Source organism: Lygodium microphyllum, chromosome 23 (genome assembly GCF_053477565.2).
Source record: "Lygodium microphyllum isolate KBCC chromosome 23, Lygodium_microphyllum_v1.1.10, whole genome shotgun sequence".
In the NCBI taxonomy this organism is placed as follows: Eukaryota; Viridiplantae; Streptophyta; class Polypodiopsida; order Schizaeales; family Lygodiaceae; genus Lygodium; species Lygodium microphyllum.
In genome coordinates, this window is record NC_141157.1 from 31,883,323 (window position 1) to 31,939,515 (window position 56,193).

General features: G+C 39.8%; 2 protein-coding genes across 5 annotated transcripts; one reads left to right on the top strand and one right to left on the bottom strand.

The window, feature by feature from the left end:
* Positions 1-5,448: 5,448 nt before the first annotated feature.
* On the top strand, positions 5,449-34,766 carry LOC148016026 (uncharacterized). Of its 4 annotated transcripts, none has more exons than XR_015688176.1 (10): positions 5,449-5,737; positions 6,183-6,797; positions 16,091-16,167; positions 16,305-16,473; positions 16,713-16,801; positions 17,101-17,265; positions 17,362-17,439; positions 17,699-17,802; positions 20,366-20,471; positions 33,539-34,130. XR_015688176.1 is itself a non-coding variant. In XM_087664738.1 (10 exons), exons 3-10 carry the CDS (start codon positions 6,218-6,220, stop codon positions 33,642-33,644), a joined length of 1,368 nt encoding a protein of 455 aa, XP_087520864.1. In that variant the 5' UTR covers positions 5,449-5,737; positions 5,944-6,048; positions 6,183-6,217; the 3' UTR covers positions 33,645-34,130. The 4 variants fall into 4 exon arrangements, 2 of the variants coding, with proteins under 2 accessions (XP_087520864.1, XP_087520865.1); XM_087664738.1 differs by lacking the exon at positions 20,366-20,471 and adding an exon at positions 5,944-6,048; XM_087664739.1 differs by lacking the exon at positions 20,366-20,471 and having other exon boundaries at positions 33,539-33,645; positions 33,748-34,130.
* Positions 34,767-38,682: 3,916 nt separating this feature from the next.
* LOC148016027 (uncharacterized) lies at positions 38,683-39,018 on the bottom strand. Its single transcript, XM_087663859.1, has one exon. The coding sequence runs from the start codon at positions 39,016-39,018 to the stop codon at positions 38,683-38,685; it is 336 nt and encodes a 111-aa protein (XP_087519985.1).
* Between the last annotated feature and the right edge of the window lie 17,175 nt (positions 39,019-56,193).

Sequence of the window (56,193 nt, forward strand, 5' to 3'; positions counted from 1 at the left end):
TCCATTTGGGAGGAGTTAAATGCTTGCTCTTGTGCTGGCTCCAACTCAAATTTTTTGAGAGGTGTACACTTGCATCATCATAAGGAGTTGTTTTTGCACAAGAAGGCTTAAGTGCAATGAACCTTGTGATAGAAAAGAGCATCAAGGTCACTCTTTTTTTGGTGCAACCATGAGTCAATTATGAGACAGGATTTTGATCTAGAGCATGTCAAGTCATTGAAAAAATGATTTGCAAAATAAGTAAAACTCATCTAATAAGTAGTAGTTATGTTCATCTAATAAGTAGTAGTTTTAGGCAGGCTGGTCCTTCAAGCTGGTGGTCTTCTTCGTGAACAACTCTCTCTCTCTCTCTCTCTCTCTCTGTGTGTGTGTGTGTGTGTCTATCTCTGTCTTTGTCTCTCTAGTCTGCTTCATGTTGCGCAAGGCAGAGCATGCAACAGCAGGGCCTCGACAGCAACAGCTCACGTCTACATGGCAGGCGATAGCAATCATGGCTACCAATGCCCTGTCTCTCTCTCCACGAACGGCAGCACTGGCAGACGTCCTCTCTCTCTCTCTCGCACGACATCGCCGATGCTATCATGCTACCCGCCATGTTTGTCGCCACGTAGCGTAGAGAGAGAGAGAGAGAGAGAGAGATTTAAGTATAAATAGATAGATAAGTAATAATTTATTTATTCATTTACTTATTGTATTCTCTCGCTCACTATATCTCTCTCTCATTTACATCTCGAGATGATTAGTAGGGTGGGAGGAAGCTTGAGAAAGTGTGTATATAATTTTTTTATTATTTTATTTATTTTGATTTTTTTCTCTCTCTCTCTCTCTCTCTCTCATTTGCAGATGATGATGGGAGCAAGGTTTGAGAGAGAGTGCGTGTGTATTTATTTTTTATTATTTTATTTGTATTATTATTATAGTTATAATTATAGCTATTTTCTTTTATATTGTTATTACTATATTATATTATTATTAACATGTGTGGTAAGAGAGAGATATATGTTTATTAATTAGTTGCTCATTTAATTAACTTTTTATTATTGTTTTCTAAAGTATTTGATTTATTTTTTGTTGTTTTTTTATTGTTGTAATTATAATAAGCAAACATGATGAGAGAGAGATGTTTATTAATAATGATATATATATATATATCATTATTTTATTAATCAAGCAACATGAGAGAGAGAGAGTATGTGTTAAATTTTTATTGTTTTATTTATTTTGTTTTTTATATCATTTTATTATAGATATTTCATATTATTATATTATAGTGTTATATTGTAATATATAAATATACATTATTATAGTTATACCTTATAGTGCATAGTTAGATTATTATAGTTTTGGTTTATTATAGATAGATACATCAATTCTTTTGTTATTATTATTATTTTATTATAGATTTTAGTTAGTTAGTTAGTTAGAGAGAGACATAGAATATTTGTTGGTGGTCAATAAGTTAACAAGTTAGTTTTGTTTATGTTAGTAAGTCACTTATGTTTATGTTTATGTTTATGTGTGTTTGGTATTACTTATGTTAGTAAGCTAGTTTATATTAATTAGAGAGCAAAAGAGAGAGTAGGTTAGTTTTGTTTGTGTTAGTTTTGTTAGTTGGAGAGAGAGAGAGAGAGAGAGAGAGAGAGAGAGAGAGAGAGAGAGAGAGAGATTTCCTTGTGTTAGTATTATATTCGTTTTGTTAGTATGTTAGTTAGTTAGTTCATTAAGGATTAGTTTCGCTAAAAATGTTCGTTTAGTTTGTTGGCAAATTTATTTGGTTTGGAGTTGGTTTAATTTTTTGTTAATTGGTTGAGGGTTAGTTTGGAATGTTGGTTTGGTTTGGTTATTTATTGGTTGTTGACTTAGCTTAAATTGTCCATTAGTTGTTTATTATCTATTGTAGAGAGAGAGAGAGAGAGAGAGAGAGAGAGAGAGAGAGAGAGAGAGGTCTTAATTAATGCTTTGGTTGCTATTACTCTTTGTTGGTGTTTGATCATGTGTTTGTGAGTAGGCAAGAGTTTTCTTCGCATCTATTGTCCAAGTTGGTGATCTTTCTCTCATTCAATGTAGGTTATAATGGATTATACACACTTTATTTGATTTTGAATTTGAATATTTTGCGATATTGTAGTTTTTTATTTATACAATTTAATTTTATAAGCAACATAGATATATATATATATCTCTCTCTCTCTTTTCAATGTTTTGAGATAGAGTGATACATTGTATGCATTTGAGTAAGAAAATATCTCTCCCTCCCTCCCTCTCTCTCTATCTCTCTCTCTCACTCATGTTTTAAGATAGGATGATACATATCATGCATCTGAGTGAGAAAAGATCTTTCTCTCTCTCTCTCTCTCTCTTTCTCTCTCTCTCTCTCTCTCTCTCCAATGTTTTAAGATAGGATGATACATATCATGCATCTGATTGAGAAAAAATATATATATATATATATATCTCCAATGTTTTAAGATAGATGGATTATACTCATTTGTTTTGATTTTGAATATTTTATGATATTTTAGGTTTTTATTTATGCAATGTAATTTTATAGGCGAATCTCTCTTTCTTTCTCTCTCTTCAATATTTTGAGATAGGGTGATACATTGGAGTAAATATAAATAAATAAATAAATATATCTATAATGTTGAGAAAATATCACATACTCTCTCTCCAATGTTTTAAGATAGATGGATTCTACACGTTTTATTTGATTTTGAATTTGAATATTTTGGTTTTTAATTTATGCAATGTAATTTTATAGGCAAAGTAGATCTCTCTCTCTCTCTCTCTCTCTGTGTCTCTTTTTCTCTCTCTCTTTTGAATGTTTTGAGATAGGGTGGTACATTGCATGCATTTGAGCTAGAAAAGAGAGAGAGAGAGAGAGAGAGAGAGAGAGAGAGAGAGAGAGATATATATATATATATATATATATATATCTCTCTCTCTCTCTAATATTTTAAGATAGAGAAATAGGGGGATACATTACATGCGTTTAAGTTATTATTAATGAGAGAGAGTGTGTGTTTATTTATTATTTTGTTCTATTTTAGTTATAAATATAGATTATAGATATTATTATAAGTATTATAATTATAATTATATCTTATTATTTATAATTATAATAATCAAATGTGATAAGAGAGAAAGAGAGTATGTGTTAATTTTTTATTTTTCATTTAGTTTGAGTTTGATATAATTTTCTTATAGATATTTTATATTTTTATAATAATAATATTGATTTATTATGCTAAATTAAATTATATAAATATAAATTAGTATAGTCATAACTTATACTGCATAGTTAGATTATTATAGATAGATATATATATTTTGTTATTATTTATTTATTTATTTATAGATTCTAGTTAGTCAGAGAGAGAGAGAGAGAGAGAGAGAGAGAGAGAGAGAGAGAGAGAGAGAGAGAGAGAGAGAGAGAGAGAGAGAATTTGTTGCTAGTTGATAAGTTAGTAAGTTACTTATGTTTATGTGTGTTTGGTATTAATTATGTTAGTTAGTTTATGTTAATTAGAGAGCGAGAGAGAAAGTAGGTTAGTTTTGCTAGTAGGTTGGTTAATTGAGAGAGAGAGAGAGAGAGAGAGAGAGAGAGAGAGAGAGAGAGAGAGAGAGAGAGAGAGAGATTGTTGATAGGTTGTTTGGTTAATTTATTTTATGTTTATTTATGATTAGTTTTGTTGATAAGTTAGTAAGTTAGTTTTGTTTATGTTAGTAAGTTCCGTTTGTTTATGTTTGTGTGTGTTTGGTATTAGTTATGTCAGTAAGTTTGTCGATTTGGTAGGTTGGTTAGAGAGAGAGAGAGATTTCCTTATGTTAGCATTATATTTGTTTTGTTAATACATTAGTTGGTTGGTTTTATTAGTAGGTTAGTTAGTTTGTTTAGAACTAGTTTAGTTAAGAATGTTAGTTTAGTTTGTTGGTAAGTTTATTTGGTTTGGAGTTGGTTTAATTTTTGGTTAATTGGTTGAGGGCTGGTTTGGCTTGGTTTGGTTGAGGTCTTAATTAATGCTTTGGTTGCTATTACTCTTTATTGGTGTTTGATCACGTATTTGTGAGTATGCAACAGTATTTTTTCGTGACTATTGTCCAAGTTGGTGATCTTTCTCTCTTTCAATATAGGTTATAATGGATTATATACACTTGATTTGATTTTGAATTTGAATATTTGGTGATATTTTAGTTTTTTATTTATACAATGGAATTTTATAGGCAACATAGATATCTCTATGTCTCTCTCTCATTTCAATGTCTTGAGATAGGGTGATACATTGCATGCATTTGAGTAAGAAAAGACCACACACACACACACACACACACACTCTCTCTCTCTCTCTCTCAAATGCTTTAATATAGGGTGATACATATCATGCATCTTAGTGAGAAAAGATTACACACACACACACACACACACACTCTCTCTCTCTCTCTCTCTCATGTTTTAAGATTAATGGATTATGCATGTTTAATTTGATTTTGAAATTGAATATTTTAAGATAGATGAAACTTTTCCAATGATTCCTCGAAGAAAAGAGAGCTCCATTTTGGTTAGTCCCCATGGAGAATTTTTGATTTTTTGTTCGCGTTGGGGCCCATTTGGTAACATTTGGATGCAGTTGCATAGGCACAATCAAAGAGTAATGCTTCGTGGTTTGTTGATTGATACGAGGTTTGCAATTGATTTTAGAATGCATATATTTAACTTTGTGATGCAAAGTTTTTAGCACAATCTCTTGGAACAAACTATGGTTTTGGGCTCTACTCCACTTGTGTATGTTATCCTTGAATATAATAATAAATCCTTGAAAAGGAAGAAAGCTTTGTTTTGGTTGGCTCAATTGGAGAAAGCTTTATTTTTTATTAATACTAGGAGTCTCCTTGTAATGCTTAGATACACTTAGACTTTGTGGTACATTCTGTATATCTTTCTTTTATGGTCTATTTCAACATAACAATGTTAATTCTAATTATAACATTCAAAGATTATATAGAGTTACTTCTAGATATCACCGCAAAGCAAGTATAGATACAAGTTTACAAGTTTGATGCATAAAAGACATTATACGCATATGTGAGTCTCTAAGCACCTAAATGCAAATGAGGGAGAGGGGGAGAGAGAGATGTAAAGAGGGTGAGAAAGAGAGAGGGGTCGCCAATGGAGGAGAGGGATAAACAGAGGGAGAGAGGGAGCGACGGAAAAGGGGAGAGAGAAAGAGATAGAGGTTGCGAAGAGAGGAGAGAGATGAAAAGGGTAAGGGAGAGAAAGATTGGCAAAAAATGATGAGAGAGAAGCTGCCGCAAAGCGGGATAGTGTTCTTCATGCGCAAGGAACACTAGTACATACATACATATATATATCAAGGAACACTAGTACATACATACATACATACATACATACATATATATATACACACACACACACATACATAGTACCACGTGGGAACATTAGACGATAGAGTCGGAATTGTCGAAAGAAAAACATTCAATACCTGTTCACATCGTATAGCCTACTCTCTCTCTTTCTCTCCGCGTCTGGGTCTCAGTCTGTGTATGCCTCTCTGTGGCTGTGGCTGTGCCTGTCTGTATCTGCATGCTTGTATGGCAGCATTGCGTTCCCTTGGTATCAAACGTGCACGTTTCCGCACCTTCACGCTCATTTTTCACGCCAAATGACGCAAGCGAGCGACATAGCTGGATTCTGCAGGCATCCCACCTATTCTACCAGGTATGTGAGGTTCAGACATTTCCGAGCCTCTAACCAAAATATCTACTGGCAAATGCATTCTTGTAATGGAAAGTACCTTGCCAGAAGCAATTGACAATGGTAGCATTGGATCTACTTGAAAACTTAGAGTGCATATTCTGCATCTTATCACCGACTTCCTTTTTGCCTTCTTATTGTGTGCTCATCTTTAACATCTCTATGTACAGATTCTGTTGGTGGACGAATTATCTCGTTATGTCTCGTACTTTAATGTTATTCAATGAGATTGTCTAGTCTCAGTTTATTGTGCGTATAAACATCCAAGGCAAACGGCAAGTTTACAAGAGCTCATGCCCGACTCTGATTTGTGTTAAGCCGTTGTTCGCTTGTACATTTTGGATTTGCTGATCTAAATTTTCAGACACTTACCGCAGACAGAATTTATAACATTACCCATGGTAAACAGGTTAAACAGCGCAATTTGATGAGCCTTAGGAGAAAATGGACAGCTCAGGTGGGAATCCGGAGGTGTATCAAAATGGAAGAAGATATGGAATGCAGCTTACACCTGGTTCCTTGTCAAGTCCTTTATCAGCTCTTGTAGAGCTTTCACGAATTCTTCGTGGACGACATCAACATGCTGACATTGATAGCGATGGGTCATTTCCCAGAAGACATTTACGTGTACATAGTGAAAATGATCAAAGTTTGAATGAGAGAGCAGAAGTGTCTATCAGAATCATTGAGGCTGGTGAAAGTGATAGTCTTCAGTTCGGCTCAGGACAGGATAGTCTCGAGTTCAGTTCTGGACATGCAGTTTCTCTTCTGAGGGATGCAGAAGATAGAGACGCACAAACTTCACATGTGCACATCCAAGATCTTGTGAGGTCAATAGGTGCAGACAATGACTCTGCAACAGGGTTGCATTCTTCAATTGCAGATGATACCATATCAAGTAACATAGGAGGTAGAGGGGCTGTTTCTCACCGATATGACTTTCAACAACTAACAAGATGGATAGAGCAAGTTTTACCATTCATTATTCTTCTCCTTATGGTCTTTATTAGACAGCATGTACAGGGTAAGCATCTCCTATGTTTGGGGTTTATTCATTTCTTGTGCATCTCCTTATTAGTAGATTTGGTATTCATTCCCATTGTTTATGCATCTCCTTATTAATGGATTTCCACATGACATGTCTGCTGTTTGTGTCAGTTTTGAAAGCAATTAGAAGTGACTTTTAAATGACACATGTATGGTTTGTAATTAGCTCCAAAATTTAAACAAACTGATGAACTCTTTTTAAAACATACAAACCCATGATATGTATTGAGGGGACTGCACAAGGGGCACACCCGCTAGGAATAACATGTTTTATCCTATGATTTGTATCCATCAATAAAGGGAGAGTCTCCTTACACCCATTGCACTATGGGAACTCACCCTTCACTTGGGAGTCCCACTTAATTAGGCCAATCTACCTAGAAACCACTTAGGTGAGATAGCATCTACCAAGACCACTTTCTTAAACCACCATTTGTAAAGCCTTTATAAAGGCACCTCATCTTCATGAATAAACAAGTTATTCTCCATCTTTGTACTTGTATACTTTGGTCTTGCTGTACTTTCTCTCCTCCTCATCTCTCTTTCAAATATTCCAGTGTGGTATCTTAGAGCATTCTAAGGTATGGATCCTTGGAGCTATGAGGAGTGGGCTGCTACCATGGCTTTGGAGGTGGAAGAAAGATTTCTATTTGGGGGTTGAAGATCTATGGTTATGCTACTAGTCATGACCTGTTTTTGAGCTAAAACATTGCTTCAGATTTCAGCTCACCCACTAATGCTCGGGTTTGAGGAGGCTTTCTCCAATTATTGCCTGCTCTTTTCACAATAATAGCTGCTGTTCACTCTATTTTCTGTGCTCAAAATGGTCTATTGTGCTGCCATAAAAGAAGATTCCATTTCTGAGAATTGAAGCTATTGGTTATTAGTAATATTGCCACTTGTGGCTGTATCTTCTGATACGGTGGACAAGCTGCGACCTTCTTTGCATTGTTGATGCTATTCTTGCTGACTGAACGTCATGCTATATATCTAACTACAATGTTGAAGTTCAACCACTCTAACGTGATGCCATAGCTGCTCCATTCATTGCACCTAAAAAAATGAAGATCGACTAGTCCAGTCTTGTGATTTGGCACTTGTCCCTACTGTTGATGCTGCCATAGATCTTGTAGGATTAGTGCTTGAAATCACGTTAGCAAAGTTTGTCTATTGCCACATGGGTTTGCTCAACTGCTATTCATGCCATCAGCTACATTTCAATCACTACGTTCAAAGTGAGTGTAAATGCCCCGAACAATGCAGTATGCTCAACAAATACTTATAGCTGAATACAACAATTCAACCATGGAAATGTAAAAGTAATGGAGATGAGATTGAGGGTTGAAGATGGGCATCCATCTGCATCCATCCCCCCCCCCGCCTTCCCTTTGTTGCCCCAAAACAAGGAATTTATATCCGTTGAACTGAAGTTTTTCAGGGAAGAGCTCAATTACAATCAACCAGAGAGAGGAGTAGTTATCATTCTCATAAGATCATGAAAAGATGTACATGCTATTGAGAAATCACTCTTTCAATCAAGTTGCTTCAGTTAGAGTTTCATCATGGACAACCCCCAAAAGGGGTTGGGTACCCATATTTTGGGGCACCATCGTAGAGTGATTAGTGGGGCGCTATCCTAGAGTGATAAGTGGGGTGCCACCCAGATAGACTGAGGGCTATAAATAGGCTGTCTTCATTCATTCCTCACCACTATCCACATTCTTCACGATTCTTCTTTTGTCATTAGACATCCTTTCCTTCTATCTCTGGCCTCTCCCTTGCTGCTCACACCCCTTCTGGAGGACATTGCAATTCAAGGTTCGTAGTTGCCTACTCCATCTTCACCCTCTGCTTTAGGCGTCGTCTTCCACGTCATTAGGGCTTTGCGTTTGGAGCTTCCGTTAACTTGGCATCATAATCTCCACCAAAGGCATCAACTCTCTCTTTCTTCAAGTGCCATCAATATTTAAGTTTGGTAGCTTGGAGACCTCCACATCTAGTGTTACCTTCCCTAGCTAGGCATTAGCATTTTTCCGTTGTATCAACTTTCCTTCTCATAGCATGATTTAGTGCATCATCATCGTATTCTCTTGTATTTCTGAGTTTCTCTTTTCTTTGAATGTTTGCCGTACACACTTTGTGTTTCTCTTAGAAAACCTTATTGTCTCTTTGCATTGTTGCATATTTTAACATGGTATTAGAGTGCAAAAACTCAGAGAGCTAAAGATCCTGTTCCTTGGAGAAGGCAAAGATAGGTTATAAATTCGGCATCATCTATTGATTTCTCCCTTGATTTTTGGTGCATCACCGAGTACAGAGATACCCTTCTCTTCTCTCCCTCCCACTCCCTTTTATAGGTTGACGCTCCGATGCTATGACTTCTCCACAGGCAGATGCATAGGCCAATGGGTGCTCCTATTCTGGCATCACTAGACCCCCCACCGATGCTTGCTCAATGTTGACACCGATCTTTGCTCCCTATATTGTCAGAGTATATGCATCTACCCCTAGATACACTCATTGTGCCATCTCTCTTCTAGGCCATAAAGTCCTTTCCTTTCCCTACCCTTAACTACTCAGGTTTGAGAGACCACCTTTGGGAGTTTTTCCACTTCTTTGGCACCTAGATACCTTCTTCGGCACGACTGGCAGCTCTTCCTTTGTCATTGGATGATTCAAAGCTTGCGATTCATGAGTTTTTAGATTCCGGATTTAGAGGGGATGCTCTTGCTTTGCCCTTCGCAAGGGCTCCTACTTCTTTTTAGGCGTCAAAGGGGGTCCTTGCACCTCCACCCTTAGAGGGGGTACCTCCTTATCATGAAGCTCTTCACCCACCATTTACTCCTTTGGGATGGCTATTGTCAAGCAATCATTTCTCCTCTTGATACCCATGCTCTTAACGTACCACCTAGATCGGGTTCTTGGAGGTTCAGTCGTGACTAAGTGATGAGGCCTTTGAATTCCTTCAAGCATGGAGTCACGGAGCTAGTGGCTTCTCTCCTAGGTGGAGTTAGATTCTACAGTTCATCTAGTTTCTTGTTCCTTACTACAAGTTATCTTTCAGGTGGAAATCTTGGATCTTTGGGATCCTCTACCTCTTCTCCTTACCTCCGTTCACTCCTCTTTCTTTATCCTTTTTGGGCCCGAGAGGGGGTGTTCAAAAAGCACTCTTTTAGTCTAATCGCTTTAGTTAGGGTTTCATCATAGACAAGGACGTTGCAGTTTGAGGTTTGTGGCTGTCTACTCCATCTTCACCCTTTGCTTCAGGCGCCCTATTCCACATGATCAAGCCTTTGCGTTTGAAGCTTCCCTTGCATGGTGTCATCGTCTCCTCCAAAGGCATCAACTCTCTCTTTCCTTAGGTGCCATCAGCCTTTGTGTTTGGTAGCCTGGAGACCTCCTCCATATCTAGTGTCACCTTTTTCAGCTAGGCATCAGCATCTTCTTACCTAGCATTACCTCCACTCTTGGCGTTGGTTTTTGTAGTGCCAGGTTCTTGCGTTTTTGGGTTGGTGGCCTTCATAGGCTGTGTTTACCCTCCTAGCGACTGTCCCTTCACTTGGCGATCTTCGTCTCATTAGGTGTCAGGTTACACAGGCCTTTGGTATCCACTGGCCCACCTTTTGCTGGCAGAGGACTACGCTTGGCTCCCTCGACAATTAATGATCATATTTTTCCTCTCGAATGGCATCAGAGGACTGTGCTTTGCTCCCTTGATAGCTCTCCTCCATCTTCAGGTTACTTTGATAGCCCACTGCTCGGAGGACTGCGTTTCGGACACAAGCTACCAAAGATTTTAGCCTAAGTTAATCTCATATTAATGGCTAATTTCTTTGGCTCTCGTATAGCCCCAAAGTGCAAATTGAGATAATTAATTCAAAATATGAGGTCGTAGAATATTTTATAGAATAGTTAAAATGGCTTTAAAAGTTCTATTGTAGGGGATTAGTGGCAAGCCATTCTTTGGTTTTGCATTATCCTTGCAGTTCTCATTTTCCTCATTAGACACTGCCACAATTTTTTCCCTTTGCCTTTAGCCATAACAAGCAGTCCTTGGAGCTTGCATTTTCATCTCCATAGTCGTCATGACCTGCCCAGATCATTTAATTGCTGCTCTCAAGTGTTAGTCTTTGCTGCTAGTTTCCCTTGTTGGGAATAAAGGGCCATCGTGCCTTTTGTATGTGCATGGGTGTGAACACACCCTTAGCACATTTGTACTTTCATATATATATATATCTATCTAAAAACCTAAAGAGGTACACTCGTCATTGTACCCACAAGTCATGCTCACTCTCCTCTCTACTTTGCACACACACACACACACACACACACACACTCTCTCTCTCTCTCTCTCTCTCTCTCTCTCTCTGTCTCCCTGTTGTGAGGAAGCATTGCGTGTCTCGATCCTCGCACCACCGGTCACAACAAACTGGTATTAGAGTGGCAAGGAGTGCACGCTTCTCGAGATGAAACAGACAGTAGATGTTGTAGGAGTCCCAGGCGGGCTCAATGAGTAGTAGACGGCAGTTGTTGCAAAAGGCAGGCTGCAAAAGGTGAGTAGGTCATGAGGTCGTGGGCAACAGTTGCTGCAGGCGCGTCAGGGCAGTTGACGTGCGGCGAGAGATGGCGGGCTGCGACTGGATCAGATGACATGCTCCAGGGCAATTGTCGACGGGCGCGTGGCGACTGCATGGCGGGTCAACAAAACCCACGCCTCCCCCCCCCACCCTTCTTTTCCGGTCACGTTTTTTCTTTCTATTTTATTCTCAAAAAAAAAAAAATCTATCCCTCTTTCTTGACGGGGGTTCGCGTGCATAATCATAGAGCTCAGATTTGTGCAATCTTGGCCTGGAAATTTGGGGCTTTCCCGGATTTGGGGATTGTGATGCAGGGCGACCATTTGTCTCAGAAATTGCAGAAATTTTTGACATTTTGCCTTCGACATTTGGGGCTTTTCATGTACATGCAAGAATTGGGCTGAAATTTTCCCAATTTCTCAACATTGATGCACATTGGACCCCGTGCAATTTGGGGCTTTTGCTGTTTGGGTAAAATTTGTGCGCCATTTGGTCATTTTATGTACATGTGGGTTTAATTTCATGCAATTTGGACACCTAGCTCTTGGAAGAGTTTGGGGGTTTTGCTGAAATTGCTCTATTTTGGCAAAATTGGCTTGTTTTGTGCATGTCAGAGAGAGTGCAGATGTATGGTTGATGCTTTGAGCACAAAAATTTGGGGGCTTTTGACTGTGTGTGTCAAATTTTGTGCCCGTGGGTTTATGTACAACAGAAATTGCAGCTAAAATTTGGGACTTATCATGTAATGTGATGTATTTGCCCTTGAAATAGCTGTAATCAGTTGTCGAGTGTTGTAGCACAAGGTGTAGTGCTTCTGAATATTAATCTGCAAATCTGAAATTTCTGCTTCTATGCGGTTATTTATTGCTGCTTGGTACTTGTTTGTACCTTGGTCACGTGTGCAGTTTAGGCCTGCATTTGCTGAATTTTTTGGTCACATTTGGGCTGAAAATCATGGCTGGCAGTAGTGACAGCAGTAATCTCATGCACATTAAGAAGCTTGAAGGAGCACATAATTTTGTAGTTTGGCAAAAACAGTGCTACAAAATCCTGTTGTAGAAGAAGCAGGCAAAGCTGATTAAGAACAAAGGGGCAAAGCTTGCAGATATGGAACAAGAAGATTGGGATGAGTTAAACAAGCTTGCATGCTCAAGCATCGAGCTATCGATTTCTGATGCCCTGTTGTTTAACATTGAAGGTTTGGATTCTGCATATGCTACTTGGACTCGATTGGAAAACTATATGCACAGAAGAGTGCAGCAAGCAAAGTGTATTGGCTGAAAAAGCTTATGGATTTGCGTATGAAAGAGGGTACAACAATGTCTACTCACTTGAGTGAGTTTAACTCCATTTTCAGCCAGCTGGTTGCCTTGAAGTTCTTGATCGATGAAGAATTTAAGGCTACGTTCTTGCTTTGCACTCTGCCAGAGAGTTGGGATACATTCAGGACTGCTATGAGTATTTCTAATGTGATTCTTTTGTATGCTGATATAGAGAGTGCTCTACTCATGGAAGAAATGAATCGGCAGAACAATGCATCCAGTAAGTCTTCTAGTGCTTTGTATACTAGGGGTTGATCATAGTAGAAAGGCAAATCTGATAGCAAGGGATGCAGTAAATCACGTGGCAAGGATGTTAAATGCCATCATTGTGGCAAGAAGGGTCACTTTAAATGACAGTGACAGTGGGAATGACGTACCCTTGGTCTCTTCACACTTTAGTACACATGCTTTACTTGCAGATACGGATGATGACATGCACACTTGGATTCTAGATTCAGGTGCTTCCTTTCATGCCACCCCTCATCGTGAGTGATTTTCTGACTATACAGGGGGTCGACGTGGTGTTGTCCATCTTGAGGACAACTATGCATGTGACATTATAGGTGAATGCATTTTGTTTAGGCATGTTTGGATTAATGGGGCCTTCTCGATTTTGTGTTGGCCTTGGGTGGGTGTTGGAAATGGTCACTATGGAAACTCCGTGAGCTGTGAAACGTGTTGCAGCTTGCATGACTGAAATGGTTCATCCCTAGCTTCAATTTATATGTGGCGCCTTTTGGTTTTCATGTTGGCCTTGCATGCTTTATTTGGAGGGTTAGTGTGGGAGGAAGAGATGATGTGAAAATTAATGTGAATGACTCTGCATGTGTCCACAGGAACCACCTCTTGCATCATTTATCTTTCCAAAATTATTACATCCCTCAATGAAGCAGTTTAGCTACTTTTCAGATCTTTGTTAAGTGCAAACATCTCTTTAAAGATATCTAGTGAGTGTCTAAAGGAGCCTTTTGAGACTCTTGGTATCATGTAGCATGTGTGGTGGTAGCAATACTTGGGCTTTGCAAAAGGAGACCTCTAGTGCATAAGGACTCATTCTCTTTGGTAAACATTTAAGCTTTCAAGATGAGTCTCTTGTGCATCATTGTTTTTGTAGATTAGGAGCTTGTCTCTAACTACACTAGCATACACTTCAGAGGAGGGTGACTTGAGTGTTTCTTTCGCTCCATGAGCTTATCATTATGAAAAAGCGCAGGTGTTTGAAACTAGGATATCAATGCATCTCCACCTGTGAGACAATATTGTCTTGAACCGATGTCCTTGAATTTGACATGGGGCCTTTCTTCCATAGTTGCTGACAGGGGATGGGGATGGGGGTAGGGACGGGGGAGTAGGGGAAAATAGGGGATGGGGATCTAAAAATTATATGTTTTCTAAACATAATCGAGATACTCTACAAAGAAACTTAATAGTAAACAAATATGATACCTTAACAATCTCCTTAAAATGTCACATAAAAGTTCAAATTTAAAGGTGATACATGAGCCATGAAACTTTGAAAGTTGAAACTATACTGAACAGTGAGTACTCAAGTCTCAAATTGAGTAGTAGAATTGACAATACCAAATGATCACCGGTGACTTCAGCATGAGAACTTGGAAACAATACAAGAAACAAGAAAGAGTGGAAGTAACACTCAAAAGGAGTACTAATCACTGAGACTAAAGACAACAAGACCAATCATCAGATTGCCTACCCCTGCCACTGGGACAAGGGGTAGGAGCTTGAGAAGATGTTATGAAGGGGACCCAGGAAGATGATGCCATTGTGAACAGGTCTGGAAAAAGGGTGAACAGGTCAGGGCCTCGGGAGTCAGCCTGTAGGGCATGTGGTGCACGCAGAGGCAGTGCAGGATTAGGCTGCGCAGAACCAGGCACGGGTTCACATGTGACACTACGCAGTTGTGGCAGTGCTGAGTGACCAGTCCTGAAGCCAATGGGCAGAATGGTGGCTGGTAGAGGGGTGACGGGCAGACAGGGAGAAGGGTGACAGGCAGGTGGGCAGAAGGGTGACGGCCCACAGACATTTCGATGGCGGCTGGCACTTCGTGTCACATTGCAGGCAGGTTGTGAGTCGCAGGCAGCAGGCATCGGGGGAGTCACTATCATAGTCAGGTGCATGTGGTCAATACGAGATATGACGCCTCGTTTTTGCCCCCAGGCCACATGGTGTCCCGCCTGTGCATCCCACACGTCCCTTGCATCCCGGGGACACATCCCCTTGTGACAGGACCCTTCGTGGAAACGCCCTGCTTTGGGCACGTGTCCTGCGTTTTGGGATGGTGTTCCAGTGTTCTGGGCCCGTGTTCCCTACGTCCCCTGTGTCTATGTTTTCTTCAGTCGCTTTGGTTGCCTGGACCCTTTGCCAATGCCTTCAGGTTTTCTTTCTTGAGTTGCAATTAATGCTGCTATGTACAAGTACCTTATCATATATGCGTTTATTTCAGCTACTCACTTGCTCATGTAGATCTCTTTTGCAAGGTTGTGTGAGTGTGCTTTATTATCATTGCCATTCAGGTTTCTATCAGCTGGTTCAATGTACACGGGTATTCACTCCTGTTGGCTGCTCACAGACACTAAGTAAGGATGAATACAATCTTGTAAATATTATTGCTTTAGAACACAGTTCTGGTGGTAAAATCTGTAAACAAGCATGGGAGTTCATTAACTAAGTGAACTTGTTGAGTAACCAATCTGGCTCATTTTGAGTATTAGAGACCTGAAAAATCAAAAAGAGCTTGATACCTGTGTCTCAAAATTTGAGAGTTTCTCTGTGCAACCAAAGTGACTACTCCAGTGTCAAAAAGTTGGTTTTGCAGAATACCCTCTGATTTAGTATGTCCTGACTTTTGTACAAATTGGTACCAGAAAGTTTGAGTGTACATATCTTAACCCAAGACAAGAAAACCTATTTTCAAAATTTCCCCAATTGATCTTTGCCAGCTTTCTGAGCATTGAACAGCCCCCCAAAATCTCGTAGAGAGTTTTGTAGTGTGCATGTGCAGGCAAGTTGCTGTGTAGATGAATGGTCTTGATGAAGTAGGTCCTTTGGGGTTGTACAGAGCCTTTTGCCACTACCCTTTGTTTTATGTAAGTGCATAATGGGTGTGGCTCAGGATCCGTGTTTGACAATGATGCACATGCACCTAATCACGAACTTGTTTAAATGTCATAGAATTATAAGCTCATTTGGCTGTTTATGAAGCTTTTTTAAAGAAGATGCTACTTAAGAAATTCTGAAAGAAAGTTGTTGCAAGTGGTGCTTGCTATGGTTGTTTATGCTATCACAGCTGGATCTGTTACTTTTTGAATCCTAAAGCAAAATTGAAAGTTGTTTTCTAAAACATTGCACAGGCTTTTTTGTTACGTTTTGGATATCAGCAGTAATAGTCAAGGCAAATGATTTACTACGGAAGCAGACAGCATTAAAGGTGATTTCTAGCTTTTAGCCTTCAAGGTTGCTGCAAGTTAGCCTCAAAATGAACCATATTTTCTGAATATGGTTGGATCTATTTTGGTTCTCAGTATTTAAACTTACTGCTATCATTGTTCTTCATTCCATCCACAGGGGGACAGGAAAAGAACTGTGCTACTGGCTCTAAGTGGCGTATTACTGACACACATTCTAGTGGTCTACTGTTTATACAAAGGGGCAGACATTTTGAGGCCGCTGATTTTGGTACCACCAAAGTATATTCCAAAGTTTTGGCAAGCAATCTTCATAATTATAGTAAATGGTGTGTTCAAGTCTAATCCTATATTCTTAAAATCCATTTTCATGCCTACATCTGTGCACACAATCTTTTGCTTCCTGTTAGACTATTTGACTCAGCAGCTGTACTCTTCTTTTGGAGCATACAATGCTTGGTTGATAAGACACTTTCACATTGTCATGTTGTTTGAGCATTTTCCTTTAGATTGTTGAGCTCTCCTCAGATGTTTCATTGTTGGTTTCATGCATTGTATGTTGTGACAGACACTATGGTTCGACAGATGGCCATGGTTACTAAATGCTTTATATTGATACGCTTCAAAAACAGTCAAGGACGGCCTTACCGCCAACAAGTAATTTTTGCATTATGCTTAAAATGCTTCCTCTGATTGCGAAATTTGTCAGGTCATTCTTTAATTTAAAAACTGTATGCTATTTTTACTCAATGCCACCACAACAAGTGCTAGCTCATGTATAAGCCATTTGTTTGTGGCTACATTCTATGGTGTCCCCTTTTCTTTTCTCATTTTGAAAAACTTACCCTGCTGTAATGTGTCTGAGGGTACTTCATTGACACTGGTGGCATACACTCTGGTGTCGTTTTCGTTCTCTTGTTTGATCGAAAAACTTACTTTGCCATAATGTGTCCCAGGGTCGTTTATTGACGGTGGTTGAATATATTTTGCTACTTTATAGAGCACTCCTCCCTGCACCTGTATGGTATCGTTTCTTCCTAAACAACGATTATGGGAGTTTGTTCTCATCCCTCATGACAGGACTTTACCTCACCTTCAAGCTCACAGCAACCATAGAAAAGGTTTGCCATCTAACATTGATCAGTTCAGATTAATGGTCTATGAGTACTTTGTTCCATCTTTCTTTTTTATTTCTTAAGTGTTGTGAATCCTTGCAGGTTCAAAGGTGTTTTGCAGCAATCAAGTTGCTATTTCGAAGGGAAGCACAATATGGATCTGCTGCAACACTTGAAGAGGTTAGTGTTTTATGTGCTCAACTGATTTCTTTCATTGTGCCCATCCAGTTGGGAATTGGTAGTGAGATTTGAAAAGAGTAGTCTTTTTACTGGTTTTCCAACACAGTTTGTAAAAAAACAATGTTTAATATGTCTTGTGATTAAAAAAGAATTCAGTTTTCAGTGTTTATCTTAGTCAATTGAGGATTTCAGATTCTTCTTTTGTTAGTTCATCCACTTGGATTGTTGAGGTTGATTTTGACGATCTGTCCTTTTTCAGGTTCTAGCAGCTGGTGACCTGTGTGCTATTTGTCAGGAAAAGATGCATGCACCTATTTCACTCCGGTGCAAGCATATTTTTTGTGAAGACTGCGTGACTGAATGGTATAATCTTCAATTATGTGCATAAGTCTTTGTGTGGAGTTGGGGACTGGGTTTGCAAGGTGGAAGGATTATTGCATTCGTGTTTGCATGGGCATCTGTGGAAGACTATATATTTGAGGAGATATTGGGCAGTATTCACATTACTGTTGGCAGTCAGTTATTTGCAAAGAAAATGATCCCTTTCTTCAGTGTTCACATTTTCAGATGGTTCCTGCAGCAGTCTCTCTGTGACTTGTATAATTTTACCAGGCTGATTTTCCTTTGCTTATTATACTTTAGGCTCTCACTTATGGTTTTTGAAGGCTTTTTTGGTCTTGGAGATTTTCCAGAGGATTGGTTACAGCTGTATTACCACTGTTTGACTATTGTGTATAGTGTCTTGCTTCTATGCATTTTCAGATGTAGGCATGCAGCATGCACAGATGAGAGAGAGAGAGAGAGAGAGAGAGAGAGAGAGAGAGGGGTCACGAAAAAAAAGAAAAAGAGAGAGAAGCCCCTATTACAAAAAAAAAAGAGAGAGAGGGGAGCCTTTGACTACTTGGACTGATATTTTATTGCGGATCTTATGCACACCATGGGTTTTGGCCTGTGTATGTCTCATTTGATATAAAGCATTGATGCTTCTTTGTGGGTAATGCTAAATGGCAGTGTCACTGAGCCCTTTGCCCTTGCGCACAGTCAGCCCTTTGAGTCCTTTGTTTTTTACCTTGTAGACCCATCTAGTCCTCACCATGCTATCCCATTTGGTGGTCATTGGATAGTTGGTTGGTTTATCCCTTTCTTTAGGTCAACATTTGGTTGGCTGGGTATTGGCTGATGACACTTTTAGGATCCTGATTGCAGAAAGGGATAATCTCTGCAAAGCATTGGATGTTTGGAACTTTTTTGGGCACGGTTTTGGCCTCCATATCAATGTTGCAAATCCTCCCTTATCAGCTGCAGTGAATTGGATTTGCAGTTTGGCAAGGTGACCAGGCATCTAGGGTATCAATTTGGGTGTTGATGTTCTGCCAAAGCACTCGCTGAAATGGATTTCACATAAATTGGAGGCTAAGTTTGTTTATGAAATCTCAAGCTTAGCCATTCCATGTTTGTCTCAAAGTGGCATAGACTATCATGCTACCCATTCTTGCTTATTTTTTGCCTCTTCTGCCTTGGACTACCACTACCTTGAATGATCTTACTAGGCACATCTGTTTTATGTTATGGAAAAATGACTCCTTGCATGCAGGTATTTCTTAGATTTCTTGGAGCTATGGGGCTATTTTGGATGTGGAGACTTGTATGGTGGCTGTTCGTTGGTCACTTTTTCGTGCTATGTGCACTGATCATCACCTTGGGTCTTTATTATTCATTTTTTTTCGTGGAGGACCGAGGACTTGTGCATGGTACTACCAACATTCAGGGCTTGTAGTGGCACATCCTTAACATTGATGCTCATTTCTTGACATCTTCCTCTTTTTTGGTGACTCATTTGGTATGCTCATGGAAGCTAGTTTTGCAAAAGGTGCAGTGGCATCTAGTAGAGGATTGCTTGGTTGTAAACTCTTTCAGATGAAATTGTCGGTCGTGTCAAAAGCTATCTCTTTGGATGGGAAACATGAGGACTGAAATTTAATTGCACGACACATCTGGCTTGTCTTCTGTTGCTGATGCCACTCTAGCGAGTTGCAGTACGTTGACGTCTTTTCGCACAGGTAGGAGTTTTTTTCAGATCCCTCGTGGATATTGTGACTTATGGGGTCAAATTTGATGGTATTGCAGCATAGGCAGCCCTTTCCTGCCCTTGATTTTGATTGTCCTTGGCAAGATTGGGATTTGCAGACTGGCTCAATCTTGAAAAGGCTTTGGCTAATCAAAATGTCTTATCTCATGATCAAAGATCATCGTTGGCTGGTCACTAAAGCCTATGCTGTTTGGGGCCTGCATAAATCTAAGGCTTGTTGGAAAATGATTGAGATGCAAGGTTGGCTAAACAAGACATTGTTCAAATGTAAGGTCTTTCTTTGGAGAGTGTTGATTGGCGGAGTTCCCCTTGCTTTGGCTCTTTCAAAGTTTTGAATCTTGAACATCAATTGCTTCTTTTGCATTATCAGTGTGGAATTTTCTCATCACAAATTTATTTTTTGCCCTTTAGTTAGAAAAATTTGAACCCTCTTGTTTGATATTTGGAGAGTTGTGGTTGGGCGGTCGTTGTGCTCCTCTAACTGGGTCTTTGCTAATGCAAAATATCCCACTTTGGCGCAGCCACATATGAAGATATTGTTTTGCTTTCTTAGATTTTGGGATTGTTAGCGGAATAGGATCACACGGAATGCATTCATTTTTGACTCAGCCTTTGGTGTCCAGGGACATACTGCTAGGCTCAAGGGTCTTCTACATTGGCAATTAGATCTCATTCAATATGTTGGCCTTGTTCCTAGGGAGGACTTGGTGTCTTGGCATATGGCAATTTCTTTTGTTTCTTTGCCGTGACTTTCGTATTCCTCATGTGAATTGATATAATACTACTCATTATGAGAGAGAGAGAGAGAGATTAACGTCTTTTGGTCATTTTTGACAGCAAGAGACACTTGGAGAGGGAAGGAGATTGAAGAATCTCAATGGAGAGAGGCTAGCAGCAATGAATGGGAGAAGCGATGGCGGATTTGGCTCCCCCCCCTAACCTGGTGATGTGTTCACCTGCACTGTGCACTGCTTGAGATTTGCGCAGGGTCCATTTTGCCCTGCTCTCAACATTGAGCCTTGCCCTCCACATCTCACCTTGCCTACATGGCCCCTATTTGTGTATACCCTGTCGACCTGCTGTGCCTACTGGCGTGCGACCTATCTTCCTGCGTTGCCTTGCTCTGAGAGAGAGAGAGAGAGAGAGAGAGAGAGAGAGAGAGAGAGAGAGACACGAGCAGCTCTGATTGCGCCCTGCTCCTGCTCACTGCCCATCTGCGTTGATTTGGTTCTGTGCCGCCTTGTTCTGCACCCAGCTATTGATCTGCCCTGCGATTAGACTGCCAATGTTTCTACTCTGCGACTTGACCGTCCTGCGCAGAGATTTTCTGACTGGAGCACATTGAAAGGGCTTTGGGGATTAGTTGCAAAAGTGTAAGTCATTCTCAGGCTGACCTCATAATTGGTACAGTGCACACACAGAGCTTGTATACGGAGACCGATCTTGTTCAGATCTGTGACAGTTTATCAGGGTTTGAAAATAGAGATTATAATAAACATTAAGCTTGGTTATGGAGAAACTGCAGGAGTCAAATGGTATTGATATGGCCTTTCTTGACCAGCATATGGGGAATGGGGATGATAAAGATTTGGTCGAATCAGATGGTCATTCATTAGAAGAAGACTTTGGACAATTGATGGCTGGGGATGAGATGGGTGAATGTTGTAAAATGTTGGTTGATGAACTGGTCTTGTGTGCCGAGAATTTGCCTCAATCAAATGTTCATGCTTCATGTTCTCAGCCTGATGGACCTCTTTAGTTTATGCTGGTCATTGCTAATAATCGAATGTCGGATTATGCTCAAGCCAATGAGGGTAAAGCGAGTTCTTTATCGGAAGGGGAACATGTGGTAGCGGTTATGGGTATAGATCTGGTTTTACAGCAGATTGTTGCTTTCCATGAGAGAGCAACCATCTTCTACTTTACGGGAGGGACTCCTTTGATTACTAGAATTTGTGACTGGTTGCAGTCTATGCTTGTCAATGCTGAGATGGGTCAAGATGATGCTTCAGCACAAGTGTAGGCCCCTCTTGTTGAAGAGATTTATGATGGTTTGAAGGGTTTCTTTGAAGTTCTTTTTCACTCCCCGGAAGTGCGTGCTTTTATTATGCAACGTATCCCTTTGTTTATGGATGGTCAGTTAGTACATATGGTCCCTTGGAGACCTATGGCGGAATTTAAGGAGGTACTTAAGCAAGCATGTCCAATTTGGGTTGAGATAGTTGATTTTCCTGCACATCTTTGGAGACTTCTACCTTTGGTATTGAGAACTCTTAGTGAGGTGTTGGTGGAGCCTCAGTTGGCCTCCCGCAACAGGAACAGGGCTTGCATGCTTTGGGATATGGGGAAACCTCGCTAAAGTCCGGTTTGAGGTTTTGGGATTGCAAATATTGGTTTACGAGCTGAAATGGGGTACATTTGCTGGTCACTATTTTAGATGTGGCCAATTGGGCCATTTCATTTTTGAATGTGATAGAAGCCCTGATGTTTTGCAAAGTTCAATGGTTCCTGACACGGATATGCTTAAGTATCATCCCTAGCAAGTGGTTTAGCGGCCAGAAGTTGATCATGAGCAGCTGTTCCAACATGGACATGATGATGGAAAGAAGAGTGTTTCTCAAACTGGTATAGAGCGTGCATCACTTTCGATTGGTTGAAATTTGCCTCTACAGGATAATTCTTGGGTTACTGTGGTTAGATGCAATGCTAGACCGGAGCCTCGTTTGTCTGCTGCCTACCCACCTCCGTTGCCTATCACTCAGACTTTTCAACGTAGAGGTAGGGGTTTCTACATGAAGCCTCAACCCTCACGTTCTCCTACAGTCGCTGCAGAGGATAAAAGGGCTTTTGATTCTGCTTTTCGCTTTGATGCGTGAGGGAGGCTTGTGCCTCCTCGTGATGTTTACCGCTTTTCGCAATAGTAGTTTCCTTCCTGTGATTCGATTGCTAGTTTGCAAAGAGTAGATGTGATAGATGTGATCCGAAGTGGAATGGAGAAATTTCAGGCAGCTAAAGCTGTTGATATGAAAGGGAAAGGGAAAGGGAAATGGATGGTTTATAGTTTTCTTTCTCTGTTTTATCATGAAAATTGCTTTATGGAATGTGAAAGGTGTTTTTTCAGGCAGTAAGTAGCATCGTTTGTGGAAAGTTGTGTTAACTGGAAATTGGGATGTTTTTTGTGCCGTGGAGCATAAACAACATGCTTTGGCAGGATCTATCTATGTATACAAGGATTATTCCGTTTTTTTAAGTGGACAATTTCCATAAAAATCTGGAGTTATGTTGGCTGTCAAATCATCCGTGCAACCATCTTTGGTTTCTCAGAACCATCGCGGTAGATTTATGATTCTGGAAATCCTATATGAGGGAGAGATTTTGTGGCTAGTGGGGGTGTATGCTCCTTCTATTACTCGAGAACGTCGTCAACTCTAGGATGATTTGCACTGCCTTGCCATGGCTCGTCCAGGATTTGTTATGGCTGACTTTAATGCATGTGTATCTATGGATTAGGTGACTTCATAGATCTCGGTTATGGATGGTCTTGAGCGACAAGCTTGGGATGCTCTGGCAGCAATATCCTTGAAACAGGATCCTGGATGCATCCTTCTCAGATCGGATATACTTCTCTCTCTCTTCAACATCCAAATACTTGGGCACTAGATCGGATCTACATTTGCCAAAGTGATTCTTTTCTTCTTGAAGTTATTGATATGTGGGTGGAGAGACAACATGTTTTATCGGACCACTATCCTTGAGTCTTGGAGCTAAATCACAGACTTGTCCATGCCTTTAAGGCCCTCCTTGCCCGTTTGCCTCTTCATTTCAATCAATCCTTTTTGCTGCAAAATCAGTTTTTGGAATATATTCAGCAACTGATTGCTTCTTTTAGTTCCAGGGTCATCTCTGAAGGGATGCAAGCATGGGTTGTTTTTAGGGATAATGCCCAATCATTATCCCGACAGTATGGTATTCAACATGCTTCCTCTTTACGTGCTGAATTGTAGCATGTGCAATCATTGTTGACCCACTCGTTGTCTTTGTCTCAGTTGGGGGGCTCCAATGATGACTTGGTCACATGCATATTGAATGGTTGAAAGGCAAAATTCAATCTTTATAGGTAGAGGAATATGCTAAATCCAAATTGCTAGCTAGAGCAGAAGCTTTACACGACAATAACTGTCAATCCCATAAATTTTTTGCTCGATTGCATCAGAAATATGCTCGTGAAAATATTGTGTGTTTGATGGATGAGCAAGGTGTTACGGTGACTGAATCAGCTTCCATCAGCTAGATATGTGTTGACTTTTATAAATCATTGTTGGGCCCACATGAGATTCTTTTAGATGCGGTTCTTTCTGCTCGCAAGTATATTTGCAATTTGGTTGGTAATCAGGTTAAGCTAGAATGGGTTGATTTGATGGAGGCCAATATTTCGGAGGAGGAAGTGGAAGTGGTGCTGTCTCATTTGCCTCGAAGGAAAAGCCCTAGATGGGATGGGCTTCCTAATGAACTATTTTCGGCCCATGTGGAGCAACATAAGGACCCATTGTCTCGTTTGTGTCAACAAGTGTGGAATTCTAGTGAGATGCTTCCAGACTGGAAGATTGCTGTCATTCGGTTATTGCCCAAGGTTCCCTCTTCATCCTCCTTGGAACAATGGACTTTGGAGACCCATTTCTGTTATTGGTTCTTTCTATAAAATCTTTTCTAAAATCATTGCCAACAGATTGCAAATAGTATTTCCGCTGTTGATTCATCCACACCAGTATGGTTTCATTAAGGGCCGGAATATAATGCACAATATTTTGAATGTTCAATTGGGGATTGACTATGCTAAAGCTTCAGCCTGTTGAGAAACCCTACACCCTTCACCCGCAGTTTGCATTTTTGTGTTTTTTGTTTTGCGTTTAGGGTTTGCAGCCCCAAAAATGGGCACCATCCTAGACTGATTGTGCCTATTTATAGGCCACTCTCTCATTCATTCTTCACGGCTGATTCATTCAGTCCGTCACCTTCTCTCTCCAGCCTCTACTACTACCCTCACACCCCTTCAAGAGGACATTGCGGTTCGTGGTTCGTGGTTGTCTTCATCATCTTCCTTGTGCTACGGCACCCTTGTTCCCTTTTATCACATTCACTCCATGATTCAAGTCTTCATCATTCCATTCATGAGAGTTTCTTCTCTCTTTCCTTCTATTCTCAGTGTTTGCCAAGTTCACTCCGTGTTCCTCCCTGCAAACCCTACTGTCTCGCTGGTACGTCATCTTTTGACATGGTATCAAAGCTGGATTTGCTCAAACAGCGGCAAGGATCCTCCACTCCAATGACGGCACAGACCGGTGGCGGGCTTGGCATCCACTTCTCTTCTTCTTCCGTTGCATCAAAATTTCGTTTTTGTAGGTTTGAGGTGTTTTCAGCTTGTTGTCAACACCCCTTTCACGGAGGACATCATAGCCTCAGCTGTCCCTTGCTGTTATCTACAGTCTGGTGCTTGTTTCCAGCCTTCCACCCACAGTTTGCAGCTGTTTACAGCAGAGCGATTGTTGCTGATCACTCTCCATTCAGAAAACAATCTCGTTTTTGCAGATTTCAGGTATTTCAGCTTGTTGGCCACACCTTGGAGGTGGACATGGCGGTCCAAGCTTGCCATTGCTGTCTATAACAGTCTGGCGCCTGTTTCTAGCCTACCACACATTGTTCAGAGTCGATTTCAACATATTGACTGCTGTTGCTGGTTTTTCCTGCGTTTTTAGTCTTTCTCTCTCCTCACCTGTGTTTTCTACTAGTTGCAACCTCTTACTGCTGGTCGCATCCTCCTCGCACTGGCAGCTTACTTCCAGCCCTTCCACTGTCCTCCTAGCCCTTGAGGCGGACATTGCAGTTTATGGTTCATGACTCACCTCTTCCTTCTTCAGCAAGGCACACTGGTACCAATGGCTTCTTTACCAACAGATGACCGGACTACTGGGTGCTCCTACTGTGGCATCATGGAACACACCACCGATGCTTGCCGACTTCGACCTTTGCTCCCCACCCTCCCAAAGTATATGCGTCTTCCACCAGGCACTCCTTGTGCCATCTCTCCTTTCTGGGCCATAGAGATCATTCTGCATCGGCTATCAAAGTACTATGCTCAAGGCAATAAGACGCATCCGATGCGCACTAAGTCCTTTCGAGCACATGGAGGACTGATTGGCGCTACGACTTCTTGGAGATTGTTGCAATGCCAACGATAGTCTTTTTCCACTTATTTTCAAGTACAGCGGCTTCCACGACCTACGGATTTGCAGTTCGCTCCATCGAGAGATAGCGATTGTTTGGTACCGTCTCCTCGTCAGTTTGCTCCTTCGAGAGAGAGTAGTTGCTTGCCTCCTTCCTCTTCTTCGGCTATCCAGTCCGCTCCACTGAGAGACAACGATTGTTGCCCATCTCTTACTCATTCTGAGGCCCATCCTTCCCCACCCTCGACTACTCAGGTTCGAGAGGCCACCTCTGGGAGTTTTTTGGCACCCTAGATACCTTCTTCGGCACGACCGGCGGCACTTCCTTTGTCATCAGACATTTCGGAGTCCGTGATCCGCCTTCCACCTTAGAGGAGAAACCTACTCTACATGAAGTTTTCACCCATCCTCTACTTTCTTGGGGTGGTTGTCTTCGACCAGTCATCTCTTCTATTGATACCCAGGATCTTTAGGTACCACCTAGATCGGAACCTTGGAGATTCAGCCGCGACTTGGTGACGAGGCCTTTGTATTCCTTCCAGCATGGATGCACGGAGCTAGTAGCTTCTCTCTCGAGGTTGAATTTAGGGTTCTTCAGTTCACTCTATCTATTGTTCTTTATTGCAAGTTACCTTTCAGGTGGAAATCTTGGATCTTAGGGATTCTCTACATCTTCTTTCTCCTCTTCTCTTCTTGCCTTGGTCACTTGGTCAGTATGGAGCCACCTCCTGAGATTGAGTACGAGCATATCCTTATGGTTCTTGGCACCACACAAAGTCCGACATTCCTTCTATGCATTGCATGTTTTCATCATCTTTGTACTAGGGCGCTTGGACAAGTGAACAATTTTCCCACGAGGGACACTGTCCAAGTGGCACCTGTTGCATGAGCATTCTTTAACATGTAGCATTGTATCTCCATCTCACTCTTCTCTTGTTCTCCTTTTTGGGCCTGAGAGGGGTTGTTGAGAAACCCTTCACCCTTCACCCTTCACTTGCAGTTTGCGTTTTTGCGTTTCTGTGTTTTTCGTTTAGGGTTTGCAGCCCCAAAAAGAAGCGCCATCCTAGACTGACTATGCCTATTTATAGGCCACTCTCTCATTCATTCTTCACGGCTGATTCATTCAGTCTATCATCTTTTCTCTCCAGCCTCTCTACTACCCTCACACCCCTTCAGGAGGACATTGCGGTTCGTGATTCGTGGTTGTCTTCATCATTTTCCTTGTGCTACGGCACCCTTGTTCCCTTGTATCACATTCACTCCATGATTCAAGTCTTCATCATTCCATTCATGAGAGTTTCTTCTCTCTTCCCTTCTATTCTCAGTGTTTGCTGAGTTCACTCTGTGTTCCTCCCCCAGGTTGTTATGCTTCAACTTAATATTGAAAAGGCATTTGATCATGCTAGTTGGTCTTTTTGGCGGCGGCTGATGACCACCATGGGATTTGGGCCTCGTATTATTTCTCTTGTGGATACCATTAGTTAGGGTACTGTAGCTCGCATCGCACTTAATGGAGGGATCACAGAAGAAATTGCCTTATCTTGGTCTCTTCGACAAGGCTGCCCTCTCAGCTCTTTGCTATTTGCTTTAGTCACTCACCTGATGCTTTCATTGTTGGACAAGTTGGCCAATCAAGGTGAGATTGTTGGTCCTGACTCTTCCTAGTGGGGCCCAACTTTTGGGGTAATCTTTGGCAGATGATTCCTTCATGTTTCTTAAAACTGATCGCTCGAATGTCAATCAAGTAATGGTTGCATGGAATATTTTTACTATTGCATCAGGGCTTCATATTGACGCTCAGAAATCTACACTGCTTTCTTGCACGGAGAATGATTTGCAGGCCTTGGGCTAGCATGGAATTGTGATTTCTAAGGGAAACATAATTAGACACCTGGGCTATCCTATTAGTGTGGATGTAGCTCCCTGTACATTGCTGGATTGGATGTCATTCCGTATTCATGATCGGTTCATGTACTGGAATTCTCAAGGCTGGCCTCTTCATGTCAGACTTAAGGTTGCTCAATGCATCATGATCAGTATGATTTCGTTTTTCTTGCCTTTTCTTCCTTGGACCGAGAAGTCCCTTCTGGAATTGGTTTAACCTATCCGATTCATGTTGTAGAAAAAGAAAGGGAATCGCTTGGGCCAAGTGTGGATTTCGTGGCAGCATATTACTACTCTTGAAAGGATGGGGGGAGTAGCCTTGTTGGATGTTAACTTGTATATGACAGCCTTGAGGCTAGCACTTTTGCAAGCATTATGTATAGAGAGTCATCCTTGGTCAGACATTGCAAAATTTTTCATAGAAAACATTGGAATCTCTTATGGAAGCACAATTATTCATGCTTCTTGGTGGCATGTGCTTAATTCCACAAGACCTCAGTCTTTTCTCCTTTCTCATTTGATCGCCTCTTGGCAGGCGATGTTACGTTTTTTAGTTTGGTGCCCTCCTAATTCTCGCGAGGAGGAGAATTCGATGCAAGGTGTAAGTGCTGGCTACTTCCAGGTTGTTGGATTGGCCTGATAAAGATTTGCATAGAGATAATTTTAATCCAATGACTCGTTTGGGGTTGCAGATAGTCCTTGATGGTGTCATGCTTGGACAGGCCCGTCTTTATTCTTTTCGGTGTATCCATTAGCACTTCCGGGTACCTCGAGGTTATCATGACATTTGGTCGTCTATACCGGACAGGCTTTTGAGGTTTTCCCCTTTACCAATTTTACAGCCATTGTCTCCCTGGCATGATTGGAAGTTTGTGATTCCTGATCATTTTGAATAAAGGTCAGCTAACTAGATTTATCATCAAATGATGGATGCCAAGAGATGGGTCATGGGAAAGGCTAATAAATTATGGCATGTTCAGGATAGCAAAAAGAAGTGGTAGGAAAGGTTCATCTAGCTTTGGAAGTCTAAAGTGTTCATGTGGAGGCTACTTATTGGGGGTCTTCCAATTGGCGACGTGCTACATGTCTGCAAGTTCTCTGTTGGTCGTTGTGTATTTTGTACTGTATGCGATGAAACAGTGCTTCATCTCTTTGTCTCTTGCCCTGTTGCTAGACAAATTTGGAGTTTTGTTTCTCACGTGTGGTTCGCGATAACTCAGCATTGGATATCAGTTTGTTCGTGGATTATGGGAAAGATGACTTCTTCGTCTTCTTTGCAATTAGATTATTCATGCCTTTTCCATTTCCTTAGATGGACAGCCATGTGGCATATTTGGCGTACTCAGAATGCCTTCATTTTTGATTCTGTATCGGGTATCCATGGTCATGTGGCTTGTGTTTGTGGTTTAATGTTATGGCAGATCTCCTCTATGGTTGCAGCTAATCTGATTATTCCTGACATTGCTGCTCCTTGGTTGGATATTGTTCGCTCCACTCCAATTGTCCTTTCTGAGTGACATTTCTGTGTTAGAGTTGTGGTAGACTTTCAGTTGTATCTGTGTTTTTTTCTTTGTTGACCTATTCAATTATCTTCACGAAAAAAAAGATTAACGTCTTTGAAGCCAAATTCGACCTATGAGAAAAAACCATGTACAATGTTGATGGTCACTAGACATCCAAGTGTGATGTGCTAAAAGATGGAGTGATATACTGTGAAAAGAACCTAAAGTGATGTACAAGACAAAATAGTGTCCATGTAGGGATATAACAAGAGGGTAAAGTTGTGTGGCTAAGTGATATCTAGTTCCACCCAGTCAAGATTGGTGGATAGAGTATGCCATACATCCATGATGAAATAGTACGGGGGTAGTATTTGGACCGATCCCTCAGCTTTGTCATGTGTTGCTCAGGTCATTGGCAGATCTCCCTCATCTCTCTTTGGTGTAGCATATTTGTGTGGTATTTGTGTAGCATGTTGTAGCTTGCTCTGATCTTGTCAGCTCTCAGGATTGTCACCCCTCTCCGTATGTCTGCTATATGTGGAGTCACCATCTAGAAGAAATTGGTAAGCTATGACTGACATCCCCCTTTGTGTATATGGGGCTTGCCTATAATAATGATGGGTGGAGTCTTTAAATCTCGACTAAGAATTGGCCTAGGCGGCATTGGTCTAGGAACTCCATGACTAGTTTGACGGAGGTGTTCTCTCCAAATAGCATAGGGTATCTAGCTCGAACTGTGCTATAGGACAATCCACTTGGCTTTAGGTATGTGGGCTGTCCTCCCAATCTCAATCTCAAGCTGATGAGAGGATACTTCAAGCTGGCCAATGGCTACTCGCATCTCATGTGGCATGTAGACATCTATGTATCCCGGTCTCACAATGAAGCCATCCCTTGTAGTCCTCATAAAGTGATCCTTATAGTATGACATCATCGGTGGAAGAGGCCGTTGGGGTGGGGTGAAATCCATGTGTGCTGTATGTATAGTTGATAAAGGTCGTGTCACATGACTAAGTTTTTCTTAGTGTGGGAGAGATGCATGAAGGGGGAGTTAGGATTATACTGCAGGTCATCCATGAGAGCATGATGATCTACAGTCTCTCAATTTGTGTCTATAGGTATGTATCTAGGCCAGGGTCCAAAATAGGTACACCATACATCATGGCTGGTGTGACCGATTTGTTGAATAGCCACCTTTATGTGTGGGGCTCCTAGAAGTGTGCATGGTGGCTTTGTCTCTTTGTCATGGCTAATATTGCGTATCCTTGTGTGAGTCGGTCTCTGGTTGCTTGTGCCATGGTGAATCTCCTGGCCGATGCAGTGAATGTGACCCCTAAGTAGGCATGTGAGTCCACAACCTCCACTTTTCTTGCTCCTAGGGTGAAGACTGATCTCCTCCTCACTAGGGCTGATGTGCGGAAGATCAAGATCTTGTCTTGGGATACAACAAATTCTTTTGGCACTCTGCTCAGACTCTTGTATTTGTCATTGGGTTAATATAATTACTTGTTTCTTGTTATGAGAGAGAGAGAGAGAGAGATTTGCAAGGCAACCTGATTTTAGGACATTCAGCTGTAGATGACCGCTTCTTGGACATCAATGGCTGGTAGCAATAGCATTTAGCGCATTTAATGCTGTTAGCAATGGCTGAACGGCGAATTCAAGGTTGGAAATCAGAATTTTCTTCTCTGCTCATTCTCCCTCATCTATATGAGATAGATGTTTTGAATTTGGCGATGAAATTGAAGATTCCAGCCTCAATTTGAATCTGAAGTGTTGTTGATTGGAAATTGCTTACCTAAGTGTGATAGTAGCAAGAGTTAGGGTTTGCATGGTTTCATTGGGATACATGCTTGCATGCCTCAGTGTTTGATGAATGTTGTGGATATAAATTAAATTAGTGGACAACAGAGTTGGTGAGATTCTGGAAGTCTACAAGAGGGATGATTTGCATGCAATAGGAGAATATTCAGTATGGACTCCCTTGGTTGTGGAATCAAGGGGGCGAATCAATTGATAATTGCTGCTAGTCATTTGGGGTTGTAGAGATTCCAAATTTTGTAAGACATTGTGCTTGGTCATGAGAGGTATTTGGGAACTCTTGGACATATATCTTGAGTTCATGGCCGAGCACACTGAATTCTTAGGTATTTGATGCCTCTCTTAGTTGTACAACAAGATTTTGGAATAATGTGAAAAGGAATACCACGAGGGGCATGAACATGAACATTTTTGGGGCGAACTAGGTGTCGGCTCGTTTCAATTACTTGGGGTCAATTTAGTCCAAAGTGGTAACATGTGGAAATTTTCAAGTTTTCATTTATTTTGTGCTTCCTTAAATAGCTTGCTGTAATCACTGTCATTCAGGGTTCACCACCCTTTAAAAAAAGAGGAATGTTGGTTCCATCTCCTCTTTGTGAAGTAGTGCTTGTGTGATGCAACACTCATTATACTGGCTATTTTGAACATAATTGTACATAATGGGCTTGATACAACCCATTTATGAAATGCTACTATGTTTGTTTGATGTGTGCAAGGCACACCAAGTAGTAAAGTGAGCTCCTTCAGAGGTAATGACGGTTGTTCGAGATTCTTTTGTATGTATTCTCAATGTATACGTGGCTAGTGGCTAATGAGTCGTGAAGAATGAATTCTTGGAACTGTAGTATTGCTAGCATGGTGGTACGTACATGTTAGGGATAGGTCCATGTGAGCATGATTTGGTCCACTCTAATGGTTTGGTTTGACAATGAATCTTGAGATGAGAGGTATGTCACACACACGCGCGCGCATGCTCACACATAGCCCATCAAGTAATCAATTGTACTTGCTCCATGCTCAAATGGATAGTGGGTCCTGCAGTTGATGGTCATTGTGTCATGCCATAAAAAATGGCAAAGTGGTGTGCTCCTAGATCTAGGAGATGTTTGCTATATGGTGTAATGTCAGATGTATCTTGTGTGGTCCTAGTCAAAGCTACATCATCTAGGCTTTCACATATGTACTTTGACATGGAGAACAATAGGGCTTGTTGGTTGGCTGTATGGGCATTGAAGTCCTCAGCAAGTAGTAGTGACCATTGGGTATGGTGGACCATGTGGTTGTGGTTGACATTAGTTGGGACACAATTGGTCATAGCTGCATTCGTACTACGTATGGACTAGTTTGTTCGGTACGGTTCATACCGTACGGTACGGTACGTATCCGTACCATTTCATACCAAAAAACAGGCTATTTTTGGCCTTTGAAGACTAGACCATACAATATCTTCCACCTCCTAAGCCTTATGTTTATTATCATAATTTGAAGCCTCTCTCACACACACACACACACACACACACTCTCTCTCTCTCTCTCTCTCCCAACTTCCAAGATCTCTCTCTCTCTCTCTCTCTCTCGTCACACACATACACACACAAAAGAATGAAGAGTCTGTTTGTCCATCCACCCTAAACTTTGCTTTGTTCTTTGATGTATTACATATACACTCCCATCTGTCTTCTAGTAGCGCATTGCGCATGTTGTGCATGAGGTTTTTCCTTGTTATCCTCATGTATTCATCCTATTAACTCAAGTGACATTGCTATTTTAGCTCTAAACATGTGTTCTATTATCTATAATCCAAAATAACCAACTTTTTTTTTTCGTACTAATATCATACCGAACCTTATAAAATCATAAGGTACCAATTAGTACCGTATTTTATCGTACCGTACCGTACCGTACCTTTCGTACTTGACAACCCTGCAATTGGTTTTGGGAACAGTTGAACATAAAGAGCTGCAAGACTTTTAATGTGTGTGGGAATAGGTTCTTGGGCTTAGTGCACGTATGGTGTAGGCTTGTTGCATGCCTGATGCATGGAAATTCCCACTTGTAGCCATGTGTTCATTCTGCCTTTTTGGCAGAGTTAGCTTGTAATCTTTTCAAAACATTTTTAAATTTAAAAAATCCGTGCTAACCTGAAAAAGCAATGCATTTCCAAAAAGGTGTTTTTAAAACCTTTTCTTGCATCCTACACTTTTGGACTGCTTGCAGTGATCCAGTGTTGGGTTCATGCTGTTGTGTTGGGGGTTCATGTTGTATGTAGACTAAACACTGTTGGCATATGTTGGCACGCAGTGGTCTTGGCTGCTGACAGGTAAGTTTAGAGAAACAAGGAGGTGGCATCTCTCTTGCTCTCTTTGATTGGTGCTGGCTGTTGTGAAGTCTTATTTGTCTGCTGGTAGTCACATGTTTTTTCTGGTTCTCTGTTTAGCTGTGCTATGGCCTTTGCATGCTGGTCAGACAGCCTCTTGTACAATGACTGTTGTTTAATCAAGTACCTTTTGTGAGAGAGAGAGAGAGAGAGAGAGAGAGAGAGAGAGAGAGAGAGAGAGAGAGATTTTTCATGTTTGTGACAGGTTTGAAAGAGAAAGAACCTGCCCATTATGCCGAGCAGTTGTGAAATCTAGTAGTTTGAAGTCTTTTGGGGATGGGTCAACGAGTCTATTCTTTCAGATTTTCTAAGGTTGTGTGAGCATTGAACACTCTTTTGAACCATGATATTATTTACAAGTATGCCAAGGAGTGAGATTTCTTCTAAAATACACTATTTTTGCAACTATATTAGTACGATAGAGGCAGTAACAGGAGCATGGTTGCTTGATCGAAAGTCTTCGCAACTGGCAAATGTGATGCCATGTAATGCAGACCATCTCTTGGGGTGTGTGGCTTGTAATAGCCATTTCATTCATCTGACGCCATGTAATGCAGACCATCTCTTGGGGGGTGTGGCTCATAATAGCCATTTCATCCATCTTTGCAGAATCATCCAGCTGTATCATAGCATGTATCTATTTATACCTGTTGCATAGAAACATTGGCAGAAACTGCCATCTATACCTGGATGCACCTGAATTAGTACTACTAAGGTGATTTTGGCAAATGCAGCATGGCAAGGTCTTCATTTATGAACTTTGCATACGCCAGGTACATTTATGCCATCTTTGATTATATGGTTTTTAAGGGTTTGGGTAGTCTGGAGCTTTTTGGGAAAGAAGCTTGATCATGAAAACTTGAAGCAAAAGAAAACATGATGGCTTCATTGGTGTCTGAATTTTGTGTATACATATACATGCATTATGTTATCATGGCACTGTTTGGAGATAAGAAATGGTTTCTTATTAATGTGATTTTACATGTGCTGATGTGGAAGAGACCGAATGAATCAACTCAAGCAACTGCACATAATCAGTTTTCTCCATCAGAGCACTTGAGTGGTCATGCTGCTCCGAATGGTCTACATTGCAAGCTTTAGTCACTGCCATGGACTTCTGGGTTTCTTTTAGATTCTAAGTTGCTTTATCAGAGGTCCTGCCTTGTTTATAAAACTGATATGTACCAATTTGACCAGCTAAATATCTTTGAAACTTGTTACTCCTGGCGCACTATCAACAGCAGCTCTCAAACTTCAAATATACTGAAAATACATTTCAAATACTTTCAAAAGCAGTAATAACATGTAAAACTGGGCTTTCCAAGTTAGCCTGTCAGTGCAGCATGTTGCAGATAGAACACTTGGGTTTGGTCATCATGCTTGTAATTTGTGCTACACTTAACGGCTCCGGGTTCGTCCTTTTGTAAAGTTTCACCTTTTTTTAAGAACATGATGTTTGAATATATGCATGCCATTAGGGCAATCTTTCTCTTAGTGGAACGTATGGCATCAAAGATAACAGGTGCCAGATGTGTCCAAAATGATATGACAGACATGCATGAGGGCAAGTTTAGTTGCCCATAGCTTATTGGGAATTCATGTTGTGCTATCTGTCTTTACTTTTTCACTTGATTCAGGTTGGCTTGCAAAGCACACATTTGTGAAGCAACCAATGGTGCAGCCGATGCCATGGAGTTATATTTTGTACTATTCAGTTCTGCATCATTTGATAGTTATTGTAGACATGTAGACAGGTGAATTTCCTAAATGTTTTGTTTTGTATTTGAATAAAGAATAACAATTAATGGCAATTCCAGCGTAAAAGGGTTATTGGAACGCCTTGGATTTAGACCGTGTGATTGTACAATCCCAAGTTTGCAAGTGAAATGAATAGCCACGAGTCTCCCAATCGTACATTCTTGTCAGCAATGATCTTTTATTTACTTCAACTTAAAACATGAAAACTGACCTGCTGGACATTAGTTATAGAAGATCTAGACATGTAATCAAGGATCGCCAAACGTGTAAGACTTTCATATCTAGCATGCATGAGAATGTGTGTTGACCAAACGTGTAGGGATAACGTAGTGACATAAGTCGTATGTATATAAAACAGTGTAGGAAATTGTGGGATCTATGAGATGGGAAGGTCGGGTAGCTTATGCTTAGCTTTGATAGAAGATGCTTGAAAATGGTCTAGTGCTAGCCTAGTGGATCACAAGTGCAAGAAATGCATGGCAACTTGGATTCTTAATGTATCTTATAAGTTGGATCGGTATAGATTTCGAACTCAAGTTAGTAGTAATTTCTTTTAATGTTACTAGTAACTAAATGTAGGAAGAAGAAATGCAATGCTTATCCATAGCCCACTCATTGATGCATTAATATGTCTAATTTAAAGTCCACCTTTAAGGATTGAAGTTAGTATCATAACCCCCCCCCCCCCCCCCCCCCCTTTCTATCACCACACACACATGCATGTGTGCTTAATGCATATTAATTATAATGGTCAATCTAATCTTGAAGAAAATCATGAGGTAGAATTATGCCCATCGATTAATCAAATACAAACCGAGCTTGTATCAAGGAGATGATCTAAATATTCTTTTGTACTAGTTAGTGAGATGTAAGCAAAATAATTTGAATGAACTCCAATCCAACAATAATCTTTGAGTCAATATTTTGAGGTTGATTGACCGATTGTAGTAGACTCCAATCATGCAATACAGATCATTCCTAGTATTCAACCTTCTTACTACCAAATCAATTAGGATAGAACGAGATCCAAAAGCAAGTAGAGGAATCAAGGGCTTATAAGGTCTAGTAGTATCTCTTTTTATGGGTCTTGTCCTTCTAGTAAAGAAGAACCAACATACCATACGTGTGTTGATTATAGAGCTCTTAGCAAATTTGCAATCAAAGACTGTTAGCCTATATCTCATGTGGTTTAATGTCTTAGGTCTTACTAAAGCTCCTATTATGTTCAGTCACATGACAAACTAAAATTTCTGAAGTTTCAAAATTCTACAATTGTTCTCTTCGATGACATATTTGCTTTGCTTATCCCTCTTCTTGTCTCTAGCCTCCCTTGGGAATAAATATTTGTGAATCCTATCATTGGTTTGCCTTTTGCTTCCTAGTATACTAGACTATCATAGACTATTATAGTAAACAAGGTCACTTTGTCACTTGTAGAAAATGGTAACTATTTCCCAAGCTATCTCCATGTTCCTTAAGATAATCTTTGTCAATTGGAAGTCATTATCTCAAATTGTGACTTGAGGTTCTATAATTTATTTTGGGTGACTCTAATAACATGGGAATCAAAAATAAAAAAGTTACAAACAACACTATCCTTGACCTTGTCCTTTTTCATGCTCTCGCCTTGAATCTTGGGATGCACAAATTCATATTTGCCTATAAAAACATATTGCATACTGTTGCTGACAAGGACCCTTTTGAAATAAGTTCCTATTCTAGTTTCTCATTTGTCGAGCTTCCAACTATCATGGGATACATGAGTCAATAACCTAGAGTTGTAGATTGTGATTTTGGAGTTTTCAAAAACCAACTTAAACTAGGGAAATTTAATTGGTTTGAAACATTCCTAATTATAAGTGCATTGATTGCAGAATGTAATACTAAAATAACATTTTTTTATAATGCGCTTGTAGAATGATATTATCAACATGGAAAAAAAGGTACGCACAAAGCCTATAATTAGGCCAATTTCAAGACAATAGTTATAAGTCCTTGACAAGGCTCTATAGAATACTCTAAAAACCTTATATGTAGTCCTACAATCTTTAAGTGCTATCAAAACTTCTCCCTTGAGTCTAGCCTGAAGGTCATTGGGGTCTAAAGTATTTCTATTCCTACCAAAAACTTTCTCATTTCTAATTCTCGATATCTCTTGGAGAGTCACATCTCCAACTACATTTCACATTTTCATCGTTTGGTCATCTTTGTTGCCCTAGTCACCAAATAGTACCATCTTGGCATCAATTTACTCAACAAAGCCCGCTCTTGTAATCTAAGTTTGCAATTGTCTCCAAAGTCTCCACCTTCCTGCATTCCGAAAAAAAATGTCTTACTATTTCTTTCTCACACTTGCATAGGCCACAAAGGGGTGAGACATCTATGGAATTGCTCAACCTCTCCCTAGTGGGGAGCTTGTTCATTACAATCTTCCCGATGAGAAAATTCAATCTCTTTGAAGGTGTGGCCCGCCTTGTTCTTAGGACATAGCAGACCCAAGTCATTTTCTCAGCACACAGATGCCATTTCTTCCAGTACTCTACAACACGGAGTATGTGGGAAGGATCCTTCTTAACAAAATCCTTTTTTACTACTCTTGCATTTTCGCAGTACCTTACCTGTTGGGCTAACAATAAACTTGGTAATGTTACTCTCTAAGGCCACCTTAAAAACGTAGGCTAGCCTGCCCCTTATGCCTACAACAAAGCCTCTTTCAGCACTGGAGAGGGAAAACTTATCTGCCACATCAATGATGCTCATGAATTCCATTCTACCCATAGTTCCTCCCATTTGTTCATATCTCTATTGGCAAGTCATCAGGAGAGCTGGGGCCTTTCTTGGAGAGGTTTGTGTGGAGGATCAAATGCTTCCTTGAATGTCTAGATTACTTGCTTAAGAGAAGAGTCACCCCTTCAATCTTGTGCCCCTATCCAATTGGCTGTATTGAGCACCTCTTGCCAAGCCTTGTGCTAAACCTTGTGCAACCTATGATTGTGGGATGGTTACCTTCTTTCCCACTAGCAGAGTGCCAAGAAAGGTTGGGGAGCCCAAGGCTCTTGCTTCCATTTAGTGCCAGCTAGTGCTTGATGAGGAGCACCCACGGTTGACTCCCTTCCATCCTCTTGGCGAGACTGAACAGAAGGGATCGTGCTTTAAGAGCTAAGTGTGGAATGCCGAGCCCACCTTCAGATTCTCTAGCTGTGATCAAAGGCCGATCAATAGCTCTCCAACCACATTGACTAGTCTCCTTATCCCACAAGGCTGTAGAGAAAAGCCTCTCAATTCTCATCCATGTAGCTTTGCCAAAATGGAGGACCATGATTGAAAAGGTGATTGTGGGCACCAACATTGTCTTAATCACCAATAGCTTCCCAAGAAAGGAGAGTTGTCTTCCTTTCCATTCCTCAACTTTGCCCTTGACCTTTGATTCCATCCACTGCGGCCTTTGTTTCATGGTTAGGCCTACCCCTAGAGGGTAGCCTAAATATTTGGAAACTTGCCTATGCTTAATCAGCTTGAAGTCGAGGTTTAGTAGCCAAGGGAGGGGGGGGGCGCTCATTGTAGCCAACATACACCAGTTCAGTCTGGCAGTTATGAAAACCTGTCATATATCTGTAGCAATGCACCAACTGGCTGCTGCTCTTCCTTCACCATATTTGAATTATGGTTAGCGAAAAATTGTGCAACAAAGTGCTTGCCACCAGGGATTGGAACAACATTGATTGTGCCCTGTTGGACCTTTAGCTCTAGGTTCCTTAGCAGTGGGTCTGTAATGAGAGTGAAGAACAGTGCAGCAATTGGGCATTCCTGTCTGACAAACCTGTTGATGTTGAAAGGGAAAGACAGAATTCCATTGACCTGTACAATAGTAGAGGCGTCGGTGAATAAGGCACCCACCATTTGTAAGAACATATTCTCGAAGCCCATAGCTTTAAGGATCTCTAGGATAAATCACCATCCTATCAGATCATATGCTTTGTCATAATCTATATTAATAAGTACAAAGTCAGACCCCAAGCTTAATGCATGATTGATTGATAGGATCAAGTTTAGAATCGCATCATGGATTTGTTGACCCTGAACAAATCCATGTTGTTGTGGGTGAAGTATCCTACCACGTATAAACTTAATCCTGTATGCCAATGCTTTGGCATATATCTTATAGCCTACTTCCAACATCGTGAGCGGCCTCCAACTACCTAGTTTGACCCTGTCAAATTATTTTGGGACCAACTTAATTAAGCCTCGGTTCATGGATGCTGGGATCTTCCCCTCCTTTCTAATCTTGTTCATCAAGTTGCAGAGATCTGAGGCACATACACTCCATAGTAATTGAATCACTTCCACCAGAATGCCATCGATTCTTGGTGACTTCCCCCTGGCCATTTTGTTAACCACAAACTTCAGCTCTTCTTTAGAGAAAGGGCGACCTAGCATATCAGTCTCCCCCTGAGAGACAAAGTTCCTACTCACTTATAGGAATGCTGCTAGCTTGGCATCGTAATTGTGAGGCACATCAACCTCTAAGCCTACAATTGAGGAAAGGTGTTTAGTGAAATCTTTGGCAATCTCTGTACTATCCTTTAAGATCTTTCTATTGCCTTTGTCAATCATGGTAATTAGCTCCCTTTGCTTCTTAATTTTAAGTGCTCCAAAGCATGCTACATTAGGTGCATCTCCCAAGACATACCTCGTGCTCTTCGGTTGGATCTTATGAATCATCGAAGCACAAAGAAAGAAAGAGCACTAAACGTCCCTTGGATGGATAGGCTAAGTAGGGGGATCTTTGAAGCAACAGAAGTCTAATGACATTGATGTAGCTGCTTTTCTTGGTGAGGACACAATTGAGCTTGAACAAAGACTTCAATGCCAAGAAGGAGGCTGCCCTTGATGGGTCGAAGCACATTCTACAAGTACCTGTGGCCTTCTCCTTGCCTCGTATAAAATAGAGGTATGTTGAATATGCCCTTCTTCATGGGTAAACCCCATGGAAGAGGAGCATGCCAGATAAGCATGTTTGTGGGTTTTCCCTTGGTTGTACATGGCTCTTCAGTTGGGTATAAAGTCTACAATATGCCATGGCAAGCCAACTTCAACCGTGAAGAAGTGCTACAGAGATTGAATGTCTTGTGTGGGTTAGCTTCCCCGGGCTTCCTGCATGGCTCGATGGAGAGGTGGCAGTACTTGTGGAGGCTCTTGGCAAGACCTTGTATGTTCTTTCAGTGGCAGTGGCGAGTGGTGCTATCAAGGCTGAGAAGCGTGCTTTCATTCTATGGGATCAAAAGAACAAAATACCAAAATTTCTTGAGCTCATTAACCTAAATGGCATGGACTTAATAGTCAATGTTAGCTTCTTTTCTAATACTTGTTTTTTGCAAGGAAGCTAGACACTATGCCAAAGAGTGTATGTTATAAAATTTGAGATACACACTTGACTTTCTTATATACCTATATATATATATGGCGAATATTATGTTGGCACAGAGGAAGAATAGATGAGAGAAAAGAAAGATGTAGAGAGAGAGAGGTAGAGAAATTAGCAACACACTAGGGATTGGACGATGGGCCAGTCCCCCCCCGTGGAGTTATATTATTGACAAGGAGCAAGCTCCTCTGTTACACATAAGCCAGTTCTTACTTGTAGATCTTGGAAATGAGATCACGGTTCCTTGCACGGTATATAACCGGCTAACACTTGCACAACTTGGAAGTTGGCAGCTTTTGATCCTTCTTGAGTCTCCTACACAATATGTGTAGGGCTGTCCTCTTGGCGCTTGATTTTAGCAGAGCTTCCGCAGCACTTGTACCTTCTCCTCTCCTCTTGGAACTTGATTTCAGCAGAGCTTCCGTAGCACTTGCACCTTCTCTTCTTCTCTTGGAACTTGATTTCAGAAGAGCTTCCGCAGCACTTGATTTTAGCAAGGCTTCTATAGCACTTGCACCTTTTATTTTCCTATTGGATACATGCAAAGTGATGCTTCCTTCACCTCTCCCTTACACCCAAGGAGAGCCTCCTCTTTTATAGGCTTTCAAGAGTTTCTCTTCTTGGAGAGAGTTGAGTTGATCATCATGCAAGATGTGGTTGTTCCACTCTGCATCGCTAATTTCGAGATATCTCTTTGTGCGTTATTTGGATGAAAAAACGTCCAACATGAAAGTTGTAGATCTCGCTGTTTTCAATAACCCTCGCGGCCCACTTTTAGAGATCGTTTTTCTATTGCGAGATATTTTAAAAATGGATTTAAAAAAATAACTTTTTAAACTGTACTCTTAACTTGTGGTCCATGCAACCACCTTGAGTCATAGATAAGGAGAGTTCATTAGATTTCCTTGGGCCTCAACATTAAGATTGAATTCCACACAAAAGCTTGTGTCATTTTAGACCTTAGAAATAGAAAATCACTTCTCTCCTCACTTCTAGAGGATCACGTCTCTCGTCTTTCTTAGTGAGAGAATTCCCTCTCTCGTCTTTCTTAATGAAAGAAAAGACCTTAAACCTTGACTTGTAGGGGAGAGGATGACCCCAAATGAATGCAATGCTCATCACACACAAGTAAACATTCCCAGGTATCCTTGGATGCACACATAAATACATATACACAATGCTAATGCACTTCCTCTTTTTAGAACTCAATCCATCTTCATTTATGTGTAACTCCTTGGTTCTTGTGTACACTCTTACACTTGGTAGACACTTCTTTCCCCCTTCATAACTTGTACAACCTGTACTAGATATCCCCGTCACAATGCTCTGATCACCCCATTAAGTGATGCACTAGGAATATTGGTCTCTAAATGGTCTCATGGCCATGCTAGATCATCATCAACACTTAAAGAAAAGTGAGTCATTAATTTATTGACATGAATTTATTAAATAGAGAATGTGTAATAAGCAATCAATTTAGTGACAGTGTCCCAAGAAGGAGAGTACTTCCCAAGTGAATGGGCAGCAACATCAACAATAGTAAGTAGAGATTTTAAAGTTGGATGCTTAATTAAATCCTTGGAATGATCCTCAACCTCTTTATTCAGGTGTAGAACAAATATTTTAGAGTGCTTCTTATACTCCTTGATTTGTTCTATAGTGATAAGTTGAAAATCTAATTTACTAGGGATTCCTTGTACATAGATAGGCTACCCATCAATGGAAAACTCCTAAATACTCCATCTCTGTTTGCATGAATGAATACTTTTTCTCCTTGACAAAGAGTATGTGGTGTCAACACATCAAAGACCTTTCTCATATGTGATGAATGGTTCTCCAATGTCTTGCTATAAATTAATATATCATTGAAGAACACTAGAACAAACTTGCTTGTTACTAATTTCTATGACAAGTCTATGAAAAGATAGTTTTGAAATTGCATTATTTAGAGCCTTTGTTACACTTCTAATCTCCTTAGGCATCTAATATGCTATGAGAACCTTCTCCTTGGCTTTGATTTTCTTGTAAGTTTAGAAGGCTTGGAGGACTGATGGATCTTTGAAGCAAGACCTCTAGGATCAACTTTTTGCTTCCTTGCAGTGGCATGTGTTCTAGCCATCTGAAACATGAAAGAAAAAAAATAATAAAAGTGGAAAATCCACAAGGGAAAGGACATTGAATCAAAAAATTGGGAGGATGCACTTCAGGGATGGACACCTTCAAGAGCAAAACAAAACAATGAGAGACCAAGGCACTAACATCTTTAGTTAACTTCTTGATTGGACATGTAACGATCAAGGCAAGTGGAACTTGATGAGATATAAAATATATTTTTGAGCATTGGGATGAGACGAATATCTAACAACACCTTAACATATCTTGTTAAACATAGGCTTTTCAAGTATACGAATCCACTCATTGTGGGAGCACACATGACCTAATCATTACTTTGCACTAAATCTATAAAATAATAAGATGGGAAAAATGCACCAACAAAATATGAGAGTATTGATAGCTTTGAGGCTATTCCACTAAATGTGAGAGCACTTTCAATGAATAAGAAACATCTTATTGCATGGAAGACCAAACCTTAGAAAAAGACTCAGAAATGTGAAGGCCCTTGCCCAAATTGTATAATGGTATAGTGCAAATACAATGTGAAGTACAAAGAGTATGTGATCAATTCCAAAATGGTAGTGCAAGATGTAGGTGTCTTCTAGTCATCTCATGACTTGACACTCCAAAATTAATTTGCTATATGGCCATGTGAGCTCAAACATTGTTGGAATTGCCATGAACCAAGCTATCTAGCCCATTATTGCCTAGAGCAACCCAAAACTAATCAACAAAAAACAAATGACTCCAGTGCATTGAGTGCAGTTTCATTCACTTATATCTAGATTTTCTTGGACACAAGGCATCCAATAGCACTCCCTTTGGGCCTGCCAATCCTTACATCACAATCCCAAAGAGTAGAAAATACCAATATTGACCCCAATGATGAAGAGTTCATATCACCTACATATCTTAGGGTGAAATTAATGGCAAAATGAGAGCACATTATTGAAGCTCTCATTGATGGAGTATATTGTAGCGCTTTAACCTACAATGCATGGGAAAAATTGGACAACTCAATCGTGTGCCAATCAATGCAATGATTAACCCATATGGAGGGCCCCCATACTTCCTCATAGGCAAATTCAAAATTCTCATGACCATAGAGACTAAAAGTATACCCATCATGTTCTACATGCATTCAAATTGGGAAGATGTATGGAAGGAACCTCATGTTGGTAAGAACTAGTGGGCGAATAATTCAGGCTGACTATATAGCATAAAGGTTACATCTAACACTACTAAATGTTAGGATAATTAAAACTTTTAGTAAGGGTAATCTCGATGAACCTCGAGGGAAAGGCAATGAGCAAAACCTCAAGTCTCAAAAGAGACACATAATGAGGAAAGTAAAGAGATGCTTAGGGCACATGATGAAGAGAGGAGACCACTTAATACAACCACCCCTCAAGTCAGAAAATCAAGTTGATAATGCCAACAATACTGGCATGGCCTCTAAAACCACTAAATTCAATCAACAAAAGACTCATAGGAAGAGAAGGAAAATTCCAAAAGCTTGTAAATGAAGACATGGATGGAGAGCAAGCATAAAGCAGTGATGGATTTCAAAGTCCCTCCTGCATACTCAAGGATACTATGCAGGAAATTATTGGTTATGGTGTTAGGATGAAAGGTGCATGTGTCTAGCTACCCACATTTACTCACTGTACATTGTACCTACACATCGATACATTGCAAGTGGAAGGCACCCATCATTGTCACTTGATTCTTTATTCTTTCAATGACTATTGAATAAGGGAAGGCTGGTCACACAATGTGATTATTGGAGTTCCCACATATAGTGTCTCTCTCTTTCTCGTTCTCTTGCTCCATCTACCATAGCTCTTTCTTTGCTCTCTTCTGCTTGTGTGCTTCCACTAGAGCTCTACCTTACAATTGGTATCACAGCTAGGACTTGAGGAGCTTTAATAATCATTTACTTCAGCCCATGAAGAAGCTTCACCTCAAGGTTTCATGGTAGCCATTGTTTTCTTCCTCCTAAGGTATGTATTAAGTTTTATGTTCTCTCTGCTTGTTCAGCTTGCTATCGGCTTATTGACAAGGCTCCCAGTGCTTAGTTGAGCCTTGCTGAGTGCTTATTGAGTTGAGAAGCAATCATTCTATCCATTTTGAGTGGATATAGAGCATGTTGTAGAAGTTGGGGACAATTGTGGTAGCTCAACAATACTTTTGTATTTTGGCCAAAACTTTTGTATACAATATCGGATTTAGGTGTTCTATAGTTAGAAACAAAGCATGCAACGAGAGCTTTATTTTAAGTGCTATAGAGTTGATTATGTCTAGGTTTTAGTTCTATGTTTTACATAGAACAAAACAATTTTGGTTTGGATGGTAAGCATTTGATTGGTTTATGCTCTATTGATGCTTATGGGGAATGTTAGTAATGTCCTAATAATGGATTGTTGCTCTGAAAAGGATTTTGGGCTGATTAGAGCCTGGTTAGCTCAGTCATCATTGAAGTGTTTATTACTATAGTAACAACTTGGGTAGCAAGCATACAATAATGAGCTTCATGCTTTGAATGCCTACATGGTATTTGGGGTATGTTACATGTCTAGGTAATGTCTAGCATTGATCTATGAGCCTAGATATGGTTATGACATGCTTTGGAACTTGGATTTGAGCTACATTTGATGTACTTAGGTTTTGGTCAATTGTTTTGAGCTTCCTTTTTGCTCACTTAAATGATTGAGGCTTCATTGGACACTTATGCCCTCAGATAAATTTGTGATGCACTTGGGCTTCTCAGAAGCTTTGATATGTATGTCTTGAGCTTTGATTTTTCACTTTGTATTCTGGATTTGCTTCCAATGGGAGACACTTGTACTTACTTGGCAAAGCTTGGTTTTTGAGACAGTAAGAGCTCAAGGTGTGGCAAGAGTCACACACACGCACACGCGCACACACAAAGAATGTGGCCATCTTATTATAATAATAAGTTGATAATTTTATGAAAAATTGGTAGAAAGAGACATAAAATATGTTTATGGGATAAGGATAGCTCAAAGTTGTGACATGATCCTTGTGGGTCTAATGATCTAGTTTTTTTTGTGAAGATAAGAGCATACTGAAGCTCGTAACTATGCAAACCAAGGATGTCTCTCTCTTCACTTGTCTCCTTGGGGGGTTTGCCATTGCAATCATTTCCTTAAAGGTACTATTTTCTCATCTAGCTAAGTGAGAGCAAATAAACATCACATAATCTTCCCAATGATTATTCGGAGAAGTAGAGCTTTTAAAAAAAAACATATATTCTACTTGGTAAGTCTTGTTGATTACAATAATTGTGTTAGGTTCATTTATTCATCATGATGGATCATTACCACCATCACTTCCAAAACATCAATATAAGTAGATAACAAAATATGAGGTAATAGGATAAAGAGAAAACATTAAAATACCTTAAGACTATCATCATTTCTTAATTTTAATTTATTTGAATATTTAATGAATAAAGTTTTCAAAACTAACAAAAAAGTCAATTTCTACAAAGTTGGAAAAACCACTAAGGCAAAAAATACAGTTATGGTGGAGATATGTCCATTGCTCTACAATATGAGAGAGAGAGAGAGAGAGAGAGAGAGAGAGAGAGAGAGAGAGAGAGAGAGAGAGAGAGAGAGAGAGAGAGAGAGAGAGAGAGAGAGAGAGAGAGAGAGAGAGAGAGAGAGAGAGAGAGAGAGAGAGAGAGAGAGAGAGAGATGTAGTTACACATAAATAAGATAATGTAGATATAGTGTAATAGTAAAAATTCTAAAGACTTTTATCATTGCTCTGCATTAAATTCTTCAAATATTCAATGAATGAGATTTTTGAAAGACAATATAAAAAATCCAATTACAAAGTTGGAATGACCACTAATTGCAAATTCTTTGGCCAAGTTTGCTACTAGAGATATGATTTTCCTCCAACCATGACTTTGAAGGGAGATTATCGAGCAAATAAATATTTTAATGTGCTCCAATCAAATGGGTTTCTTTGACACACTATGAAAAACCCTTCCAGTTTCTTATGCCACAAGGAGACACCAAGGGTAGAGGCTTTTGAACGCAACCTTATAACCCCTACACACATTGAGCATGACACTAAGGGAAAAGGCTTTTGAGCAAACCCTATAACCATTGCATGCATTGGGTGTGACATGACAATAAAGGGTAATAAGTATTTGAATGGGATGGATATAGGCCTAGGTTGTATAGTTTGGGCTACTGTTAATCTCTCTCTCTCTATCAATTGAGCACACAGTTGAGCACCTCTCTCTCTCTCTCTCTCTCTCTCTCTCTCTCTCTCTCTCTTCTCTCCCCTTAGCACCCACCTTTTATCTGTTTTTGTAGACTTAACTCTAGGGTCCATTGACCACCTTTCTCATGCATATCATTTGAGTTTCCCCTATTGTCCCTTCCTTAGAGACGTGTCACACCTAGCTAGAGTGGGGGGAGGGAGACCCTACTTCCCCCCACTAACATGTCGCTACACTACAAGAGGTGGGGGTGAGTATAGGTAAGATAATCCATTGTAACTCTGGTTAACACATGTTGAAATCAAAGTTGTAACTCAGTTTTAGTGGTGCAAATGGTGAAACACAAGTGAACTAGCTCATGCGCTTGAGATCACCTTCTTGTTTTTAACTTTTCGAAAACTGTGATTGATTATTGTAGGTGTCCAAAAGTGGACCTTCTAGGCATTATCTACAACCCTTACTCCTTCCTCGATGCAACTAGATTCATGCTATTAGAGCTTCCCTCACCTTGCGTTAACCGTGTAAGAGTTGAGTGCTACTTGGATCTTAGTTTTTTTCTTTTTTCCAAATTTATATTTGCACTTCAAATTTCAAGCACATTTGTTTCTTACACTAGATCTTGCCCCAACTTTGTGACACCCCTTTAGTTTTTCACTTGTTTTTTTCCCCCTTATTCCTTCTCTCTCCCTCTCGCTTTGTGTTTTTCTCTCACGATGTAAGGATGGAGGAACAACCTTGTGTCACCTTATGAAGGGCTATCCCTTGCACTTTAGTAGAGGGGTGTAGCAAGGTCTTGAGCTACATCCTTCATGGTATTGTTGATGTAGTCACCTTTTTTGCAGCGTGACAAGGGAGATGCTCTTGTGGTGATTGCAAATCCCAAGATTTTAGCCCTTATCTCAACATGGGACATGGGTAGCATGAGGAGCCATAGCTTATCCTAGTAGTTTAGTATAGGATACATCCACCACAGCAGGGGGAGCTAGCATGAGGGGTAGGAGCTGCAAAAGAGCCCACCAGTTTGGTGTAGGACATGGGCAACATGAGGAGCTATAGTAGGAGAATCTAGGAGGGCTAATAGGAGGAGCTGCAATAGGGGGAGCCAACAAAGAGGGTGTATAGAGGGCTTGAGCACCATGGAAGAAAATAGTTGAGGTTGGAGTTGTCTACAACATGTGGTGGCTACAAATCCATGAAGTGAAAAGGTGAAGAGAGCCTCCCTTGTAGAAAGCTCGAGCCTCATAGTTGGCTCACAATTATGGTTGTCTGAGCTACTTGCATGGTTGAAGGTGATCACCATCACTAATGATAAAATAAGATACATGGCATAGAGAACGTAAGAATCAATCATCTTCTCCTTTCATAAGTTGAGTACTCTTCTTCTGAGCTTTTAGCCCATAGCTCTCTTCTAGAATAGATATCACATTGCAATGTCAAAGACACACGTGAAATGAAAGGGCAACACAGACAAGATGATGTTGGTAATCTTGCAGAGAACAAAGGTGAGGGTGGTGCTAATGGGGAGAAAGACAAGCCCGATGAAGATGGTCACCATGAGGAATGCACTAATGAGGCAAGACAACACACAAAAAGCCCACAAAATTGTGATAAGCACCGAGCTTTTTCTAGACCTTAGGGAGTACTATAAGTACTTATTGTAGGTCGGGTATGAATTTGTGAAGATGTATGCAATGTTGCACATGATGGGGTAGTTGAGAGGAGGGCCATGACAAGCACAAAGATAATGTACACTGCGAGAAGGAAACCCAGGAGGATGTAGTGAGAGTTGGTGCCATCACTCTCGGTGAACCCTAGTGGTGTTGCACGTTTTTTGTTCCAATGGTTGGCAACTAGACATTGTACATAAGGACATCTGGACATTGCACATGACAAGAAGGCTCAAGGGGGTGATAGAGAGAGAAACAAGATTGTAAAGCTAAGTTGAAAATGAATCGAGAACTAGTACTAGAAGCATGGCTGCCATATGAATTAAAATCGTGCAATGACAAGTGGGACAACTTGTTGAGAGGCTACAAGAAGGTGAGGGTGGCTTAGCATTATCAACAACAACATGGACCTATAGAGGGAAGTAGTACTATAGTCAGAGTGGATAATAGGCTCTGCAATATTACTAGATATTAGAGAAGCACGAGCACTTGGATCCACCTTTGCAAATAGGATAATACAATAAAACATAGACTATACCAGGAATTAGAGGAGGGAAGAGATAGAGAGCCTTAAGTAGAACGAACATGGCATGCTGACTTTTGTTGGTATGTTTTTTGACAATTTATTTTCCCTTAACCCATAAATTGAGAAATTCTATAGTAGTAATTAGTTAAACAATAATAGATTATGCAACTTAATTGCAGCAAGTATATACTAGAAAGAACAAAGTCTTGAAAGGCTTAAGCATGCTACATGAGGAAAAGTACAACTACTATCTATAAACTACTTCATATCAGATTTAAATAGCCAAATAAATTGAAACTGTATAGCAGCAACCTGCAGTTGTGATGAGCATTGCTAAATTATGTTCAAATGCAAAAGGCTATCTGTGACAACAATAATTTTTAGTATTTTCCATACATTGTTAAACATGTGGATTAGATGCTTTTGATGGATTGCTATGGAGCTCCCATTCTCAATAGTACGTTCTTTGTTTCTTTAAGAATAGAATGAATGCGACACTATGAAACAATATTACATCATTGATTGGACTCTTGAGTTGGACCTCCCTTATGCTTGGAGCTATGCAAGTCCCATTTACTGGCCTTTTCCCAATAGCACATGGAATGCCTTTTGGCTCAATAGGTGATTGCAATTAGGGAATGCTTGTGCTGATTCACATGTGATTTCAATCATGGCTCTTGATGATGGGATCTGAATTGTGTGGCTTGATATTCTCTTGGTATAATTGATGTTTTAGGCCTTATTTAAGTTAGAGCTATAAGTCTCATGATGTGTCAGTCAGTGTTGGGGAGGCATGTTAATGTCATGGAAGTGATGACGTTCTAGTATTCATATTGAAGCACCATGTTGATGCCTATCATATATATTTGAAGCATTAAATATCTATCTAGACATTTTTTAGATTCTAGCTAGTTACCTTTACCTCTGTCTACGATTTGTAATTGTCATTGCTCAAAGCATTATGGCTATATAGGCTAACCGGGCTAAACAAGCAGACATGCATGTGAGACAATTAAAGATGCTTCTCCTACAATGTTGGTTTTGTGAATCTATTGTGTATTTCATTGTTTCCTTTAACATATTAAACTAGATACTCATATTGACTACATAGAAAATGTGCAGTATTGAATATGACAAGAAGATATTGATCTTTATCAAGCTTAATTGTTTTTGGTTGAGCTACCCTACATGAATGCGAGTTTAGGAATAGACATACAATCGTATTGATTGTAGATGGATGAAGTAAGGTTTTATGTTCATAATGGAAGTTTTTAGTGTTCACATCAACCTCCTCCTCTCTCACTAGCCATGGTTCCAATAATCCTAGAGCTCTAGTAGATCCAACCAAATTGCTATTTTGATAATGTCTAAATAGATTCCATCAGATGAGAAATAAATTGCACAAGGATAGCCATAAAACAAATTGTATACATTGCATCTCACAATAGAGATGGACAATGCCACAGTATTGTATATGCTCCATACTAATCACAATTGGATTACCCAAAATTCATTCGTGGCCCCTAATGCTTTGTTGTTGATGTGACAACCCTCCCACACTTACAAATGCCACAATCTTGTGGAGTACTTTCACAAGATTTTGGTTGTCTTCACTTTAGCATGTTCCTAAGCAAAAGGTTGGAATTGAGCATGCATTGTCTACATAATTGCAATCTTAGTGTCATCACTGAATGGAAATGCATGTCTCTATAAAAATTGTAGCAATGAGATGCTAATTAGCTACTTTTAAGGATGACAAGCAGTTCATTGAGCTATGTGCTGACAGAAATACATTCAAATATTTTTGAGCTCTAGAATTTGTAGACTTTGCAGGCATATGAATGCTTGCATTTAATATGGCTATGAACTCTTTGACATCTGGCCTTATCGACATGTCATTGGCACCATGTATTTAGGATTCTAAAATGTCTCATAGTTACCTTAGCCAATTTTAGAGATGAAGTAAGGCGCAAGATTGAAGATACCCTTGAAACATGACACTATTGACTAGTTGTACTTGACTGAGCTATATGTTGACAAAACCAAATTCAAATAATTATGAGTTTTTAAGTGCAAAATTTGCATCATATGAATGTTTGCAATTCACATGGCTATGAAGTCCTTGATAGCTAGCCTTGTTAGCATATCTAAGCTCATAGATACCACAAGTAGGGTCATGGATGAAATGAGCTCCAAGATTGAAGATAGTCTTGAAACAAATAATTACACATAGACTATCATGTAAACTAACGAATCATGCTTTTTAAGCTTAAGTTTGTAAAAATCATTGGATGGCCCACATATTTAGAGCTTTCTCAGCACTTTGTAAGAAGAGTTTTATAGAAGTAGACCTGTGAGTGAGCTAACACCATCATATGTCTTCTTCAAGTGTTATGTTTTGATTGGAAGATGTCTCCTTAGGACAAGAATTGTAGCAAGCTTGCTACTTTTATGCATAATAGCTTGGAAATTGACCAAAGAGGATTGCACATCTTGCTATTTTTCCATGCTCTTGTCATTGAAGTGGTCAAGAGATGAAGTTCCAAGGCAATCAGGAGAAAAGACTTTGTCTTTAGCAAAGATACAAAGATAGAGAAAGAGACTCAAGAGTCTGAAGAAAAGGGACTACCCCATGAGAATGACCAAAGTCTTGACTAGTTTAATAAAAATGGCCATTGTTTATTTTGATGTGTTGTTTCATGTAACATCCTTCAAATTTTCTATGAATTAGATACAATATATATTTGACCTTTCAATATCATGCTAGATCTTTGAAAGTCTCTATAACATAGAGGACCCTTGTTACTTTTCTTCATTTTATAAAATTAGTGTAGATAGAATAACTTAATGAAATCGGTGTCTTCCTTTGAGATTCTAACAATTATCATCCTTTTTAAGATCCTTTTACAGTCACACTTGACACTTATGTTCAATGAATTGTCAATTTGGGACCAAATTTGTCATATCTGTAGGGTAGATTTGACACATGTGTGATAATGCAGACCGCTTTAGATGGATGTAATCCCTAGGCATGTTTGTAGATTCTCTTTGAATTTTAGATTTACAAAAGGGATATAACTATTGCCTCTAAAATTCACAGAAGGGGTATATAAAATGATGCAAATATTTTTAAAAGGGGTTCTAAAAGTATCCTTTGAAGGCACATCACATAGAGGGCTTTTACAATGTGACAACATAGAATGAGTATAAGAGGCTATACACATATGGCACCCAAAGAACCTCATATGTTGTGTACATGACATGCTTTGGACATGTGGATCTTGAAGCTTTTTGGACATGTGGATCTTGGAGATTTTTGCATACAACTCCTTGTCATAGTACTATTGTAAAATGTTCATAATATTGGCATCATGTGTAGATATCCATCTTGGATCATAGTGAAAATTCCATGGCTAAAGTATTGTAGGATCATGCTTTAATTTGAATTGTATAGAAGGGGCCATGAAAATGCACATTCTCTTTGAATTTTAGACTTACAAAAGGGATATAGCTATTTCCTCTGAAATTCACAGAAGGGGTATATAAACTAATGCCAAAATTTTAAAAAGGGTTTGTAAAGTATCCTTTGAAGGCACATTATATAGAGGGCTTTTACAATGTGTCCCCCTGGCTACCTGAGGGGAATTTCAAGCTTCACTCTTTCTTCATAAGGCACTATAGGGATCTGAATCTAATGCTGAATAGATCTCCCTACTATACTTGGTCACTAGTAGCTAAAGCATCACTTGTGCCCTTTGTTTGCATATGGTGCATTAGCACTTACTCTATGTGGCAAAATAATAGGTGACATTGCATCCTTGAAAGTAAATTTTCTTGTTTCCACTTCCTTAAGAAGCTGCGTGTATGCATGCATCTTCTTCTCATTGAAGTTCACGTCATTACTACGGAAAATATTTCTACCTTATGGATCACCAAAGGCAATAAACTATCTAAGTGCTCTATCCATAGCACACTTATTGGATTTTGGTTCTAACTTACTATACTTTTTCTTTGACACATGCATATAAGCTTCACAATCAAATACTCTTAAGTGATCATAAGAGGGCTTCTTGCCCAACCATTCTTCTTCAAAAATGCCACCATCCAAAGTAGTATTAGTTGACTTCTTTGTCAAATGTACAACATTTGCCATAGGCCCAATCCAAAATCCTTGAGTAAGACTAGCATTAGATATCATTCTTATCATCATTTCATTTATCATCCTATTTATACATTCTTGAGTCTTTTTTTCAAAAAATATTGAGTCTCTTGCTAGTTTAATTTTTTGCAAGTGTTAGACATTTCTAAGAATAAGACAAAGTCTCTTCTTACTTATAGTGAAAGCCCACACTTTTCTAGTTGCATCATAGTCCATGATGTCTTGTAACTTCTCAATATCATAGAACTAAGATCTTTGGCTAAAGTACAAAATTATAGTAGTTTTTGTTGATAAGTTGTTGCTTTAGTAGCACTCCACTCAGTGAACCTTTAGACTCTTGGAGAAATGTTTACACTTGGACATTTAATATCATGGAGCTTTATTACCTCATGACCATTTAGAAACTTGAAGAGATTTTGACACTTGGATACATCTTTGACTATGAAAGTTAAGTCTACTTATGAAGTCATTTTAAAAGCCAAAAAGGTTAAGTTGTTTGGAAAAAGAAAGACTCACTATCTTGTGAATAGTCCATTGGACATGGTCACATGATATCTCTTTCTCAATCCTATAGATAGAGACCAATACTAGAGAAGTCACATAACTTCATAGACTTAGAGAGACAACAAAAATAGAAGAGGGGTAGTGGGTGGTGCTAGTACCAATGATAATGACTCAAGACATACACCGGGGACGGCTCTATTGCCATCATAGCAACTAGGCTACGAGTTGAAGAATAGGTCAACTATGAACCGTCAAACCAACCAACTACCAACTACCCCAAAAATGATCCCCTTGCTTGGATGAGCCTCTCCCTTATATAGCTTACTACTAGTAGCTGCAATATTCCCATTGACCATGTGCCATGCCAATGACCATAATTTCCACTCTAGCCATTTGCTCATCAATGTGCCACTAGCCATCTTACTTTTAATGTTGCTAACTGTCTCACTGCCCTTAATAGTTGCAATGGCCTTTTTGGCCTTGTAGACCTTTGAAGTGCTCCAGTGCAACTTAAGTAGCAAAAGAAACTCAATACCCATTTTTGGCCTTCAAGTCTACACACATAAATATTATTAGATTAAAAAAGTGATATTTATAATACCATTTAAGTGAAATTTATGGTTTATTTGTTGAAGGCATTAGAAAATCTTGTATTGAATTTGGTTTGCAACTAGAAGATTGAAAATTTTATAGAGATTCGAGCTTGAAGACCTATTTTAATTTGGACCTGTTGAGAGAAGATTAGGGGTAGCCTTCTAATTTTAGGCTTGCATAAAGCCTCCAAAATAGAGGCCTTAAAAAGACTTAAATTTTCAACTACCAATTTTCAAGTGGTATTTTCATGGCTTATTTAGCTAGGGCATGGTTGAAAAGGACTCCAAACCTTTGTGGCCATATCCTTTGAGTATGCTTACAAACAATATAGAAAGATAAGAAACTTGATATATGGATAAGTGGATCACATTAAAAAAAAAAGAACTACAACAACTATGAAAGTAACAATTTGCAAAAGAAGAGTAGAATACAACAACATCAAAAAAGATGATTCTTGTTGTCTATCAAACACTACAAGGAAAATGATAAACAAAGCCCTTTGATGGGTATTGTTTCTAATACCAACCTTCCTAAGACCCATCATTCTACACAAGCATGTACAAATTGTCCTATCATGTCTCTATTATATTGAAAAAAGATATAGTCTAATATTAGCCAAAAGTATGATATTCAATTAAGCATATTAGCAGTTTGATTGTTTAAAGACGAGAAGTATTACAAGCTATTGGTATTTTTCTCAAACAATAGTTTGAAGTGAATCCTTGATTATGACATGTACTCATGATCAAGTGCTCCCTTGATTTGTATAGGAAACGTCCTATCCATTCTAATGGAAAGCATCTATTCATGTATTTGTTGTGAAGAAGTCTTTATTTACAAAGAAAAAGAAATAAAAAAAGAGAGAGATGTAAAGTGTTATCTATTCATTGTCATTTGCTAAAGAATAGGTTGAACAAAATGTAAAAGTTATGTAAACTGTGTGATCATAATCTTACAAAGTTCAAGAAAGTAGGCATGTTTGGCTTTCTTACATTCATACTTGCTTTTGTACTTTTTTGGGCAGTATAGTAGCTTGTTCTAGCTAGGATGATATGATTTTACATATTTTTCTATTGTAGAACCAAACCATAATCATATTTCAATCATGTTTATAGGTAAAAATATATGTGGATGTTCATGTTAGTATGTGTAAGTGGACATACAAGCTAAATAAAATTTTTGTTTGTGAAAACGTGAAAAACACAATGCTTTTGTGTATGGAACTCAAGCACTTTTATTGCCCTGTTTTTTACATCTATGTGGTGCATATCCATGTGAGCATGTGCAAGTGTGGACACAAAAGCCACGAAAGGGGTTTTGGTTTTATGGAAAAGTTTGAAAACACAATACTATTGTATACACCATTCAAAAAGTAGCATTATCCCTTTATGAACATCCCCACCTTAAACATGATCTCAAAATTGGACTATGGTTATGCAATATAATGAACCGCTATTACCCTTTTTGGGGACTCCCTCCACTTATAACACCCATTGTGAGGCGGTTTTGATTTTAAGAAAAAGTTTGAAAACATAATGTTGTTTGTGTATGCCATTCAAACAGTAGCATTATCCCTTTGTGGACATCTCTAGCTTAAACATGATTTCAAAATTTGACTATGGTTATGCACTATAGTGAACCACCATCATCCTTTTTGGGGACTCCCTCCCCTTATAACACTCGTTGTCACTAGGGGTTGTCAAACCCCCCCTGCCATTATCAAATTCCCTCCCACCTCCTTCTCCTCCTCTCAACCTCTAAACTCTTGCCACCTTGCCATCATCTCACCCTTTCACTTTTTCACATTTATGATTGAGGTAGTGAAGCCAAGAGGTTGTTTTCATTCAGAGAGAG

Bases quoted from the DNA above. Each gene is read 5' to 3' on its own strand.
- LOC148016026 (XM_087664738.1), top strand. From the start codon at position 6,218: ATGGACAGCTCAGGTGGGAATCCGGAGGTGTATCAAAATGGAAGAAGA. The intron at 6,798-16,090 runs GTAAGCATCTCC...AACATTGCACAG, and splicing joins TATTAGACAGCATGTACAGG to GCTTTTTTGTTACGTTTTGG. The intron at 16,474-16,712 runs GTGTGTTCAAGT...ATGTTGTGACAG, and splicing joins CTTCATAATTATAGTAAATG to ACACTATGGTTCGACAGATG.
- LOC148016027 (XM_087663859.1), bottom strand. From the start codon at position 39,018: ATGGGCTTCGAGAATATGTTCTTACAAATGGTGGGTGCCTTATTCACC.